We start from the raw sequence: 72089 nt of genomic DNA on the forward strand, positions 1-72089 counted from the left end.
AACAAGAATCATGATATACATACGTGTACGAAATGAATCATGGTTGGGATAATCCAAATAACACGACAAGAAGAATGCTTGAGCATAGATTAATATGAATTGCATTTTCAATACAATTGAACTAGGTCTAGAGTAATCCATACAACATGACAAAAGCATATTTGAATACAAGTTAACAAGAATCACATTATCCATGTAATTCAACAACAAAAGAGCATGTTATACAATGCAACAAGGTTTAAGTTATCAAAGCTATCAACTTAGAATCTAAAGCACAAAATAACAGTAGTGGTTCATGTCACCTAACGTCTATGTTATAAATGAATCAATAGGATCAATCCTAAGCTTTATTAGAACGTTAAAACACGATTTTCAATATCGATGCAATTTAACCAACATTGGAACTTCCAATACAACGCATAAAGCATAATTTCGCAAAGTTAACATCTTGTAACTTAAAATGGAACGACAAATAAGAAACAACAAGTTACAACATCATCTAGTTATCAACTTGAAAATGAAATGCAAAATCAAACAAAGTGGATACTCGGACATCACGCTGGATCAGACCGACAACATAGTTATTTTATGGTTACTAGCCCATGGGTAACCTCCCTATGTGCGCACTAGACTATATAGAGGGACTATCCCCCGTACTAGAACCACGTCCTAGCCATAGTTAAACAACGACATCCCCAAGTTTCCAAAATCAACAAGTTGTGCAACAACGCGTATATCAACAGGAATATGCAAGATAATCAACTATCTACTAAGCACAACCAAATTTGGAAACCTATACAATACATGCTCTAAATCCACAACTAATATGATGTGATGAATGTCGAATCTTCAGTGTGCGATTCGTTACATGCTATGCATGAATGATGTTAAACACGAAGTGTGCAAATCATTACACAAGGCAACAATATATTCACTAAGGAAAACATATTATCACGAATACAAACATAACAACTATGTTATCCAATGTTCAAAACATAACCAAATGAATATACAACAAATCTAAGTCCATGATTTGAATATAGAAACCACTTCTAAAATACAACTAGATCATGGAGCAAATTGAAAGAATTTAAATAGATAAACACATTTAAATTCTCTAGATTCCGATTCAATTCCAAATAACCTCAATTTAATACATATTAAAGGACATGGTATGGTCATCACCTATATCCATTCTAAAACTCAATTAGGTTGCTAGAACAACAAAGTAGAACTTTAATCAAATCATGCTAATTTAAATCCCAAGGTTCTAAAACAATTTCAAATAGTCCCAAATTAATATATACTAGTAAACAAGTCATAGCCAATACAAACATCAAGTTAAAACCTTAATTAAGCTAATGGGACCACAAAATAGATTTTAATTAATTCCTTTAATTAAAATCTCTAGATTTTCAAATTTAACCAAATGCTCTCAATTTAACATATCTTAGAGAACATGCCAAGGACTAATGTAATATCACATTTCAAGCTTATTTCATACAAGTTACACCGATGCAAATTAAACTTTTACTAAAGTTAAATATAAAATAAAGGTTGCAATTTTCATGCAATTAATCCCAATTTAATACATGTGAACAACCACACCAAAGCTTAATTTTCTAACATGCCACAATTCAATTCCAAGTTGTATATCACCATGAGGATTAAATCTTAAATAAGGAAATTAATTAAATGAAAGGTTTCAAAACCTCACCGAATATTCTAAATCAAATATATGTGAAGCTATATGGCATGTAGATCAAGAATATCAAGTCGGAATTCGAATGGAGTGAATAGTGCACTCGGGGCAAATTAATTAATCAAATTAATTAATAATTACTAATTTTCAAAACACCTCCAATTACTTTCATATTCAACTATGTTGAAGAGCATGCTAAGGCCTAATTTAATATGCTAACACGTATTGATTTTAAGTTAGTCAAGACCATGTGAATTAATCTTTCACCTAAGATAAATATTAAATAAAATCTTTAATACTTATTCAAATGTTCCAATTTTAATACACGACAATGAGCATATCAAGGGGCAATATAAAATCATGCTACATGTTTAAACCAAGTTACGAGCAACCGGGAAAATTAGATCCCGTACAAGAAAAATAAATAATAAAATCTCTAGATTTTATATTTAATCATGCAAATAAGTAGTATAAGCATCACAAGCATGCTATATGACAAGAATTTAAACCTAAAACATCCCCTACCTCAATTTGAGATGAAAATATTAAAGGCCCACCAAAATAAAAGTGCTTCGAATTCGACGATACCGAGAGGTTTTGTCGGGGACAACGCCGTGAACATAACCCCCATGAAAGCCCCATCAAAATCATAACTTGACCTCAAAACCAAACTCAAGAAATGGTCAAAACTGAATTCTAATAAGGGAGAAAGGTAGAGCACGGCGAGGGAAACAACAAAAGTTAAGGCCGAAGACTTTCCATTAAGGAAAAGTGAACCAAAAGAGGAGAGAGGAAATGGCAGCACCCCTTGGGCTGCCATGGGAGCTCCAGGTCATGCATGAAGAGGGGAGAAGATGAAAACTGAAATATCTCACCCCCCTTTTATAGAAATCTCAAAAAGTGCCCCGACCGGGCCCCGCCGGGTCCGAAAAAGTAAAATTTGAGCATACATGCTCAAATGGCAAAACTTTGTGAACAAAAAAGATTCAAAATGATAAAATATGAACAATGGAAGAAACGGCGTCAAAAATTGAGTCCCGAGCAGAAAGTTATGCCCAAAACAAGTTTGGCGAAAATCGGGGCCAAAAACCCTGAAACTGGAAAACATCGACCAGGAGGAAATTCCAAGAGTACACAACTCGACAAAATGTGAAAATGAATTCCGTACGAGAATCCAGACTCAAAACAAGATATTTTGCAATAACTTTCATTAATTGCACAATGGCCCCTCCAAAAAGTGAAAACTGCACTTATGGCCCAGAATGAAAATATCTTCCAAAAATATTTTCTTAAAAACCCCTAAAATAAAATATTTTCAAAAGATATTTACGAAAAATACCTCAAGAAAATAAAATAATTTCAAAGAATTTTGCATCCATGCCCCTATGGACACCGGGAGTAATCAAAGTACTTTCTTGCAAAAGTAAAGATACATATTTCGTGGAAACCACTCAAGATGAAGGCACGTGAAGTCAAAAATCAACTCCGAGCATGAGAAGTGAGGTTGTGCCAAAAACTGACAAACAGAGATAAGACAGAATAGGGAAAATGACAAAATAGCGCATAGTGTCGAAAAACGAAAAATGTGAAAATGACTCGGTCCTCAAAGGAAGTTGTCAATCCACGGAAAAGAGTCTCAGGAACCAATTCTGAGCACTCGAGATGACACTAAGCGACACGAAACAGAGCTCAGAAAAGAAAATTAAACGAAAAAAATTCATTCGTAAAATTTCAAGAAAAAGGAAAGGGAGGTAAATGACCGGGTCGTTACATAATGTCATTAGTTCAGGGCGGTGTGTAATTCAGCCTATTCAGGGGGTTATTTGCAAAAAGGCAATAATTCAAGATTTTTTTGCAATTTACCATATCTTTTTTGAGTAACTATATTCAAATTTGGTCTTCCCCTTTCTCTAATATCACTCTTAATATGGACTATGTCACTTTTCTTAACCGGTGTACTTAAAACATTTTATTTGCGCATATTCAAACCATCTTAACCGATTTTTATTATATTTTATCTTCAATTAGTGCTACTCCAACCATTTTCCATGAAAAAAATAAATAAGTAATCACTTTCCCATGTGGTAATTTTCATTTATGTCCTTCTATCTTGGGGCACATCTATTTCAGTATTATTGGTCTAATAGTTATTCTATAAAATTTCACTTTCAACCTCAAAGAGATGCGCTTATCACAATATATTGTATGCATACCTCTATTTAAACTATCTTGTCGTGATTCTATAATTAATTTCATCTTCAATTTATATATCATTATGAATTATTGAGCATAGATATTGAAAATATTCACTTTTTAGTACCTCTTCATTAAAAATTATGCATATGTTATAGGGTAAAGTGCAAAAAACCTCCCTGAACTATTGGGGTTTTGTAACTGACCCCCGTAAACTACAAGAAACCTCCCTGAACTATGATTTTTTTTGGAAAAAACCCCCCTAAACTATTGATTTGTTGCATTCCGATATATGGCTTGATCAAAAATATTAAAAGACAAATTTACCCTTACTTAAAACTACGTTGTTTTGAAAGTTATACCTGATATAGCCGTTGATAATTTCATAAACCAATAATAACGTGACACCCTTTTTTGTTACCCTCATACCCAAACACATCATAACAGACCCAAACACCTCCATTGTTTTCATCCCTCAAACAAAGCATATCGGCCCTCAAATATAGGGATGGCAATGGGGCGGGTTTGGAGCGGGTTTCCCTAAATCCCGCCTTGCCCCTTTTAATTTTTGTCAAGTCCATGCCCGCCCCGAGACCCGCGACGGGTTGAATTTTCATATCCAACCCCGCCCCGTTAGGAAATACTGTGCCCCCGTGCCCGCCCCACTAACAAAATTTTTTCTCCCACTTTTTGGAACTTAAACTCCTGCTATTTAAATGTGCAAAGCCTAGGAATGACACAACATAAATAAAATTATGTATTCTAACAAAAATAAAAAAAAATAACATGCACATAACATAATTCAAATAACATAATAAACAAAAATAAAAATTTAATACAACCAAATCACAAGAAGTTCTAAGCTCCAACTTCCACCATAACCAAAACAAAAGCAAATTTAATACCAAGTTTACATCCCAAATTAGGATTGTAAGAGATGGGTTGGGTAAGCCGCTAAAATAACTTATTAATATATATATATATATATATATATATATATTAAATATAGTTATATGCGGAGCGGGGCGGGGCGGGGCCCCTAGGATATGTATATTGAACCCTTACCCGTCCCGTGACCCTCGACGGGTACAAAATTTGTATCCATGTCCGCCCCAACAGTATAATAAGTGTTCCCATATCCGTTATTAACGGGGCGGAACGGGGCGGTAAAAATTGACATCCCTACTCAAATAGACAAATCGGCAGCGCTGATGATGGTGACAAAGTGGCAGAAAACACTGCGGCGCTTAAACTTCAGGACTGGGGTTGGGACACGATTAAGGTTCTTGGAGACGTAGGCCGCATCAATGGAAACACCTCTATTTTCAAAAGCCCCATAATCAATCACTTTGTTTTTAGAAGCCCCAAAATCAGTAACTCCTCAGTTCTTCATCTTCTATTCACCCCACCACCCCTAAATCAACTGATTACAAAATCCCTAATAAGACAAACCCAATCAGAGCATTATCAAACAAATCATCCTCGTCGTTGCCAAGATCTCGCTGCCATCGTCTCCTGCGCCTGCGCTTCCATCGTCTCTTGCGTCGACGTACTCATCGGTGTTGGTATAATATATATATATATATATATATATATATATATATATATATATATATATATATGTCTATGTATATGTCCAATTCCTCTTTGATCGAGCACGTTACACTAGCGGCGGCACCAGAGGATATACGAGTGTGTTTGTGTGTGTATATTATATGTGAGAGGTGGCGGTAATGGTAGTGGCGAAAGTGGGGTGGTGGTAATGGTTGGTGATAGTGGGTGATGGTGGGTGGTGCCCCTCTTTCAACTTAATTCCTTTTTTTTTTTTCCTTCGTTAAATCAGAGAGATTAGAGAAAGGGGAAAAAACGAAAATCCAGAACAAAGCAAATCAATTCAATTCAGTTATGTGCAAGGCTGAAGATGGTGACGTGATGGCTTGGCAGTGGATGATGGCGACGACGACGAGCTCGGCTGGATTGAATTGGCCGTGGATGATGGATTGAATTGGCTGTGGAAGAACTGCGGTGGTGAGCTCGCTAGCTGAAGTCGCGGTAGCAGCGGTGGTCGGCTGTGATGAGGAACTGCTGCTCAGATGGTGGAGAGCTCGACTGTGGCCGGTGAGCAAGGGGGCTTCAAACGACAGCCGATGAGCAAGAGAAGCTCGGCTGGCATAGTGGTGGACAGCCTCATCAGGTCTGGTGTCTAATTCATACCCTATACCTTCGGCGTACTCAATTCCAGGTCCACCCAAGCTTTATTCTATCAAAACAGTTCGGCGAGCTTCATTCCAATCATCACCAACCGAACCATTGATATTGGCCACCGTCGAGGTTCAAATACCAAACCAAAAGCTACGGCAACTCTAGCCACAGCTTACATCATCTACAACCTCTGGCGAGCTTCCCTATATTTCAGAACTGAGTATTTCAGTCCGGTGAAGATGCTACATTAATCAACTATTCCGGCGACAGCTCAGATCAACGTGACCCAAAACCGAAAGTATAAGGGTGTGTTTGGGGTTTATAAAAAGGGTAATGGATTTAATAGTTATAAGGGCCATTAGTGTCTTTTCATGGTCATGAGGGCATTATGGTCATTAAAAATATAGTATGTGTCATGTGACCATCACGTGATCACTTTAACGGCAAGATCCGACCGGAACAGTGATGGATGGGGTGATCTACAACTTTTTTGCATAATTCAGGGTTTTTTTTTCATTTTTTGAAGTTCAGGAGGTAAGTTGCAGATTTTTCCATAGTTCAGGAGTTTTTTTTTTGCACTTTTCCCTATGTTATATATATAGGTAAGCTATATATGTTATATATGTTATATATTTTGTGCTAATTAGTGTGTCTTAAGTTTTATTTTTTATTTTTTCATATTTTTCTTCTTTTTTCTTTTTTATATTTTATATCTGCGGTCTATGTTTTCGACTTGAGTAAAGTTAGTGCTACTCATTATTAGGTAAAGAAAGAAAAAGGAAATGAGAGAGAGGATGGAAGGTCTTAGGATTACTACTTTGTAAGTCTCAAATTTGAGCGATATCTCAAGTTCAAAAAATTGGTAAGATTTATTGGTGATGTGTTCCATATTGCTCCATTATGATAAATTGGTAAGGGATCACTCCTTTTGTGCTATATATAGAATTGACCATCACTGTCTTTTCTGCATTCTACAGTATACTTGTTTTAGATTGCATAACATGTATTATTAATTTGATATATGATTTATAATTTGAATAAATTTCATTTACCTTTTATGAAGTTTGTTAATATTTCACATCAATCCTTATATGTTTTATAATTTTACTTATTTCTCTTATAGTGTGTTATTTTTCCTTATAAAACGTAGAGGGGTATATGAAATTGACAAACCTCAGGGAGGTAATTGAACTTTACCCTTTCAATTTTTTATGTATTTCTTTTGAGGATTTTCTATATTGTCCGGTTATCATATATTAACTGCTATATATAATATATCGGGGTGTCCGGAACTTTGTTCCGATTAATTCACAGAATCCGTGCAATGCTACCCTCCACACTAATCGGGTAAGGCTTGAACTATATCTACAGACGTAGCCAGGGGTGGAGCCAGGATTGCAAAGTAAAGGGCTAAAGATAATAAGAAAATTTGAAAATGAACACAATAACTCTTATGATACAGATATATATATACTATTCTAAAAGTGTAAGTAATTTCTTAACAGTTTTAGATTTTTAAAAAATACAAAATAATTTTCACTAAATACTTTACATTAAATGTTCTTTTACTAACAATTATTATAATTGTTATATGAAATTAATATGGAATTTAAATGTTTTCGAAGAGAGAATTATAAAATGACATCTCCAATTCAATTTTTATTTATTTTTGGAATTTAAAAAAGGGTATTTTATATGGAATTTGAAGAGACCATACAAAAGTGTAAGTAATTTCTTAACAGTTTTAGATTTTTTAAAAATACAAAATAATTTCCACTAAATACTTTACATTAAATGTTTTTATACTAACAATCATTGTAATTGTAATATGAAATTAATATGGAATTTAAATGTTTTCGAAGAGATAATATAAAATGACATCTCCAATTGAATTTTACTTAATTTTGGAATTTAAAAAGGGGTGTTTACGTGTTTTATATGGAATTTGAAGAGACCATACAAAAATCATCTTCCCATTCATTTATGGAATTTTAAAAAAGTGTTTAATAAGAATTTGAAGAGATCATACAAAACGATCTTCGTTTTTACTATTACTATCATTATTATTATTATTACTATTCTAAAAGTGTAAGTAATTTCTTAACCGTTTTAGATTTTTAAAAAATATAAAAGTGTAAGTAATTTCTTAACCGTTTTAGATTTTTAAAAAATACAAAATAATTTTCACTAAATACTTTACATTAAATGTTTTTTTTTTTTTTTTTAACTAACACTTATTATAATTGTAATATGGAATTTAAATGTTTTCGAAGAGAGAATATAAAATGACATCTTCAATTCAATTTTTATTTATTTTTGGAATTTAAAAAGGGGTATTTTATATGGAATTTGAAGAGACCATACAAAAGTGTAAAAAATACAAAATAATTTTCACTAATACTTTACATTAATTTTTTTTTTTTGACTAACAATCATTATAATTGTAATATGAAATTAATATGGAATTTAAATGTTTTCGAAGAGATAATATAAAATGACATCTCCAATTGAATTTTATTTATTTTTGGAATTTAAAAAGGGGTGTTTACCGTGTTTTATATGGAATTTGAAGAGACCATACAAAAATCATCTTCCCAAGTGTTTAATAAGAATTTGAAGAGATCATGCAAAACGATCTTCGTTATACTATTATTATTTTATTACTATTCTAAAAATGTAAGTAATTTCTTAACTATTTTCGATTTTTAAAAAATACAAAATTATTTTCACTAAATACTTTACATTAAATGTTTTTTTACTAACAATTATTATAATTGTAATATGAAATTAATATGGAATTTAAATGTTTTCGAAGAGAGAATACAAAATGACATCTCCAATTCAAATTTTATTTACTTTTGTAATTTAAAAAGGGGTGTTTTATAAGGATTTTGAAGAAACCATACAGAATAATTTTCACTAAATACTTTACATTAAATATTTTTTACTAACAATTATTATAATTGTAATATGAAATTAATATGGAATTTAAATGTCTACGAAGAGAGAATATAAAATGACATCTCAATTTTTATTTATTTTTGGAATTTAAAAAGGGGTGTTTTATATGGAATTTGGAAAGATCATACAAAATCATATTCCCATTCATTTATGGAATTTTAAAAAGTGTTTAATAAGAATCTGAAGAGATCATACAAAATGATCTTCATTATTGAATTTGAAAAGGGCACATCAAAAGAACCTGCCAATTTCTGTTTTAAGAACTTGATTAATGACATATTAAGACTTTATGATCGTCGGTCTTGATTAATATTTCACTTGGTCCTAAAAGTTATGGAAGTATTTCTTAATTTTTTATTTATAAAAGTGTAAGTAATTTCTTAACAGTTTTAAAATTTTAAAAAAGTACAAAATAATTTTCACTAAACACTTTACATTAATTTTTTTTACTAACAATTATTATAATTGTAAAATGAAATTAATATGGAATTTAAATGTTTTTGAAGAGAGAATATAAAATGACATCTCCAATTCAATTTTTTTTTTATTTTTGGAATTTAAAAGGGGGTGTTCTCTATGGAATTTGAAGAGACCGTACAAAATCATCTTCCCATTCATTTATGGAATTTTAAAAAAGTGTTTAATAAGAATTTGAAGAGAAGTGATCTTCGATATTGAATTTGAAGAGAAATTAATATGGAATTTAAATGTTTTTGAAGAGAGAATATAAAATGACATCTCTAATTCAAATTTTATTTATTTTTGGAATTCAAAAAGGGGTGTTCTATATGGAATTTGAAGAGACCATGCAAAATCATCTTCCCATTCATTTATGGAATTTTAAAAAAGTGTTTAATAAGAATTTGAAGAGAAATGATCTTCGATATTGAATTTGAAAAGGGCACATCACAAGAATTTGCCAATTTCTGTTTTAAGAACTTGATTAATGACATATGGCTGTCAGTCTTGATTAATATTTCACTTGGTCCTATAAGTTATGGAATTATTTATTTGTTTTTTTATTTTATTTTATAAAAGTGTAAGTAATTTCTTTACCGTCTTAGATTTTTAAAAAATACAAAATAATTTTCACTAAATACTTTACATTAAATGTTTTTAATTAACAATTATTATAATTGTAATATGAAATTAATGTGGAATTTAATTGTTTTCGAAGAGAGAATATAAAATGACATATCCAATTTAATTTTTATTTATTTTTGAAATTTAGAAAGGGGTGTTTTGTATGAAATTTGAAGAGACCATACAAAATCATCTTCCTATTCATCCATGGAATTTTTAAAAAGTGTTTAATAAGAATTTGAGGAAATCATACAAAATGATCTTCGTCATTGAATTTGAAAAGGGCACATCAAAAGAACTTGCCAAATTCTGTTTTAAGAACTTGATTAATGACATATTTAGACTTTATGACTGTCGGTCTTGATTAATATTTCACTTGGTCCTAAAAGTTATGGAAGTATTCCTTTATTTTTTTAAATTTTAACTAAAGGAATAATTACATGCCTTTGCAAGTCTAAAGGAATTTCAGTTACAATTTTTTTTTTTAATATCAAAATATATAATTTTAAAAAGAGTGTTTAATATGAAATTAATATGGAATTTAAAAGTGTTTGAAGAAATAATACAAAATAATATTAACTTGAATTCAGTTTTTATTTTTTATTTTTAAATTAAAAAGGAACGATACAAAATCACCTCCCCAATTAAGTTTTGATTCATTTTTGGAATTAATAAAGGTTGTTTAATATGGAATTTGAAGAGACTATACAAAGTCATCTTCCCATTTATTTATGAAATTTAAAAAGGGTGTTTAATAAGTTATTGAATTTGAAGAAAGCAATCAAAAGAACTTGTCAATTTCAGTTTTAAAAACTTGATTAACAATATATATAGACCTTATTATTTTATTTTCAAATCTAAAGAAATTTTGGTTACATTTTTTTAAAAAAAAAGAGTGTTTAAACATGAAATTAATATGGAATATAAAAGTGTTTTTTTTTTTTTTTTTTCATTATGGAATTTAAAAGAGAGTTCTAAGAATACAAAATGACATCCCCAATTCAGTTTTTATTTATTTTTGGAATTTAAAAATGAGTGTTTTATATAGAATTTGAAGAGACCATACAAAATTATCTTCCCATTCATTTATGAAATTTAAAAAGGGTGTTTAATAAGAAATTTGAAGAGATCATAAAAATTGACCTTTCCAATTCAATTTTTATTTAGTACTTTTTTTTTTTTTTTCCTGACCAAGTGACCTTCTCTGAATCAGAGTAATAGTTGTCATTTGTCTGTCCAATTTCCACTATAAACATTCTTATTTCTATGTTTTATTAGACTTTAGGAAAGCACAATGGACACCCTCCGATTTCAATGTTGTTCTCGGATTGTTTGATATCATTAAGAGGAGCTTAATTTATTTTGGTTAGATGCGATCAATATTCGTTGACAATGCGATCAGGGACAGAGTTAGGATTGCAAAGTGAAGGGGGCTACAGATATAAAAATTTAAAAATGAATACAATAATTTTTATGATAGATATGATATATATTAAAAAATAGCAAAAATAAAAAATGAATAAGTGATAGGTTTGTAGTTTTGATTACACTAAAGAGCTACTTGAATGGAATGAATATTCTTTTACAAGATAAGTGAGATTTCGTGTTGCTTCTTTTTTTTGTTCAGATAGCTACTCATTGCTGGGTTGGGTCATTTGCTATTTTTGTTTTATTATGGATTGGGCATGGATTGGACTATGACCAATAGGAAGTAGTAGTACTATTTTTTTTTTTGGATCTGGGTTATAGCCTAAGTTAGCCCACACTAAGTTACGCCTCTGAATGTGATGAAATCAGACTGATTCTTACAATCTTGATACCAAGCTGACGTTTTCTTTACTTATAATAGGTACGTATTGAGGATTTGTTACAGTATTTGTTAGATTTAAATTATATAATCTTGTATTTTTTTATTGAAGTTTTTCATTACGTGCATCGCACGAGACTTCACTAGTCCACTAGGGATAACTTAGGGCGCACGGGGGGCCATCGTCCGCCCCCGTCGCACAGGATGTGCGGGGGCATACATTTTGCTAGTATTAAAAAATAGACGAAAAAATGATGATGTTCTTATATATCAAATCAAGTTTTTTAGGGGATAAAAATTAAAAATATCTGTAAATAGAGTTTCCTGATGTCAGTTAGATTATTATTCTTCTACGTATTCTCTTCACTGTTTTTTTTTTTCTTCATCATCTATATTTGTTAAAAAATATGAGAAATTGGACCCCCTCTCAAATCTATGCAATTTCCTTACTAGACGCCTAAATAGGCCAAACCCTGTGAGGAAAAATACTACCGCGTTGAGAGAAAGTGGCTGAAGAGCAGTAAAAATTGTTGAGATTAAGTGGCCGAAGAGCAATAAAAATTGATTACATTGTATTAATAAGAAGAGAAAGAGTAGTACTAAAAATTAATTACATATAAACTGGACTGATAAGAAGAGTGGCTGATAAGAAAAGTAGTACTAATTTTTTTTTTTTATTTAAAATTAGACCTGGCTATGTTAGACCAGTAAAAGCTCCACTCATGGTCATATTGTAGCCCCAAGAAGTTGCTAGCACATATAAGAAAATTAGTATACAATTTAGGAGTGCTATTTATGCATCTCAATTTTCACAGGGAGGAAATTGCTTAGAAGGAAACCTAATGGGATGATTCCCAATTTTCTGGCTGATATTGATATTGATGGGATTATTCCTTCGTATATATATTTTTTGCTTGGTTTGAAATATATCCACAATTTGTATTATTTAAATCAATAACATTGTGCAATATTCAAATAAGACATGAAAATTTAAGAATTTCCATCTTTTTACCTTGTTCTTTTTCTTTCATTTTTTTATTTTTTATTTTAAATCTCAATCCGTATGCACAAATGTCATTTAAATCCACTGAAACTAAAAAAAAAAGCACTAATTTGGTCCTTATCTCATCTCACATCCTGCTTTCTATTTACATGCCAACAATAGGTGTAGCGCATTGGGTGCTACTTGACACCCTCCGGCATGGCAACGGAGGAACCTGCATGCTCTGCCTATCCGAATGCTTCTTCTTCCTCTTCTTCGCGTCCGGATGCTCTTGTTTCTTTAGATCTTCCAAGCAACGGACATCCGCCATGCACGTAAACGATCTAGATTTTCCGGCGTAGTATCTTGACAACCCTCTCCTGCTGAAAAAATGAACATACACCATGTTATTAATTATTCAAGAACCATATAATAAGAATTGAGCGATCAAGAATCACGTCTCGTGAAGCAGATGTCACTGAGTCAACCTCTAGCGAGAATCGATCAATTCTCGAAAAAATAAAAGAAAACACGTGCTTACTTTCTTGGAAGATTGGTCATGAGAGTGCCCATGTCGAAGGTCCTCATATTTTCAATTTCTTTCTCCATATTGTTGATGAGATAGAGAGAAGAGTATGAGGAGGAAATGTTGATTGTAAGGATTTATATAGTAAAGTTTGGACAAAATAGAAAAAAAGTTGGGGGGACTATAACGGTTGGATAAGGTAGAGAGAGCTCACGCGTTAAAACTAGGTGGTGATAGGATTGAAAGTTGAGAGAGAGAGAGAGAGAGAGAGAGAGAGAGAGAGCAAGTTGGAGAAGGGTTCGATAAACGTGGGTTGGTTCAGGGCCTCAAACCAAAATATCCCATGTTTTTGCGTCCACGGTTTTGGTTTGGTTGTGGATATGTATGAATTTTTTTAAATACACATCCACAGCCTTATCTACACTTGCTCTTGTCCATTCAATGACCTAACCTTTTATCACAGGCATCTTCTAAATTGCGTACTAATATTCTTCTTTTATTGGTGGTGCATATTTAAGGTGACTCTTAAGTCTTAATCCACCATGACCAATTTTTTTTTTTTTTTTTTGGGTTAAGTGAATGGATAAATATATATAATAAGATAGTGGTAAAGTGCTGTCATCATTTGATTTAGTTTTCAAAAGAAATAAAAATAAAAAATTATTGTCGTCACATTTAAAAGGACAGTATGATGTGTATTGAAAAGAGAAGAAGTTATTATATAATCCTGAGATCAATTATTTTTGTTACTCACTACTTGATTATGGTGGTTTCGTAACAAGCTATCATTCATTTTTCTGACTAAAGTCTAGACCGATGTATTAGGAATTTTCAATATACCTTCTTCACATTAAGACAGTGAAAACCTAATCCTAATCTTGATTATTTTTTTCTCTTTCTTTCATGGACATAGTTCAGAGAGATGGTTTTTGTGTTTTTGATACCAATTACAAATGATCTCAAGGGGCAATTATTGGCAGCATTGTGCCTTTTCGAGTGATCTAAACCATCACCTGCACTGATGGTTTAGTCAAAGAAGAAGCACTGGTCCAGACCAGATGTAACTCTTTGACTAACATTGGTTCGGACTAGATGCACCTATTTGTGAAACCCAGCAGAGGAAGCTCAGACAAAAAAAATTAAATTAAGCCAAACGTCCAGTTCATAAATTTCATTTAATAAAAAATTAATTAAATTTTACAGTTAAGTCCAAGCTCGAATAGGGTGATAGATGGGTTGGACCAAAGTTTGCATAAGGTCCTCCCTTCTTAAAAACTCGAGTGTCTTTGGGCCAATCTTAAATTCCAAATTTGAATTATATATACTTTTATTAGTTTCACTTTTTATCCAACGTGAAATAAACACTTCCTATATTTTACATACACATTTAAGTTTATCAAACACCTTACTTTCGAACTAATTTCGCATTCGTTCGCAAACGAATTTGAGAAAATAAATATATCACGTTCATCTTTTTACGAAAAAGAACGCGTTTATTTATAGATTCATAAATTTTTTTTAGCAGAGCTTATTCAAAATTTCACTCAAAGTTTAGATTTTGTAAGTTCCGTTTCCAACACCCCATTGTGCTCAATGTCTAATCAAATTCAAAATCAAAACTTAATCCTAATCCTGATTAGAACTCTCGCGGGCATCCACTCCTACCATCAAACCGTTCTTAATTTGTTTTCAATTTCTGCCATTTTAAACGTTCCTCTGTTTTGAGAGTTCCTATGGAACTTACCAATAGGGACCGGTCAGTCGGGTGCTTCGAATAAATATGTATTACCAAAGTGAATCAATACATATCATTTTTTATAAACAAAAATATATCATAAATGATACTTTTACCCTTTACATATAATAAAGTACCCCTCTATCTCAAATTAGAGTTTTCATTTACATGAAATCTATGGAAGTCCGCTTCTTATTGCCAAATTCAAGTGTGTTAGTTAATAATTACGTCGTCAGATAAACTTATGGTTTGTTTGTGTTGAAAGAGACATGAAACATATATTATTTATAGTTAAATTGAACGAGTAACATGAACAATCGTTGTAGAAAGATAATGAAACAGAGTGTATATGAGGATATATGGGTAGTTAGTCAATGGGTCTTTTGGATTGTTTAGTTTGCTTTTTCATGTACATCATTTTATGTATATATAATGGAGGGAAGATTTGCAGATTGAGAAATGAATGTGAATTTAATCTAATCAAATGAAATTAATATTAAACATCAATTTTGCAAACTCTGAAAAAAATATTTGTGAATTAGAAAATTTTAGAAATGTAATTAATACAAGAAAATCAATATAAATCTTGACATCAAAATTAAATTTATATATATAATATAATGAAATGAAATGTAAATTTAAATTCAAAATGTAATACAGAGTACAAATTTATGTAACTCCATGGTATATTGCCTGGCAGAGAGGAGGGGACTTGAGCATAATTGTAGTTTTGTGAATTTTAGAAGGCTATTTTCGTCATTTTTGGATGTAATACAGTAAGAAGGGCGAATCTGGCATTAAATAAAAATATATGATAGTTTTTTTTTTTTTTTTTTTTCGCAAATATATGATAGTTCTACTTCTATACAACAAACTTTGAGAGCGAGTGTAAATTTAGTAAAAACCCTAACCTGACTAATCCCAAACCCTAATAATAAAAATTTTGAGTTAGGTACACTCCGGATGATTGCTCCTGGGGTAGCCAAATAAGGCTTAGCTCATCGTATTACTAAAGAGTCAATTTGAACAACTAGAACTTGACCCGATTTTAAGTTTGGTCCATTTTCGGCTATACATACATTTTCGCAAATAAATTGTCCAAGACTAATTATTGTAGATATCTCTTCACAATAATTGTGACGGAGAAAATATCAATTCAAATTTAATGGATTCAAAAAGATATTACAGTAGGGATCGGAGACTAAATGGTTTGCAATAAACAGTCAGATTCAGTCACACGGGAAGAATTCAATAGAAAATTGAAAGAAAATTTGAGGGAAAGCGCAAGAAAGTGGGAGAAAATGCAGGAAACATGTTCGAGGGATTGCACAGGTAGATTTCTTGGTTTTGTACATTCCCATTAGCTTGCTCCGTTGTCTCTGTATTATTTTGATTAATGGTGAAAATAAAGGTGGTATTTTTGAATCACGACATTTCCACCGATATTGTTCTTAGAATCACGAAATGCAGGACATTTTATTGCGACAAGGTTTTTAGAATCACATACCCTTAATTATCTCGACATTTCCATAAACATTTTAGAATCACGACAATGCAGGAAATTGTGTGTTGTGTGTGTGTTTTGGCAAGTGCATACCATAGATATTGACATAATAAACAAGAGGAGTGGTTCACCATTGCCAGAATAAATGGAACAAATTTAGAATCAATTCATCAGCTCCCTAGTAAATTTGTACATGGTTCTGACTCAATCCCAAAAGGAGAATTCTACAATCTAGTGAGAAACAAAGCCACAACACTATTATTATTTATTACAGTGTCATATATATAAATATTATATAGGATTGAAGGTAGTGTTGCATATACATTCACACCCATATATAAATCACACCTTAAAGAATAGATCAACACCATGAGAGAGGAAAAAGAGTCAAGGATGATACAGAGTAGTGCATACCATGCAGCATTGAAGAAGTTGTGTAGTAAGTGTGTTAACATTCAAGAGATGCCTGCTAACTACTTCTCACTCATTCAAAATCTATAACCCCACAAGAAACTTCACATAATATATATATCATCACCGATTTAGTCAGTAAGGAAACGGTGAAATTTATCTACCATTGAGTGAGCCGAATTGTTGGAACATTGCAGTACCAGAATGCGCATCAATGGGAACTTCAGCAGGGTTTCTATTCGCTTCTGGTGAAGAAATTGGCCTATTATCGGAGGCAGCAGCAGGAGCAGGAGCAACAGTAGCAGGTGACCCAGGGGAGGTTGTGGCACCTAATCCTTTATTTTCCTCCTCGGCCTTTCCTTGTGAGGAAGCCTCTTGCAGCTGCAAAGCATACTCCAAGTTCCACAAGACATCGCCCATCGTAGGCCTGTCCACGCCATACTCAGCCAAACACTTCTCTGCAGCCTCCGTGAACTTCTTCATGGATTCGGGGTTAATGACATTGACAAGAAGAGGATCCATGATCTTTTCGAGCGTGCCTCTTCGCTTATTCAGCATTGCCCACTCTGCCAAGTTCACTTGATCTCTTGGCAGCCCTGGGTTGATAGGAGGCCTTGCACACAACACCTCTAATAGTACCACTCCGAATGAGTACACATCTGACTTGTCTGTCAGCTGCTGCTTCCTGAAGTATTCGGGGTCAAGGTACCCGAAACTTCCCTTCACCGCTGTGCTCACATGAGTTTGCTCAGTTGTAGGCGCGTCCTTGGACAGCCCGAAGTCAGCCATCTTGGCAATGAATTGATCATCCAGCAAAATGTTAGTGGTCTTGACATCACGGTGGATAATGCCTTGAGTTGCCCCAGTGTGGAGGTAATGAAGCCCTCGAGCAGCACCAATACAGATTTCTAGCCTTTGCTTCCATGTCAAAGTCAAGTCTTTACCATAGAGATGGTCCCTGAGAGGTCCATTGGACATGTACTCATACACCAAGATCATTTCAGAGTTCTCATCACAATAGCCTATAAGTGACACCAAATGTCGATGTCTAAGCTTTGATAACATCTGAATCTCTGTCTGGAACTCATTGATACCTTGTTCGGATTGTGGGTTGCCTCGCTTGATGGCAACTTGACTCCCATCATCAATCTCACCAATATAGACATTGCCAAAACCACCAACACCAATCACTGCATTTGGATCCCAATCATTGGTTGCGTCCTGCAACTCCGCAAAAGAGAAGTACCGGCCTAATCCCATTGTGGATGAGTAGAAATTGGTCTTCCGAGAAGAATTCTTGCGTGACATGTAGCTTGAGTCTCCGGCATGAAGTGGGAGTAACCATGAGGAGAAGCTCTTGCTCTTCTGCCAATCACGAGGCCTCTTCTGCCACTTGACTGCCATTGCTCCCAATCCCACAAGCGCTCCAAACATCATCGCGAATCCAACTGCAGCCACCGTGCCTTTGGAGGCATTGGTAGCACTCTTGCCATCAACACCAAACTCTCCATCCAAACTATTCACTGAATTGTTCATTTTCAAGACCTCTAGACCATTTATAATGGCATTCTTTGTACCGGTGTCTTGGTTCATCGGACCAATCTGAATGCTAAGAGGACTAGAAATCACTGAACCATTCACAATAATGTCTTTGTAGTAAGGCGTTGCCAAACCGCCTTCTGTCACGCTGGACAAGTCCAATCCAGAAATGGCCGTTTTACCATTGATGTACACATTGAAGTAGAGGTCATTTAGAGATTTGCTCACTATGTCACAAAAATGAAGTCTTACAAGGTACCCGTATGCAGTATCAACATTAAGGTTCCATGTTACATTGAAATTAGGACTACCCACTTTTGCATCACCCATCTGCTGCGCAGAGGCATACACTGAAGGCGGCGCAATCAATGGAGACCCTGCTTGTGGATACTTGATGACACTAGGAGCAACAGAGACACTCTTAGCTATTTCCTTGTCCTTCAAGTATTGCTCATCTGTGGCCCATGTTCGACCAAGGGTGTCATTGTCAGAGGTGATTTCAGGCCCTCCCATGTTGAGCCTGTAAACTGTTTGATATGAATTTGCAGCCAGTCCATTGATTTGGGCGACAGGGGAGAGGCTGGAGCCGGTGTCAGGAATGAGAATGTCTGGGGCGGAGACCACCTCGATGGCATTGATGAAGGCGGAGGAGCCCTTGTCAGGGACAAATTTGATGGAAAAACGCTCAGTGGTGACATTGACCAAGTACTCTTTGAGAACCCAATTGTTGGCATTGCTGAGACTGAACTCATGGAGCAGAACCAATGTGTCCGTGTTGACACTGAACTTTGCGGTTTGGAGATTGAACTCTTTGTTGCTGACGGGGTAGAAATAGAGACGAACCCAATGATAACCCGGTCTAGCCATGTGAAAGGTGTAAGTGGCCTCGGAGACGAACACTTTGGCTGTGAGGTAGATGGGAAGAGGGACATCTGCTTTGGGTGTCGAAACTTGGATGTCACGGCTTTTTGATTTTAAGTACTGGGTGGAATTGTTGTCAGATGAGAAGACTCTGCCGTCCGGGAGGGTGGTTTGGGAAGTGGCGCCGCAGTCGATGAAGTACTTGTCTTGTGGGGTGAAGGTGGTGGGGGTGGGAGGGGCGGAGGAGGTGGCTGCATTGACCGGGGCGGTGGGGACGGCTACGAAGATGTAGAAAAGAACCAGGAGGAGCATCGAAGACAAAGATGACGATGATAAAAAATAATAAAGATCAAAAAGGGGTCCTCTAGGTTTCTTTTCCATCTTCAATCCTCCTGAGTTAGGAGGATGAATTGAAAAGATTGAATATGAAATGGGGGTGGTGTTTAAGTTTGTTACTTGTTTCTATGGAGAAAGAATGTGACAGCCGGAATGTGCTTTGTTTTGCCAATATTGTCGCCCATGTTTGTGGGGTTTTGGTTTTGGTTTGGGGCCTATTCTTAGTATTTGGCAACAGAATAACAGAAACCAATCCTTGCACACACGACATTTGAAACGGTCAAATGCCATTCTTTCCTTTGTTCTCTCTCTCTATGTATTTATCCATGGGTTGACATCTTGATTTTTTATTTTATTTTATTTTATTAAAACGGTTTACGTCGGCACAGACATGAATGCATTTTCAGGTTGAGTCAATGGTTGAAATCGAAAAGTCAAAAGAAAAAAGTTGAGGGAAAGGTGGACTTGACTATTAGGCAGTCAACCACATCCTAGTTCAACTGAACTAAGGAAAGAATCTTCCAATTTCAATCAATATTAAAAAAATAAAATAAAAATAAAGTAAAAAATAATTAAAAAAAAACTCTCTTTCCAACTTGTTTTTAGATTCAACAAGGGAGAAAAGGTCTTCATTTTCATTTTCTCCAATTTATTATTATTAGTATTTGATGAGAAAATAACCCTAAGTTGACCTTGATCATCTGGTAAGATAAAGGTGAGGTCGTTAACTTGAGGAAATCAGTTGAGGATGATAAATGACATCTCAATTATTGACGCACTTGATTTCACCACCATCTTTCAAAAACAATCATAAATAAGGCATAGACAAAAAAAACTCCTGAATACACACTGATATTTCACTTCTCTATACTACATTTTCAAACACCACTTTTCTGTTATACAATTTTAAACATTGATTTAATCTCATCAACCGACCCCAACGTCGGAGAGTCATCGGCCATCTCCCATCTCCATCCATCGTGGGAGAGTCATCGACCGACAACCCCACATAATCTCCGATAAATATCCCCATAATCTCCGAATCGGGCATATTTTCGCTTCAACAGTATAATATTTATCATAATTGTTCTCTACATAGCAAATTTTCAGAACTAGGCTATTTAGATCCTGCAAGGTAATAAGGGGCTTGAAATTGTGACTGAGATTCAAATTTTGGGCACATTCATGATCCAAACTCTGGTTGTTGTCTTTCGTAATATCATTTGACTCCCAATGCTGCTGGCTTTAAGGATTCTTTGCATTCAAGAATTAAATGGTCCAGTCCATTAGGCATAACATCAATACATTATATATGTGTGTGTGTGTGTGTGTTACTAGGGAGTAGACACAACAGCTTCGCGTGTTCAACAAATCAATATTGTGTATTAAAGCATCATATATAAGAGGCTACTGGGACTAAACTAGAAGAGGGCACACTGATTGATTGGATTCACTCTTTAACAGTACACAACCACCAAAACCGAATGTCACAAGCACTCCACTCTACAATTTATTACACCCCATGATAAAACTCCTAACCATCTCAAACCAACCAAGCACATGAATACAAAGATGTGCACACAAAACTACTATATATATATATATATATATATATATATGCGATGATGATGGATGATGGTGATGGTGATGATGATTGTAGTCTAATGGTTATGATGACCAGGGAGTTTTTCCTTGATCTTCTCCATCATACCCTTCTTCTCATGTTCATGAGCCGAATGAGTCACGGTTGTGGTGCTGCTCAATGTAGTGGTTCCAGTGGGCGCGTGCTCGCCGACGTCCTTGTCTTTGTGCTTGCCCCCTCCTAATTTCTCCTTTATTTTCTGCGTCAATCCCTTCTTCTTCCTTCTCCCACCTTGCCCATCATCCTCGGACTGCATTCAAACACACACACACAAATATATATATATATATATATATATAACAGTTATATATAAAACAGTTTTCAGAAAACTGAATCAAACATTAACCAAACATGCCCCAAATAAAATTGAATGATCATATCATGCAAGCCAAATAATCGTATTCATTATATATACTTTATTTGAAACCATTTTTTGAGATTGCATGGTAGCTAGATGATATCATATATATATATATATATATAATACAGGAAATGACCATATAACCACAACTATGAAGTTTTCAATATCTCACCGAGCCAGAGGAGCTTGAACTGCTAGATGAGCGACGAAGCTCCTGCTGCTGCTGAATTTCAGGTCCAGCCTCTGTTACACCACCATGAACCGCAGGAGCCGTCGTCCGACCAAGCGGGGAACCGGACAAAGTTCCAGTGGCTGGTACACCTACGTCCGGTCCAGACCCAGCCGTCTTGGCCACCCCAGTGAGGTGCATGGGGTTGCCGAATTCATCGGTGAGTTGAACTGGGTTGCCATGTTGGTCGGTCAGCTGGATTGGGTTGCCATGTTCATCACGTAAATCCGCCATTTTCAGACCTCAAAAACTTAGAAACAGTGGGCTAAGAAGCAATTGAAAGTTGAAACAACCAGGGTGATGCGTTGGGTTTTAAAAGAAGCAGAGATGATAGAGGAGTGAAGGATCAGCCTTATTGCATGTAACTAGGATATTACACGTGTTTATAGAGATTGGAAGGAACATCAAAGGTTTTGCCACGTAAGAATTATGATGCCACGTGTCTTTCCACTAGGGACAAATTAGATGGCGATTTTTCTTCTTTTTCGTTATGGATGAGGATGGTCTGAAACCTGATCTAGCCGTCCCATCACTAGTGAATTGATGGACTCGTAGATAAGTTATCGGTCGGTTGTTAATTGTGGACAGTTCGTTTTGGCTCGTAACGGTTTACGAAATATTTACTACTGATGACTAAATATATAAATATATCTCTATAGTTTTGAAACATTTCCATTTTTTATATATATTTTTGGTAGAAATAAAAATAATGTGAAAAATATAAACAGGCTTATTGGTTTTTATTACAAACCGCAATTATTTGCTTCTCGTTCTTCCACGTCACAAGATTGTAGTTGAAGCTCGAGCTCTCATTGAATAAGGTGTGGTTGGGTAAACATTAAAAATGTAAAATGGCCAACACAAGCTTTGGTCCAGGGCATACACATTTTCTGGGCTTAGACGAAATATGGGCCTGAAAAAGAATACAAGATCTCACTCTTTTGGTTGGTAAGATAATTGTAATTGGGGCAAAAAGTAATTGAACATTAATATAATAAACTCAAATTTCTTATGAGCCAGCCAAACTTGTTTACAATCACACAAAACCAACTTTCAGCTTGATCAGGCTCACTCGTTTATGAAAGAAGTATCTAAATCAAACTCGTTTCACTAACTGAACGAGCTTGAAAGAACTCATTCATGAGCTGAACCAAGCCCGAAGTGTTCACGACTATACCTACCTTAGGAGGCTTGACAACCGAACCAAAGTAGGGGTGATGTTGCCGCCTCCCAACATACCATGCAGCTAGCAAACCATTATTATCATCTTTGTTTTAATCTCACATGAATAGAATCGAATTCTCTTTTTCCCATAAGATTAACATATAATTTGTTATGTAAATCAACAAACAATGGATTCACTGTGACCCTCTCCTAAAAAGAAATATAATTTTCTGAACAAGTATATATGGCAGAATAAGGTGTGGTCAAACAGAATTCTTTTGAGAATATCTTCATGAACGCATCCATGAAAAGAACAAATTAAAATGTACAAAATAATAACAGGAATAACTACTCATGATTCAATTCCATTCTACTACTACTAATTTTTTTTTTTTTTTAATCACTATACATAATGAATTGATCTTTCCCGTGTGTAATATTTCCTTCTTTAATGTGTAACTTCAGAAGCTAAACCTATTCTTGCTTGAAATGACTGAAGGCCGCCGATGTTTCTTTACAAATCCTGATGGATTACTGCTTCCAGCACTGTTCAGTCGCCAAGCCAGATTCCACTGAAAGATCAACCATGGAATCTGCATTCATAAAAATATCTGGCTGTTCAATAACTCAATTCAATACTAAATTAATTATACAAGTGAGTGCATTTGATTACACAATTTGAATAAATACTTAAAAATAGTATATTCCACTTAAAAGTGTCAAGAGATTTCACTCATCACTAAGCACTTTAAATTTCCAATAAGCATCCAAGAAATTCTCAACACCCAAAAAATAAGTACTTAAAATTAAGTTATTAGAGTTCTCAATAACTTCATATTTCATTTTATCAAACAACAGTGTCTTGCAAGAATCCCATTAAATACTCAAGTGTCGGAGAATATATAAAACTATGATTTTTAGTAATTTACAGTGTTGTGGTCCACAGTGTCACCAAGGCCAACTACTATACATATTTACACACACACACGTGATGCCTAGACAAAAAACGAAAAACGAAAAATTAGTAGAGAGAAAAGCAATTTATGTGAGAAGGGGCGGCTAACCTTTAAAGAGCCAGACAGAATATCACTCTCTGCTAGATTTTGACCAGAAAAAAACCTTCTTCTGAGTACCGTGATTCTCCAACAAGGATCTAGTCCCCTTTGACCCACCAAATGAGAAATGCCTCCTCAAGAAGTTCTTCCCTGAGGAACTCTTCAGGCTGGAAGTTGAGCTCATCTTGAGACCTTTTCCCTCGTGTCCACTGCTTTTGATGCGATCAAACACAACAGAATCACCATCAAGATCGCTATCCATGATTCGGCTCCTTGATCTTTTGTTATTTCTAGCCTTCAAATCCCTTTCTGCTCTTAGTGCCTTTTCAGACAACTTCAAGGCCTGTTTCTCCCCAAAAGTACAAATGGGGCAAGCTGGGTCATACTTGTTGATTTCAAGTGTCATATTCTCTAAGCACTCGGCATGATAGACATGCCCACAAATTAGGACAGCAACCGCAGTAAGGTCATTATTAGCAATAAGTTTTTGACTGCTCCATGAAGATTTCTCAGTTAAAAGCTTTGAGCAAACCCCACATGATTGTATATCAATAGAGGGAGAGGATAAAATTCGGCTACTGGATCTGGTTATTTTGTCACGATTGACGCCCAAGTACTCGCTATCAAAAGACCACCTCTCCCTATGAGAAGTTCCCATAAGCTCAGAGAAGGGGGGCATAAACCAACCATCTGAAGACCCACCATGGGAACCCCTAGTTGATTCATTGCTCCAACCAGGAAGAACAAAGGAAGACGCTTCTTCAGAAATCGAGAAATTTGGTGATTTAAGTCCTGGGGTTCGGCTATCAGATACTTGCCGTAATAGCTGGTGCCCATGAGAAACACGAGGCCACCTCGATGGAGTTAAGCTTGGAGGAAGTGGGTGATTTTGGGACGACAAAGGGGATGCAGAGAAGGATGAAACTGAATGCACCGAAGGTGACAGCTTTGAGGGAGACTGGTCTGAAACTGATGGAAACTCTGTTGGTTCTTTTACCTAAAACATTCAATAGAGAAAGCAAACATGAGATGCAAAAGAACCGAGATTTTGAAGTCAGAAAATTATAAGCACATATCTTTTACTAAAATAAACCAGCTCTTCCACACTTACCTCTGCAGAAAAATTTCCGGAGATTAATTGGCCTGCAATAGGAAAGCAGGAAGATATCAAACACGATACACATAACGAACTAATGACTTAATTATTGCCCATAAAAAACCAGACAAATAGAGACGTGAAAAAGAAAAAGTCATGAATGGGTCACTGAAAATCGGAGTTCAATATCGCTGGTGAATCACTTGAACTTACATAAATATACACAATTAAAAATATAGTCTCGTATAAACATGCATGATTCATGAAAAGTCAAAAATAAGGAAAAAGGAGAAAAGGAAATAAGGTATCTATTTCTCTTCCTACCATCTCTCACAACAGAAAACCAGGAGAATCATCACATTCACACCCTGTAAGAGATGTGATGTTTATCTCAAATCAGATCAAAGGGAGACCCAATTTTATTTAAAATAAATAATAAATGAGACATCACTCCACTATAATCAATTGTTTTGAATAAATGAAGATAGCATAAAATACTCAACACGACACAACTCAACAAAGTCTCCTCCTAACCAAATGGGTAATAGCCTAGCTGGTACAAGCCCTCCTCCCCAAAGGGCAGGTCGGGCATGGGTGTGTGTGTTTCCTTAACCTTTCCCCAAAAAAAAAAAAAAAAAAGTCTCCTCCCCCCTACATATAACATCAATCGTAAGAATATTGTCTCTCTTTATTATCAGTAGTCAGAATCTTCACAAGGACTGCAACAAGACATCGCAAAGTGCATCTGGTGAACACATGTAGCCATTTGTGCCTCAAAACAATAAGATTTAAAAAGTTTCATGGACAACACTGTAATACCCCACCAAAACTATTTTACTCATGAAAGAACGCATTCGATCAGAAGCACTACTATGTTTTTAACAGTTTAACATTTCTTAAGCAGCCATCAAAGTCTATAAATCAAAATATTTCCATGAAAATAGAGAGCTGTAAGAGATTCAAAACAGTGGTTTGAAATCAACAAATTTACAAATTGCACAATATCAAGGTCAGTCAACCAGCTCACAAAGAAAGATGTTCAGTAGAGAATCAAACCTTTGCGCTTTGTTTATGCAGAATGAAATTCATGCAAAGGCACATACAGAGACTTGGAAGCTCTTCTAGAATTTAATTCTATTATCATCTTTAGTAACACAAACTCTTTTAAAAGAATAATAAATGCCTAACCAACTGGCCTAAGTAACTGATCTCATAACAAACATCAAACATCACCCGTTCTTAAACACAAAAGAATAAATTGACTTATTAGTGCCCTGAAAGCATCACTTAAATCTGGTAGTTAATTTAAGACTACATTTCGAGGGCTCAAACAACAATAACAAAATAAGTGTAGAAGCAGACATTAAAGATCCCAGGTAAACTCTTTTCAAATATCAATACACATGGATTAATTAAATGGGCCAAAACTGTAATCATTTGAAGCTGGACACAGGCATCCATATCAATACACTTGTATCCTTGCCGTATTCATGTCGTGAGAATTAGTCAGACCGCAATAGTGTCCATGCTTCATAGTTAGAGCTTTATCTTATTTTACAAACCAAATGTTTCAAGTTTCTCAGTCAGCTCTTAGACTGTAACATAAGCACCTCTTACTTACAAACCCGTAGCCCCATAGTTAAATTCATGAGGTTTAAATCACTGCAGATGCAACAAATTCAGAACTTATTTCTAAAGGGTTCCCAGAGAATATAAAAAAAGAAAAGAAATTGAGAGCAAATATGACCTGCATCATAAATTCATAATACGTGGGATCTACTCTTGTGAGTAGAGAGAACCAACCATCAAAATAAACTACCAGCGTGGGGACCAATATAGTTAGTAGAAGAACCACCCATCAGATAAAACTACCAGCATTCTCCCTTGTTTACTTTTCTTTCTTATATTAGAGGGTGGATTAGAGTTCCTCAACAAATTTTAGTGCACATGCTTTCAGGTGTATTTTCTTTTAAAACTTTTAACCCTTCTCTTTTTTGCTGCAAGCTTACATTGTTTATTACTTGGTCAGTTTCTTTCAAACCATCATGAAGTTTCAAATATCTTTTTCCTTTTTCTTTTTTGAAAGGTCTTGAAGTTTCAATTATCATTTAATCCTAATAATGTCGAAATGGAGGAACTTCCCTGTCTATTATCTGAATTCAGGATAATATCTCACCACTACAAGATGAAAGGAGTTGGGTACTCAAACAGTAATATTTTGCAGAAGTGAGAAACTATTATATTTGTCATGGCCCTCAAGAGATGGTTACTCCTTTCAAGACATATAAGCATTTGGTCTAAACATAATGCAGAAAGGGGATATCTATCAATCATCCACTGGAGGGTGAAACTGTAGCTGTCAGTTTTTTAATTGGATGATGAAAAGGGCCTTGTGCACATCTGCGGAGAATTTACCAACATTATTTGCAATATCAGTTGAATCATGAATGGGTATATAGATTAGCCAAAATAAAGCCAAGAGAGAATTATTTTCAGGCAATATTTTAAAAAATCCCACAACAGTCTTTTCCCTTTCAGTTATTAAACCTGTTATCTCACCTATTATTTATTGTTATAGTTGAGAAGAATCCTCATCATCCTCCCCATCCCTCTTTCCACACTCTTCTCTTTCTTCAATAAAGTATTATGTCTTACAAAAAAGGTCTTTTCTCTGATAAACCTCAACTGTTTAGTAGTCAACTAGAATGCCTATCTTTCTGCCACATTCCTCAAGCACGTGCATTAATCTACTGATAGGCCTAAATGTCCTTGTTTCTCTCACTGCTAATGCAATTTTCAAATACACTAACAAAAAACAATTCAGTAAAGGAGCGTTCAATAAACAATCCCATCTCTGAAAGGATGTAACGACAAAGAATGTATATAACCGAGCATCAAGATCTCTATAGAACCCAACCTAGCAAGGAATAAGTGTAGTGAACTCCTCAATCATAATTCTAGACTAATATTGAGAGGATGATAATGATCTGAACCATGCAAACTGGAAATTTTTCCTTTTTTTTTTTTTTTTTTTTTAATTTAAAGAAAGGCCTTAGCCCGTCTCCAGTGTAAGAAGACCAAAACATAATCAGGTTTTTCATTTTGAACATTAAACATTATGATATTTATTTTACAATTAAAACAAGTGGCCTTCCATATATAGCTATTATAACCTTACCTGAAGAAGGAAGCCTGATAATCCCAGCACTGCCTTCAGAATTTGGGGACTTCGGCCATGCAAGTGTTCGGAAACTGTCCAATGGGCTTCCCTCTTCTGATGGAAATGAAGTTTCTACTGTGGTTCCAGATTTAATGTCCAATCCATCACGTCCACTCATACCATCGAAAAACCAGTTCACAGAAGTCTCTTCCCCAGCCACCCGCCCCCGGTTATCCCACCGAAAGCTCCATGATGGTGAACGGCGATCATTCCTGTGCAAAAAATCATTGCTTGGTCCGTTTGTTATAGTTTTGTCTCTAGCAGCAACACAACAAGCAGACCCCATGTTCACTCATACACACCACGTAGAACAACTAAACTTTATAGCAACTATGGCTCCCGGCGATAAAATTCCAGCTCCGTTACTCTAATAAGGATAAGATCTAGTGATTCCTCTGGAAACATAAAAAAAATGAAGTCAATTATCAATATGGGAATACATAATATCAATAATTATATGCACACAATAAAAAAAAAAAAAAGAGTTATTAAATGCATGCATATCCACATACTTATATACACAAAATGGTAAAATTGTTCGTTTATAAAGTTAGAGAAACATGTAATACAAATCTTTCAATAAGAACAAAAAAAAAAAAAAAAAAAAAAAAACCCATAAAAAGCTCATACGATGTAGAATGCAAAGCTTAAAAATGAAGGCATAAGAATTTTGAAAATTTGAGAATATAATGGAACACTTAATTGAACCACTCCAACTCTTCAGATAATAGTCATCATTTATTTAAAAATTCGACAGGGCAAAAAAAGAAGAAAAAGGCCATTATCTAGTGTTACCTCCTTAATTGGAAGGGTGGATGGAGTATAGACCTAACTTCTGAAATAATTTACACAAAGTGTCTGCCCTCATACTCAAAAGTGTTTTTATACTTCACAGTCCAATGTGCAATGGTACAAAATGAAAGACGAGAATAAAAGAAAAGACCAAGGTAAGCACATAGCAAACATTCTGTTATAAACAAACAGAGCATTAGTCTATGATTCAAACCTTTGATATCTCATAAGACTAAGATAAGCACATAACGACATTCTTCACTACAACAAAAACTGGAGTTTTACATAGCTGAAAATTCTACCAAACCACAAATGTAAACTGAGAAGATTATTCTCATAAATGAATCCAATCAAAATGCCAAAGGCAACCAAAATTCTTTGTTAAAAAAAAATTACAGTACCATTTCGTAAAAATATCCATTTTTCATACCGAGAGGATTGCTGTTCTAATCCATTTTGGGGAATCAATGCTCTGCACGTAATACTCCTAATAAATTTAAGGGCAAAATTTCCAAGTCACCAACATTAATGACACTCAAATCAACCATTACTGTTCAATAAAAGCTTGCTCCACCAATCGGATAAAACAGTTCTATCTCCAACCGTAACCAAAAAAAAGGGCATGTATTCACACAGTTTCACACACAAACAACAATATTCAAACCAATAACAATTAAAAATATAGGCGAAAAACATTGAACCTTGGGTCCGATTCGTCTGCAACTTTACAGGGGGGATTAGAGTAGGTCTAAGTCGCAAAACCCTAAAATAAGATGAATCAAAAGAGCACTACAGAGGTTGGAGAGATCCGAAATAAATGGCGAAAAAACAGTAATCACAGTCAAAACAACGCCGATCATCTCTCTAAAACCTTGTAGTTTCCATATTTGTCTTCAATTAATCACACACTTATTTACCTACAAATCGTCATGACACATATAGAGCCGAATAGAAACAAAGAAAAGCCGGACAGTTTCGTGATCGAAACGTACCTTTTGATCGCCAGGACTCCAGAGAAGAGAGAGAGAGAGAGATAGAGGGATATGTGTCTGTAATTTTGTATATAGAGATAGAGAAGAAAGAGAAAAAGGGTTCTGATTCTTCTTCCTCTTCCGAGTTGCAGGAGAGAGAAAAGAAGTACAACAAGTGGTGTTATTTTAGACGGTTTAAAAACTCCGTTTGTTATGCTGTGAGAAGTGGTACCTTTGCTTTATACTAGTGGTGATTTGTATTGTAAATGTTTGTACCTTGTTTTTCTTTTTCTTTTTCTTTTTTTATGGAAAGTGCAAGGTTTTTCATGGATATTTTTTGGAAATTTTCTTCTTTCCGTTGAAAAATATGTGTCCGGAGTCGGTAAAAAAGGGTCACTAGAGGAGGTTTCTTCTGCAGTACGCGGAGTGCGTAGTACGCATTACATGCTTTTGATTTCATATCCAAATATATAAATATATGAAATTTACTCAGGAAAGATTCTTAATTTGACTTTTCAGTATATTTATTACTACGAGTATTCAAAATATCAGATTCCCTTCCTTTAGTAGTATATATTACTCTTAGGCCATCGAAGTGGAATGAGGAATATATGATATATGGGGAAACTCTTACCTCCCAATTTAATTCACTACAGTAACCCATACATATATATAAATCCACACACATATATATATATAGATATATGGGTTATTTTTCTAAACGGATGTTGTTTCATGACTTGAATTTTGTAATTTTGTGCTAAAGAAATCTAAAATACTCATTTTTTATAAATTTTTTGAAAATGAACTTCAAATTATTTATTTATTTTTTTGGCCAATGATGATGTTTAGCCAATATAAAAGAGGTCTAACTTTATATTCCACACTGATGAAAGGAAAAAGTTTTAAAATGAGGGAAGAGGAGGTTGTGTAATTTTTAATACAGAAAAGATGTAAGTGAAATCTAGACAAATTACATCCTAAAAAAAATATTATCTTTACATATTTTATTCACAAATTTATATTGGGGTAAATATTACTTGTGAAAAATAGTCCAAATGTAATTTTATACTTGTCAAACATTCTTTTGTGATTTTATTATTATTATTATTATTTTTTTGAATTTGCCAATTTTGAATTTATTCTATTCTTATTCATATGAATGTTTTAAAGTTGACTGAATATCCATTTATTAGACTACGAGGTTTGAATAACATTGTCTACGCTAAACTTATGATAAGAGATTAGACTGCAATTTATTTTAACTGCCCAATAATTATTGGAAATTCTAATTGCTCTTGTTAATAAATTTTCAATTTTTCATTAAGGGATTCAACATTTTACAACTTGAGCAGTATAAGATCGGGGCACGTGCCTCCTGAATTTTTTTCTTTCCTTATTTTCTATATATATTTTTCTATAATATGTATATACCGAAATTTCTCCTTGTATACTATATATATATATCTTCTTCTTTTCTCATTTGTTTTCTCTATTTTTTAATTTTTAATTTTTTTGGTACTTGATAATTGTAATATTTTTCAAAATATGTTTGATTCTTACTTTAATACGAGTTCATTCCAAATTCTGATCTTACTTCACCAAAGTCATATGCAGCAGGACCACTAGATCATGTCGTGGGTCCCGCTAAAGACTTTAATTTTGGAGCTTATAAAATCGGTTGTATTGTTTTAATATGGGTGTGGAGTGCTGAATTAATTCTCTGAATGGTGTGCCTGCGTCATGTGTTCATCTGGTTGGTAAGACCATCCCTCGGTAGGTAGAACGGCTGCTTTTACCCGGGACTATCAATTAGTAGTTCCAGTTCCACACGTAAGTTTTAATTAAACCAACCCATTATTTAATAATAACTCATTACTTCAATCTTATGTAATAATCAATTAATATTGAACTAATTTATTCTTCTCTCATATGTATAATATACTAGTATATATAACCCACATATAAACAATTCATTCAAGAGCGAATACATGAATTGTTAATGGGGGCTAATATTAAACAAGAGAGAATTAGAAATTGAAAGATTAAATAGTTAGAAAATTTTAGAAGAAATAGGGTTAGACTTTAGAGGGAGAGAATGAGTGAGTTCTCGGATTTGTGCAATATTAGAAATTTAGGAGTTCTATGTGCTTTAACTTAGTGATTATTTGGGACTTGTTTGGCTTGGGCCAATTTGGTTGGGTCTTTGTTTTAAAATTGTGGCTTAGATATTGGATTTGTTTGGATGGATTAAAATTGGAGAGCTAATATTACTACTAATTTTTTCTTTTTTAAAATATTGGGCTAAATATGCCTATACTGTTTTTTTTTTTTTTTTGGGGTTGGGGGGGGGGGGGGGGGGGGGGGGGGGGAACCAATCCGACCATTAATGATATAAACACGAAAATTAAGATAAATTATTCTTTTTTAATACTTACAGAAAATTTTATCACATTATTTATTTTTTATTATTATTTTTTCATAGAACAACGTGTATCAGTCCCATAACACACTAAATTTAATTAAAAATTTTAATATTAGTACTCTTTATAAAGTTGTGATACATGTCATAGACATGTTCAATTATATTTAAATGAATGAGGAATGATATTATCATGACGTATTTAAATACGAAGATGTCATTTTTTATTTACATAAACACTTTTGAAATATGATAATGTCATTTTTCACTCCAAAAAATAATTATAATAATAATAAATTAAAATAAAATTGTCCAGTATGTCCGACTCTCAAAATACTTATCATTTTCCCTTCTTATAAATACTTAAAGAAGAAAATGTTGACACTTGGAGATGATTTCAACGAGAGATTCACCTTATCCATCCGAATGAAATGTCACATGCACTATTAATTAAGATTATGACTAATCTAATTCAACTAATGAAGGTGTTTTCTGTTGCAGGTAAGCAGGGGCGGAGTCAGGATTGCAAAGTATGGAGGGTTAAAAATAACTAAACCCGTGATTACTTAGTGTGTCATCCATGCTTTAAATACATAATTATCATGTATCAGTTATTCAATTAAACCCAATAATCTGCAACTTTCTAACACATTTACACTTCCAAATTCTAACATATTTTCACAATTAAGAATCCATTGAAATTTACTTCATACAAGTATTAAAACAAATAACTACAAGAATATAAGATATATATATATATATATATGTTCCTTATCAATAAATTCGCATTAGAAAGTAAAACCTATGTGCTCCGCTCCTGACTAATTATTAATTCATTATATAATAAATTACCCAATTTTAATAAGAAATTATCAAGTCATAAACAAAGCCCCCCCCCCCCCCCCACCTCCCTTTTTTTTTTTTTTTTTACAAAAATAAAATTCAATATTTCACTGGATTAATAATAATAATCCATGATATCCATCTACCTATGGCTTAGTACCTTATACACGAAGAGTTTAGGTCTTTTTCCATAGACTAACAATGTGTTTGATTTACTGGGCTGTGCCTATTATATTTTATTATAGTTTATTTTGTGATTGGATATGTCCATGGTTTATGGGCTTGCTTATATTTAAGACTTGACCTTTGTAAATTTTATAACTCTTTTTATTTATAGAAATACTATGGATTGGGCTGTGCTGATAAGAAGAGGAATAATAATACATAGGCTTATGGGAACAATAGTACTAATTTTTTTTTTTTTCAATTGGACTTGGACTATAGCTCAGGTTAGTCCATTATTAGTTTCTCCCTTGCAGGTAAGGTGAGTTGCTCTTCTCTGTATTTTTAATAATTCCCTTTCACTATTCCTCCAAATAATTAATGCAAACTGGACAATCTATCATTAATATATCTGTACACAATTTTGGCTATTTTTAATGTTCAATCTTGTCATAGTAGCTTTTAGTCTTTTCTTTAGAGCTTCTATTAATGAAGAAATTATTCATTGTTACCTACATTTAGATTTTCATTTGATTAGATCGAATTTAAAAATTGAAAGTAAAAGTACAAGAAAGTAAAGTAAATGAAAGGAACGAACAATTTTTTATTATATATTTGAATTATTGTATAGCATGAATTTTTTTATTTTTATTTTCCTTCAGTTGATAACACACCCCCCTCCAATAAATTATTTTACTTAATAGGAATCGATCCTGAGATTGATGCTGAATAGCATGAATTTTTTATAAAAAAATTTATGAAAAATACCATCTTATGATTTGAATAGCATGAAATTTAGGTAAAAGAAAAAATATTATTATAAGTTTATAAAACTTTCTCAAGTAATCAAACTTTTTCTGAATTTTTCAAAGATTTTTTAATCTTTTTATAATAAAAAATTAGATAGTTATAAAAAGTATTTTTCCCTCAAACCACCATTCAATTATGCATAATAATATTATTGAAAGTTTTCGAGAACTTTCAATAAGAAATGTAATGTAGTTGTTATATAAGTAATTTAAAATTATTGTATAAATAATGTAAATTGTTGCATAAATCGATATAAAAATACGAGACGTGACACGAGATGAAATCGTGGAGAAGAGAATCCGAATTCGTCCAAATGGTTCAACTTAAATTTAGAGATGATGATGATACAATAGGAGTGTGATGCACTGGCGGATCCAGGAGCTCCCAAAAAAAATAAAAAATAAAAAAATAAATAGAAAAGTACTAATCCATCCCATTATATATTTCTGAATCCACCTGGTGTCATGTCACTCATGTCCAAACCTCCAAGGCCGTTACCCAAAAAGCCAAAATTTACTTTTGTGACTTTCTAAAAAGAGTAAGCAGGTCACATGTAGATACAAAACCTTTTCTTTTGATAAATGTCACAAACCTAATCTTCATTATCATATGCAATGCATTAAAGTAGCTATATTTTCTTAACCATTGTGACTTTCAATGGGGTTGTTTAGTCATTTTAATACATACACTCCAACTTTTTAATTGAGAAGCAAATTTATACACAAGGTCTGGAATATGATTTAGTAGTCTCAACTACCTACTGTAATCTTAAAGGGATTGCTTGGTGAGAAGGGTCTTATACTCTTATCCGTATTTTATTGCTGTGCTTTATATATATACATACATATACATATATATATATATATATATGGTAAGTTGGAATAAAGTCGGTTCTGTGTGGTTGACAATGCTTTCAATTGTTCAAAACGACAAGGAAAACCCACCAAAGACCACTCAAAGGACAGTGGTGGAGAATAAAGAGACTACTGTGAGGTTTCAAATATTCAATGCATTATTTATATTCTAATAAGTTAGTATAATGTCTGTTTTATTTACTCACTCCTAAACTATATGCTTCCTTAAATTCCTACATTTACGACAAACAAATGGACGTTTATAAATGAAAGAATAATTAGATTTGTTGTGACTGCCAACACTCCAGCAACAGAAACTGTATCTTTATGGAGTCCACCACAACCGACGACCCCAATAATTGTACTGTATTTGTTGTGACTATCGAAAAGAATAATACAATTCTAAATCAAAATGTCTTTTCCAGCTACCATGAAAAATAACCTTTTTTTTTTTAAATTTCTTTTTAAAAGTTGAGACAGTCGGTTAAAAGATAAAATTAATTTAATGTGCAAGTCATTCCTGTTATTGCACATATCTACTTTTTTACAGTGTGTCAAAGATTTCGGAAAGTGAAATTAGTGGGGGTAAGAAAAAGCTTTTCAAATCATATGGCCACATGCAGATAGTGTATTAGTGTATCGGAAATGTTTGACAAAGAATACAACAGCCAACTCAAAATGATCATCATCACTACCAATTAAATTAAATAAAATTAATGGGGTGAAAAAGTCATTCCAATAAATTACAGTAGCATATAGAATTTTTGTCTTTCTATTAATGCGTCAAATATTTTGAAAACAACATTGTTGTTAAGAAAAAGTTTTCACACCCATGTCGGTAAGTATCAACACACGGGTGTGGGAAATATACTACTCCATTATTATTACAAAAAAAACTTTTCACACTGCAGTCATACACAAAGCCTGCTGCGTGTTACTTCAGCACAATTAATATGAGCTCCACAAGAGAAAGAGAAAGACTTTCTTGTTCCAATGATACTACATCATTGGTATGGCTTAAGCACAATTGATGTGGGTCCCACTTGAGAAGGACTTTGCCATGATACTATTAACCAATTATATCATGTTATGTAAGAAAAAATAGATTTGTTTACTCTGTCCTATCATTATATGTCAGCATTCAATTAATTTGTGATACCATGTCATCAAAATAACTTATCACTACATGTCAGTATTACCATGTCATCAAAATAACAGAGATCTCATCCCACGTATCCGTGTATTGGCCCAAAAATCTTCCCGCCGTTAGATTATCCATCATGTAAACTCCACCACCACATCAAATGTTTCCTGTTTTTTTTGTTTTGTTAAAAGAAGTTTGCTTTAACAACGGTTCTCCTTCAAAATCTTCAAGTAACAATGATATCATTTTCACGGACCTTGAGTGAGAAAGAACATTAGTGTTTCTCATTTGTCCGGTCACAAGTCACAACACCAATAAGTTTTCCTAATAATTCTTGCTTACAACTTAGGATGGTGGACCTATAATGAATGGCAACCGGTACTTTATAGTTTAATATGATATGGTACATAAAATGTTACAAAACACAATCCATAACCAAAAAAAAAAAAAAAACAAAAAACAAAAAAAAGCGTGAAAAAACACATTTGCATATTGGAGGTCATTGTTTTGTGCAACGAGAAGAACATGAAATTACAAGCTAGGGTAGAGTCTGGCCAAGGAACATGCAAAACTAGGATTGAAATAACAGGTGCCCGCTATGTTTAGTGACATGAAACTGAATTACCAACTTAGGATATGCTAATGTGGTGTAGCCAGCCAAGGAGGGTACTGAAAAGCCGACACACCCCGCACCTCGTACATGTTCCAACTTCCAATTTGTATCCTAGGTTCACTCACTACCTTCCACCATGTCCTTCTCACTGTTGCCTCCAGCACAAGTTCATTATTAGCAAAAACAGGCTGTTCTAATTTTACCTGAGGGGTTTGAACTAGCGCCTCCCGATCCTATTTCACCCGAGATGAAAGAAAAGATAGACAATCAGAGCTATCGCCAGAATAAAAAAAATATTCTTGTTATAGGTTCGGTTCTTGGTTAGAAATATAGTGAAATCACCTTTCCGATTGCGCTCTCGCTCAAATTTTCACTACTTATGACTTAATTTTGTCGCTCTCACGCTCACGTTCTCGCTCTCGCTCCTGCTCTACATGACTTAGGTTTTGTCACTGGATTGGTGACCACACAATGATCCACCAGTAAATCAATGTCATTTTCTTGATAAGGGCTTTCTCAGGGAAACTTGCAAAACAGAGCAAAATTTTGGGACCCGTCAGAGTTAAGGTCCATTACATAAGTTAACAGTATAAGTAAAATTACCAAACTACCCCCAGATATCTCTTCTTCTCTCCACTGCCTCTCTTCCCATCATCAATGCTCCCATCATCTCCATGTATGTACTTCCTATATGTAGGGGTGCAAAAAGTTGGGTCGGACTTGAGTCGGGTCAAAATGAGACAAAATTCATATTTAACTCGTTATTGGCGAGACAAAATTCATATCCGAACGGGTTGAAAATTACCGGGTCAATCCATATACATCCACAATATGCATACACATTTCAAAGACAAAACAAAATAAGAGTGAGGGGGACACTTATGGCTTCTCCATAAAAATTAAATTTGCAGAAAAGTGCAGAACTGGCAGTGACATACTTCACTCAACTGTAGAGTAAAATAAGCTCAACTTGCTTTATACTACTATGCAAAGCTAAAAGACTGAATTTATTTTAGAAGCAGCACATGTTAGTAGAATTAAGCATAAAATCTGCAGGATTTGCAGAGCTTTAGAGCTGGTCATGGACCCTTTCAATCTCGAAATCATGATGCATAAAATTTTATATAATTTTGAAAACTTAATACCGAAGTTTCACAACACTTAAAAAGTGCAAAAGATTGTTCCAACCTCCTCTTTACAGTTTTCTGATAAGCATCTCCAAACTGAAAAACAGAAAGTCTTCTCATCTAAACAACCGATTTTCCATATGCAAAATTTCTTCCTAATTTCCCCTTGTTACAACTCCAACACTCCAATAGTTGCCCAATTCCTGAACACAAAATAGGAAAACAATGACACATGAAAATTTTGTAAACCGAAGTGATGAGAACATTAGCAGTGTAGTCCTACTTATTTTATAATTCACCAAATTAAAAAAAATTGGCAACTTCAAGGCATGTGACCCTCAAATTTGGTCACTTCAAGGCGTGTAACCCCCTTTTGCACAAGTGAAAGCTGGAAATGGCAAGAAGGAGAGTTAGTGAAATATACTTACAATCCCCGTCACCATATGGGAATATTCGTGTCAAAGATTCCAAATGGGAGTTGACATGTATCTAGTAACCTTAGTGATCACAACACAATAGTAGCTTGGCAAGATAAGTGCACATTAACCCTATAAGGTTTGCATAAAGTTTGTTTGCTATAACCCATCAATCCGCACATATCCGTTCATTTTTTAATGATTTTGGGTGAATCATATTTATAGTGGGTCAAAAATAGGTTGAGTAATTTTTAATCATTTAATTTGAGGATCAAGATGGGTTGAATATGAACCCATTTTTCACCCATCACATAATAGACACACATCTATTCTATATTGCACTTACCCCATTTCTCTCTCTAAAATTCTCTAACTCACGATCCTCTCTTTCTCTAGAAATTTCTTCTCTTTCTTTTACTTCTCTTTCTCTAAAACGAGTCCATAAATATTACTGAGTTTGAGATTATTTAATATTTATTTTTTTGTTTTTTAATATATTTATTTATATAAATGTATATATAAATATGTATGTATATCTCTGTATTTTTGTTATAAAAAATAGTAATACATTATTATGATAGGAGTGATACACATGAACTTTCACTGTTTAATTTGAAAATTTTCTCTTTTTGACAAATTATGTCTCTACAAGATGCCGATCATTGGGATTTGTACATACATATATTTTGACCAAAATTAAATAAATTATGTAGGGCATAATATGCCTATGGTCTTGTTTGTTTGTATTTTGGCCCTGTCAACTGTTCAGTGGGTTGGACAAGGCATTTGCTTTCGACTTGGACATTTTTACATCATTTGCTTCTCGTCTACTTTAATTTTACCATATGAAAGTGTATATATATATATATTTTTAAGGGTGTAACTCAGTCGCTAAAGAATACAAGACATAGAGGAAACAATTAATTGATGGGAGAGCAAGCTAGAAATGATAATGATCGGCCAGGCTGCACTTCACTTGATGGTGTGAAAAGGAAAGGGTGTGGTACCCGTAGCAGACCATAATATATCTTACGTGAAAGGAAAAGAACTGTCTAAAAGTGCACTTTCCCTCCTGACTTTTGTTTCGGTTAATGGCTGAATGAGCCAATCTTTTTAAAAATATTGACTTACCAGTAATAACCAAATCAGTTAAAAAAGAATGCCTCGATAAAAGAGATCCGAATGCACCTTTTCTATATCATATTTGCGTCATAGTAGAAAGAAAAAAATGTCTACTATTGGCATGGTATGTTTGAACAATCAATCCCGAAATATCAGTAATCGCCTCATAATATCGGAGGGAAAAGAGCGACCCCATCCATTAAAACACAACCCTACCCCTCACATTATTCATCCAGGAAGAGAGTCGAGGTTCCCGGGCAACCCCCGGGGCCTTCTGTTGTTTCAATGCGGTGAGGAGCTCCCTGAGCAAAAGCGCCCGTCGAGCGTTTTAATTGGCTTACGGAAGTAATTGGTTGATGAGGAGGCCTTATTTCATTATATGAATGTGGAGGATCTGTTTTCTGCTGAGAGTGAGTCGATTCATAACAATCGTTTCCTCAAGTGGAAGAGGTTAAGCAACTTGACCTTTACTCGGATAGATTGGTTCTAATAGAGGGGGAACCAGGTTCGGAGGGCAAGAGCATGAAATTACCCGCACACCCAGCTAGTGTCAAAGTCGGTAAACTACGTGAGTCACTTGAGCAGCGATGGGAGATTTTTTGGAACGACGAGGATGAAGCCTCAGGGGCACCGTAATAATGGCATTTCCTATTTGTTGAGGAGCAATGCTTGGATCCTGCCCTATCAAGACAAGATTTGTCCTCCAGCCTATGAAAACTTGACACCTGTCCAAAATATAAAAAATGAATCATACTGAATCAAATTAGGTTATCCGGGTAGAATCCATCAAATAAACCCATTTTCTCTGCTTTAGTTCTTCCTCTCTTCTTCTCTCCAAGCACTGCCGCAAGCCCACACCATCTTCGTCCTCGCCGGTCTGCCATCGCCACCGCCACCACCACCGCCGGTCAGATTATTCACGGCCGAGCTCTCCACATCCGAGTTGTCCTTAGCCGAGCCGTCCTCGCCACCGTCCGAAGTCAGCCCATCACCGCCGTTGTCAGTCAGCCGCGCCCATCATGGCCGCCATCATCCGAAGTCGAGCCCTCCACCGGCAAGCTCACTGCCGACCGGCTCCATCATGGCCGAGCCCACGATCTCAAAACTCTCTGCCGGATCTCTCTCGTCTCCACCTCTATTTGCTGCCGCAAACTCTCAGCTCCGAAGCCTTCGCTGCCGACTGATATATATCGGCCGCCGTTGAAGGAACCACCAGAAAACCCCATCGTCTCAGGGAGGACGATGATTGACACCAGAAAACCCCGCCATTGAAGGAACCACCAGAAAACCCTGCTGTTGGAGGACGATAACTGACACCAAGTCGGCGTCGGGTGAGGTTCCGGCGAAGATGAGGAAGTCGGCAAGTCTAAAGTTGGCTTTTGGGTATTTTGAAGAAGAGGACATTGTTGAGGCTCGTCGGCCGGCGAAGCTTATCGGGATAGACAATCAGAAAGTATACAAACCGGCGGTGACAGTGAGTGATTGAAGATTCCGGTGGTGTGCGTCAGATTTCGGCATTTGGGGGTAAATCACGTTCTTCTCCGTTGGGTGATTGGGTAAACAGGCGGTATGTGTTGATGAGTAAATCACGTTCCTCTCCGCCGGGCTCCAGGAATTGTAGAACGCCGTTCTGCCTTTCAACATGTTCCAGTTATTCCGGCGAGTTTGAGGGCGTAGTGGAGAGATTTCATCGCCGGGACGAGGTGGGCGATGAGGTTCTTGTCTGCGGTGGCCATGATTTCATTGCCGATGGTGATTCAATTGATTTTGGTTTTGGGGTAGAAAAGGGAGATCGTGGTGGAGAGGACAGCGAAGATTCGGCGGAGACATGAAAGATGATAGATAGATGATAGCAAAGAGCCGGCGAGACAGATCCGGCGGGATGAATCTAGCAGTTGGAGATGGCGGATGTGAGACAAATCCGGCAGCGGCGAGACTGAGTTCGGCGAAACTGATGGATCGATGGGAGATTGATCTGTCATAAAGAAAATGAAACATGCACACACATGGGAGGAGAGAGAAACAAAACGGGTCAGTTAAATGGGTATAACCTATGTTTTATATTTTTTAATGGAATGGAGATGTGGCAAATTCCTATTGGGCCAAGTCAGCTTGGAGGACAAATCTTGTCCTGATATGGCAGGACCCAAGCATTGCTCATTTATTGAGAGGGAACCGCGTACGAACCGAAGAATCTAATGGATCAATAAGCCAGTAATATGTCTCATCAACTTAACCCATTCCTTGTCGTCATTCTAAACATTATCGAACAGAGTCATTTCCACCTATTTATGACTGTTCATTTCTCACTCTTTGTGACAACGTAATAAAAACTCACTTAGTGTAATACTCCTAATTTTAAAAGGATAGTATCGATATTTATTTTATGGTTTTATTACATTTTTAAATTCATTATTTGACTATTTGTTTAATTGTTTAATTAAATTATTTGTTTTTATTTAAATTGTATGCTTATGTGAAAATTTAACTAATTGTTTTATTTGAATAAATTGATTAATTAAATAATGTGATTAAATGATGTGTGCTATCTGTTTTATGTGCTAAGTGTTTAGTTGTAATTAATTATTTAAATTAAATGTTTATTTTATTTTAAGGAGTTGGGCTTGGATAGTAGTAATGGACCAACGGTTTGAGTCACATGGATTACTTAGATAGGAGATTAAATGGGCACAATTAATACCCTTGGATGGTTATACATATATATATGGATATATATGTATATAAGGTTAGTTTAATTATTAATTATTATTAATGGTTAAATTAGTATCATTATTCATTAAATATGTATAATATAGTTTTATAGTTTTATATATATTTATGAAATCACATTGTGGAATAGCCGACTTATATATATATTTATTTTATATTATATATGTATATATTTTTTTTCGTCTCCTCATATAATTAGGATTAAGTTTTTATAAGCCTATAAATATATCATTATATGTCTGCCAAGGGTTAGAAACCCTATTCACGTACACATAGAGGTTGAGTGATATACAGTGAGGTTTGAGAGAAAATTGAGAGAACAAGTTAGGGTTTCGGCCATAAATTAAATGTCGGATCAAGGAGGAAGGAAGAAGATTGCTTGTGGGTTGAACCAAGGGCAATAGAGGAGTTGAGAATAGTCAAGGAATTGCCGAAAAATCTAGGAAGACGACGTTAAGATTTTAATCCGAAATCTCAAAGACAAGTTCTTTCTTTTACTCCTTCCCTTAGACTTGTGTTCTGTGCATGCCTAGATAATCTTCAGGATTTAATCGGACATTAAAATTGATCTTGTATGCATATTAATTCAGAGTTTTAACTATATTATGTATTGTTAATTGAAATCGTTTTATCATATCAATTGTTTCATATTATGTGTTTTAATTATTTTAATGATGCATGCTGGGGTTTAGATAAATTTCTAGGTTAATTCGGGACATAGATTTGGTCCCTAGGAACCTTAACAAAACATTACAGAGGGTTCTGCACATTGCCGGAGGCGAAGAAGATGATGGGTTTCTGTAATACCCCTAATTTTAAAAGGATAACGTGTATTTAATTGGTATCTATTTCTTTGTTTAAATTGCATTCTATTTATTTAATTGATTATTCGTGTATTTAATTGGTATCTATTTATGTGTTTAAATTGCATTCTATTTATTTAATTGATTATTAAAGGTTTTAATTTAGGAAGTAATTTAGGAAGTATTTTAATTAACGATTTTTCAAAATTGAGGGTTTAGTTTCGTTAGCCGACACAGGATTTAATTAAGTTCTTTGGGCCGGTTAGGATTTAGTTAGGGCTCTAATTAATGTAGGGTTTTGGTATAACTCTATAAATATATGGGTATACGACTGCCGAGATTTTCTAAAACCCTATTCACCATATTCCCGTATACAGTAAAGAGAGAAGTTGAGAGAACAGAGCGTCGTAACGGTCTGTCAAGGAGAATAACAGAGAGGACCAAGGGAGGTGTTTGGTGGATTAGATTAGAACCAGAGGAGGCTAGAAGGTAGTCAGTGGTTGCCGGAAAGCTTAGAACAACGGCGTCAAGGTTCTGTTTATAAAACTGTACAGGCAAGTTCTTCTCTTTCTCCTTCCCTTTGGCTTGTGTTCTGTGCACCTAGACAGTCTCTAGGAGATTAATTGGCCTTAAACTGAACCATGCATGTTTGATATATGATTTGCTTGATTGTTTTATCTGTGCAAAATTTATTTACAAAATAATTATAGCGCGTATGTTTTCTTGACTCTGCTTTGGCACAACATCCCACTGTTTTAATTTTTATTTTGAATCTTACTGAAATCAACCGAGGTCTGATTGGATACTAGATGTAATTTAAGACTTCAAATTTAAAATTGGAGGAAGAACAGAGGGGTTGGGATAAAACTGATGTCGCAATTTAGTTTCAGTATTGTTCTTCAACTATGCTAGTTTAAATGGCTTGATTAAACTCTGTAATTGTTTGCAAAACTATTGTAAACAATCTTGGGGAATGCTTCTAGACTAAATTACGAGTCCTAAGATTAGTTTTAGAGACCAACAGAGTGGTTGGATTTGATCAGAGAAGGAACGGACGGACTGAAACGAAGCACCGGGGACGAAGGCTCTCAGAGGAAGTGAGAGCCGGCTCCATGGAAGTGGGAGCCGGCTCCCACAACAAAGTAGAGCCGGCTCTAAGAAGTCCTAGAGCCGGCTCTAGGCTGGAAAAGAGCCTGCTCCAAATTCTGGAGCAGGCTCCCTTGGTATTTTTGGTTTATTTTACGATTTTTTTTTTAATTTTCTACATACTATGTTCACTGTTGGAGCATGGAGACTGTTGGAATGAATTTGGAACTTTACAGAGGGATCAAGGAATGAATTTTGAGTGTCATTAAGACCCTAAATTGAGTAAAGTTTAATTCTAAGTTGTCGGGACAAACAGTGTAAAAATTAAGGCACTTAACAAATGGAAGTTGAATTAATTGTTGAATTAAAATTCAGCAATTTGATGGAACATAATGTGTTTATAAAACTTGTTTTAGAATGCATTCAAGTGCATGATAAGGTTATTTAATTATTAATTTTGATCTATGCATGCTTAGGAGGCTAGTTGCTGAATTATTAATTTGTTTACTGCAACTATATGGTTAATGCTTGGATTAAATATTTAAACAATCTTCTGAATTGTTTTAGCAATTTATTGGTTAATAATAGGATTATTTAACCTATTCACATGCATGATGGAGTCCCTGACATATTAAATTTGGTCTATGCATGCTCTGGATGTTAGTTGTTGATTTGTTAAATCGTCTCCTGCAACTATATGGTTAAATGCTTGGATTTAAATTGCTGAAGTTTTAAATAGTTTTCTGCAATTGTTTGGATGGTAGTTTTTGGTCTGTAAATTATTGAACTGTTATATATGTTGTAATTTACATGGATATGGAGGATGGTATGTGTAATACCCCGATAATTTAAAGGATTTATTAATTGGGATTAATGAATTTTATTTTATTTTTAAATGATTTATTTTATTTCATTGAATGTTTAGATTAACTGTCTCATTTTAGTTAGATTTTATTTTGTGATTATACATTTATTGAATTGATATGATGATTGATGTGTTATTTTATTTATTTAGATTAATTGGTTTGGGCTTAAGGAATGTTGGACCAAAGGATATGGTCTTGGACTTGGATGAAGCCTTGATGGGTTAATTAATAAAGGCCAATGGGTATTTGATTATTTAAATAATCATTTTTATTGATTTAATTATATTTAAATATAATTAATTGATAAGGGTTACAGAAGGATATAGGTTTATGGATATATATATATATAGGGTTTAGGATTTAATTAACCGATGGTTAATTATGGGAGATATATATATGCATAAGTAATATAATATATGTTTATATATATATATTATATTATTTAAATAATATTAGTTTATTATTTTATTTTGTAATCCTACTAGGAATAGGATTTATGGTTTAATGTGTATAAATATACACATAAGGTTTAGGGTTAAGAAGTTTTCACGTTAGAAAAATAAAAGAGACAAAGAGGGAAGAAGAAGAGAGAACGGACAAGGAATAGGCTGGATCTGAGAAAGCGGATACCGAAATTGGAAGAGACAATCAAAGGTTAAAGCTTCGATTTCGTTTCGAAATCTTCAGGCAAGTTGTCTCTAACTCTCCTCTTAGGACCCATAAATCTATCACCTTGGGTGCCAAAATTTTAGATTTAATTTATTAATTAAATCATGTTAGATCGAGATAATAAAAAAAGAATATATAAATTATTATATTTGGTTTACGGATATATGGGATTTTAATTGCGTATATAGAGGTTGTATATTTTTAAAATCAAGGTATAGGTGAATTTGTGACCCAAGAGGGTTAATTTTAATTTTCTGGAATTTTTGGTTTTTTTTTTTATATTTTTTCTGGATTTAATTTATATTTTTTGGATATTTTAGGAGATTTACATATAATTAATTAGTTGTATAATTATATATATATATATACACTGTACACATTGAATACTGCTGGGTGGAATCGGCACATGAAGTAAGGGGTGGCGATTTGGTGCAGCAAGGTTCATCGTCCTATGGTGCGCCTCAAATCAGGACCATTAGATGGTCCTGATGAACAAAAAAAAAAAAAATCCGGTGTATATGTGTACATGGGAGGCGACATGCAAGCTGATCTAGACCATAAGATTTATGTAAGCTATTCAGATTAATCCGGTGTGATGCGGTCCCATGGGATTCGGTGTGCTAGGGATTCTGAGCCTTAGATGCGGCTGGACAAAGGAAAGATTGATATGGTGTGGCGCATAAGCATAGAGGTGCGGTGAAGTGATTCAGTACACTGCGCCCATAAGGACCAAGTTACATCCAGCAAATGAGAGAGCGCCACGTCAGCCAGAGGAAGAATCAGGTGCATGGGCGGCGCGTGAGAGCGCGTGGGGGCGCGTGAAGCCACGTGGCTTCTTGTGGAGGCGCGTTCCAGAGTTTTAGGCGCGTTTGGCGGCGCGTGGGGGCGCGTGAGGAGGTGTTCGGAGTCCCGGAAAGGTCCTGTGGGGTCCGGTGAATTTTTAGAATTGATTTTAAGCCTGTGAGGGTTGAAAATAACCACTTGAGGAGGTGTTCTTGGTATTCTAAGAACCATAGAGTGTTACTACGAGGATTAGTAGTAATTGTTTGGAGTAAATATAATAATATATTATATTGTTATGGAGGGTGGTGTATATATGTGTATATATATTTATATATATGTATATATGTGTACACATGGAGTTTTGATTTAATTATGATTAGTATGGAAGAGAGTATTTATATTTATATATATATATATATATATATATATATATATATATATATAAATGGAAGGTATTATATATATATATTATATAATATATGTGTATAGGTATATATTATTTAACAATAATTAACTATACTAATTAAAGGTAAACAAGATGAGTAGATGAATGACAGTCTCCCAGCTGCGGATCCTCAACCTCGAGACTGGAACTTCTAATAACCTGAAAAATAAATCGTGGGTTAGACCCACGAGCAAGTTCCCTCTACCAAGCCTCTGAAAACCAATAAATAAAGCATCTCTAACCAAAATCATCCTAATTAAAATTTTAACCTTTAATATAAGATGATACAAATTTATATCAATAATTATATATAAATACAATAATCCTACCCATTAATAGGTTCACTAAATTTGTTGAAACCAATCACCAACGATTAATTATCAATCATACCTAGACCAAATCCATCATTTATATTTATTTTCCAAAACCAATAATGATTATAAGTATTTACATCACACCGTTAGGCTTTGACAAATCATCCATGTCACCACTAGTATTATTTTGTTAATATGTATAAAGTAATACACTATCCTGAAAGTATTAGACTATTCTAATTTAAGAATATCTAATTAATCCTAATCCAACCTATACATGCAATACTTATAGATGATATACTTTAATCATCTAACACATAACAATAATACACTTGGCAAATCAACCATGCCCTTATAAATATATTTATTTATATACTGGCAACTCAACCATGCCTCCTTTAAGTATATTCATGTATAACTTTGGCAAATCAACCATGCCCCTCTAAGTATATTTATTTATACCTTTGACAATTAAACCATGTCTATTTCATACATAAATATCTCATGCACATTATAAGCATATTACCATTTAATAATCAGTCTATCCAAATATATAAGAATAACTAATATTAATTATCTTAAATAATATATACCTATACACATATATTATAGTATGTACCGGTATGGGACGGTGACATACTAGGGACGGTTTAGCTCAAAACGCATAAACCTAACCTAATGGATTAATGGAATGGATTAAAAGATATCGAATCCTAATTGTGACTAAGTCAGATCAGCTGTAAACAAGTTGGATGACTTCTTGGATTAACGGATGGTAGTTAAGTCATATCAACTGAATAAGTTGAATGACTAACTAGTTGGTTTATTGTATGACAGTTTAATAAATAGTTGAACTGCATACCCTTGATTTGGACGGACTTTATATATATGGTTATGGTACCACGAGTTGAGCTTGAGTCTCAGACTCGTTGGTTAGGGTGCGTATATGCAGTGGATGCGTAGCTGGTTATAATAGGTTGAGGTGTACCCTGTTAGGTCTAGGTACTCATGCCCACCTTTGGGTGCGTATTCGCATGTTGCCTTCTATTCAGGTTAAGACCCCTATTATAGACTAGTGAATGTCCTTTAGTGTGGATATATTTATACGTATAGACTAGATAGATATTGTGAGGTGTCTACGGTGTATCTGCGTATCGGGTCACTGTATGGATTGTAGTTAGATTAGAACTTGCTCGCGGGTCTGACCCACTCCTTTATTATTCTTTTCAGGTACAGGACGGTTCCAGCCTTAGAGCTTGATCGTGCTTGTCAAGGACAGTCTCACTTTCATCTGAATACGTAGGACTTCTCTCGATGTTTCTAGCATTATCTGTTTTCAGTTTTCAGTTTCAGTTGAACTTTTGGTTAGGGGTCCATCAGTGGATTCCCAAGTTGTAACCTTGAAGTTTTGGAGGATTGGAGTTTCATTTTTCAGTTGTCCATAGAGGATTTTATAATTAATGTTTCTTTCAGTTTTATTCTATATTTATTGTTCGTTTTGTCATCTGTGTTCGTTTTAAAATACTTTAATTGTTTGATATTCCCTCGGGTTTGGGCCTGGGTCTGATCAACCCGTGTCTCGGATCCGAGGGTTATCACAGTTGGTATCAGAGCACTCCAGGTTCAAGTGTCTCTAGGACGTTTCGTATTAAGACTTCCGCGTAACGTTTTGTTTATATAGAGCTTATGTTTAGGATTCGTTGAATTCTTTTACGGTTCGTTTAAACTCGTACTGATGTCTGTCTTTCTATGTTAACAGCATGGTTAACACTGGAAGAGGACAGAACATGAACAGTCGACAGAGGAGAGCGGCACGTAGACAGCAGGAACGTCTACAACGTCGACAAATGGAAGAAGAGCAGCAAATGCCAGGGTTTCAGGAGGAACTGGAGGAAGTTCAACAGACTCAGGGTTAGGACAGAGATTCAGAGATTCCTCCACACCTCAATGACCTTGTTGCTCGGGCTATAGAGGCTGGGGTAACAGCTGCACTCCGGAACCAACCACAGGTTCAGCAGGCACCTGTACCAGCACCAGTGGTTCAGACGGATTCTTGGGGAAAGGCAAGGAGCTCTTTCACAAAGGGGAGTCCACCTGTGTTCTTAGGCTCCACCGATGCGAGAGCAGCTCACCAGTGGAAACAAGACATTGAGCGTCATCTTCATTTGGTTCAGTGCACAGAGGTTCAAAAGCAGATGCTTGCTACTTTCAAGCTAGTTGGGGATGCACTACAGTGGTGGGAGTCAGTTACCACCCCAGAGGAGAGGATGACATTGTCTTATGATGAGTTCAGTGTTCGCTTTGACGAGAAATATTTTCCCTATGCAGTCAGGGCAGCTATGAAGACCGAGTTTCTAAGTCTGCAGTAGGGAAACATGACAGTGGCGGAGTATGAGCAGCAGTTCACACGCTTGTCTCTCTTTGCACCGGAAGAGGTGGATACAGAGAAGAAGAAGCGTAACAGTTTCGTCAAGGGACTGATGTGGTCTATCAAGAGAGCTATTACAGGTAGTCCAGCCTATACTACCTATGCTCAGGTGGTAGACGCCGCGCTACAACAGTATCAGTTAACGGTGGACATCAGACAGGCTCGTGGTGAGAAGCGGGGTGATAAAGACTCTGCTAATCAGTTAGCTGAAAAGGGGAATGGCAATGGTCACCGGCAGAATGACAAAGGCAAGTTCCAAGGGCAACAGCCTTGGAAGAAGCACAAGGGTAGTTCAGATGCTCATCGGAATGGGGCACCTATTCAGAGGCAACAGAATGGAGGACCACAGGCAGGACAGGGTCAGCCACAGGTTAACCGACAGAGGAGGCCATTTGGTACTTTCCAGGGTAGTTGTTACACTTGTGGAGAGTATGGTCATACCACCAGGCAGTGTCCTAAAGCAGGACAGGGACAGGGACAGTATGTGCAGCAGGGATAGAGGGCGTCAGTGCCTCTACCAGCTCCACAGGTTCCACGGGTTCAGGGACAGACACATCTGGCTTTACCGGCACCGCCGCAGACTCAGGGACAGGCACCACAGCAGTTGCACTATGGCAGGGTGTATAACCCCAAACAACAGGATGTTCAGGCACCTCAGACTATTGAGGGTAAGTTTTCTATTCATGGGTTACATGGACGTGTTTTATTTGATACGGGTGCTACACACTCATTTGTAGCTAGGACTTTTGTTGCTTTATCTGGGATGAGGACGAGGGTATGCACTAGACCTCAGGGTATTTCTACACCATTGGGTGATACAGCTATTATACATGAGAGTGATGGTCCTGTGACATTAGATATTGGCAGACTCAGGTTTCTAGCCAATCTACTGGTCCTGGACATGCACACTTATGATGTGATACTTGGGATGGATTGGTTGTCTCACTACCATGCCCAAGTTGATTGTTTTGATAGATCTATTACTTTTACCATACCTGGTTAGGATATGTATGTAGTAGCTATGCCACGTTCTAAAGGAAGCGGTAGCACCTATTTGTTCTATGTGGAGGAGGAAAAGGATGAGGGGATTACTGTGTCATTGGATAACATACCAATTGTACAGGATTTCCCGGATGTATTTCAGGAGATTCCAGGGTTGCCACCTAGTCGCGAGATTGATTTTGTGATAGACTTAGCTCCAGGCACTGCGCCTATTGCTAGGGCACCCTATAGGATGGCACCGGTAGAGATGAGAGAGCTGAGGGATCAGATTCAGCAGTTACTCAGCCAGGGTTTTATTCGTAGGAGTACATCACCTTGGGGAGCACCGGTTCTGTTTGTGAAGAAGAAGGATGGTTCGCTTCGTCTGTGTATAGATTACAGGGAGTTGAACAAGGTTACGATTCGTAACAAGTATCCTTTGCCCAGGATTGATGACTTGTTTGATCAGTTAAGGGGAGCCACATACTTCTCCAAGATTGATCTGCGTTCTGGGTATCATCAGCTGAGGGTTAGGGAGCAGGATGTTCCTAAGACAGCGTTTCTCATGAGATATGGTTCTTATGAGTTTCGTGTTATGCCGTTTGGGACGACTAATGCACCTGCAGTGTTCATGGACTTAATGAATAGAGTCTTCCGGGCTTATTTGGATCAGTTTGTTATTGTCTTTATTGATGACACCTTGATCTATTCTCGGTCGGAGGACGATCATGCTAGATATCTTTGCATAGTCTTGCAGACGCTTCGTGAACACCAGTTATATGCCAAGTTCGAGAAGTGTGAGTTTTGGCAGCGGGAGGTGAAATTTCTGGGTCACGTGGTGTCAGAAAAGGGGATAGCAGTGGATCCGGCCAAGGTTTCAGCGGTGGTTGAGTGGGGACAGCCTACATCACCTACTGAGATTCGGAGTTTTCTCGGTCTGGCCGGATATTACAGGAGATTCATCCAGGGGTTCTCCAAGATAGCAGGACCACTCACTCATCTGACCAAGAAGGGTGTACAGTTCGTGTGGGATGAACACTGTCAGCGAGCTTTTGATGAGCTGAAAAGGAAGCTGACTTCTGCACCGGTTCTGGCTACTCCGCAGAGCGGGATAGAGTATCTTGTTTACACGGATGCTTCATTGCAGGGTCTTGGATGTGTATTGATGCAGGAGGAGCGACTGATTTCTTATGGATCTCGGAAACTTAAGCCTCATGAGCTTAATTATCCAATACATGATTTGGAGTTGGCAACAGTGATTTTTGCCTTGCGTATTTGGAGGCATTATCTGTTGGGTGAGTCCTTCAGATTATTCAGTGATCACAAGAGTCTGCAGTACTTGTTCACTCAGCGGGAGCTGAATATGAGACAGCGCAGATGGTTGGAGTTTGTAAAAGACTATCATTTTTCTATACAGTACCATCCAGGGAAAGCGAATGTGGTGGCGGATGCACTCAGTCGCCGACCTGTTGGTAGTCTTTCTGCTTTATTCGCTATTGAGTGGAATGCTTTGAAGAATGTGGATGAGTTGTCAGACGCTTTTATGGCTTGCATGGTGGTTACACCTTCCATCATTCGCAAGGTTTTACAAGCACAACTCACCGATCAGCAGTGTGTCGACAAGGTCACAGAGATAGCTTCCGGAGAGGTTCCATTCTACTATATTGGGGCTGATGGAGGTTTAAGGTACAAGGGACGGTTAGTGGTACCTTCTGCTGATAATTTGAGGAAGGATGTGATGACTGAGACTCACCACTCTGAGTTCTCTGTTCATCCAGGAGGCGATAAGATGTATCAGGATATGAAACGGCAGTTTTGGTGGGCAGGTATGAAGAGGGACATTGCTCTTTTTGTTTCTCAGTGCAGTACTTGTCAGATGGTTAAGATTGATCATCAGAGGCCGCCAGGAGCTCTACAGTCACTACCAATTCTGGAGTGGAAATGGGAGAGCATATCTATGGATTTTGTGGAAGGGTTGCCAAATTCTTGCAAGGGGCATAATTCCATATGGGTCATTGTGGATAGGTTGACCAAGTCAGCTCATTTCTTGCCTATTTGCACTGACTACACTTCGGAGCAGTTGGCGAGGCTTTATATTTCAGAGATTGTGAAGCTACATGGCATTCCATTGTCTATTATATCGGACAGGGATTCGAGCTTTGTATCTGGATTTTGGAAGAGTTTTCAGCAGGCTTTAGGTACGGAGTTACACCTTAGTACTGCTTATCATCCTTAGACTGACGGACAGACTGAGAGGGTGAATCAGATTATGGAAGATATGCTTCGGTCGTGTGTCCTGGATTTTAAGGGCCACTGGGGGGAATATTTGCCACTTGTGGAGTTTGCTTATAACAATAGTTTCCAGAAGACTATTGGGATGGCACCTTTTGAGGCGTTATACGGTCGACCGTGTCGATCACCTGTTTGTTGGATGGAGGTTGGAGAGCATCGATTCTTAGGTCCTGAGTTCATCAAGGATACTTCTGAAAAGATTGCTCTTATTCGAGATCGCATGCGTACTGCCCAAAGTAGGCAGAAGAGCTATGCTGATCGTCGCACTCGTGCTTTGGAGTTTCGGGTTGGGGATCAGGTTCTTCTCAAAGTATCTCCTATGAAGGGTGTTATGCGCTTTGGGAAGAACGGGAAGTTGTCTCCGCGGTTTGTCGGTCCATTCATGATTACGGATCGAGTGGGAGCTGTGGCATATCGGTTGGCACTTCCGGATAACTTGGATTGCGTTCACAATGTATTCCATGTGTCCATGTTGCGGAAATTTCTGCGAGATGAGGATCGGTATCAACATATTGATGTTGGGGAGATTGAGTTGCAGCCGGATGCAACTTATTTGGAGCCACCATGTCGTATTATTGACCGTCGGGATCAAATCCTTCGCAATAAGGTTATCCCTTTGGTTCGTGTGCAGTGGAGCCATCACAATGAGGCCGAGTCCACTTGGGAACGGGAGGATGTCATTCGCTCGCAGTTTCCTGAAATATTGGAAGAAGGTAAGGGCGAATTCCGAGGACGGAATTCCTTTTGTTAGGGGGGAAGAATGTAATACCCCTAATTTTAAAAGGATAACGTGTATTTAATTGGTATCTATTTCTTTGTTTAAATTGCATTCTATTTATTTAATTGATTATTCGTGTATTTAATTGGTATCTATTTATGTGTTTAAATTGCATTCTATTTATTTAATTAATTATTAAAGGTTTTAATTTAGGAAGTAATTTAGGAAGTATTTTAATTAACGATTTTTCAAAATTGAGGGTTTAGTTTCGTTAGCCGACACAGGATTTAATTAAGTTCTTTGGGCCGGTTAGGATTTAGTTAGGGCTCTAATTAATGTAGGGTTTTGGTATAACTCTATAAATATATGGGTATACGTCTGCCGAGGGTTTCTAAAACCCTATTCACCATATTCCCGTATACAGTAAAGAGAGAAGTTGAGAGAACAGAGCGTCGTAACGGTCTGTCAAGGAGAATAACAGAGAGGACCAAGGGAGGTGTTTGGTGGATTAGATCAGAACCAGATGAGGCTAGAAGGTAGTCAGTGGTTGGCGGAAAGCTTAGAACAACGGCGTCAAGGTTCTGTTTATAAAACTGTACAGGCAAGTTCTTCTCTTTCTCCTTCCATTTGGCTTGTGTTCTGTGCACCTAGACAGTCTCTAGGAGATTAATTGGCCTTAAACTGAACCATGCATGTTTGATATATGATTTGCTTGATCGTTTTATCTGTGCAAAATTTATTTACAAAATAATTATAGCGCGTATGTTTTCTTGACTCTGTTTTGGCACAACGTCCCACTGTTTTAATTTTTATTTTGAATCTTACTGAAATCAACCGAGGTCTGATTGGATACTAGATGTAATTTAAGACTTCAAATTTAAAATTGGAGGAAGAACAGAGGGGTTGGGATAAAACTGATGTCGCAATTTAGTTTCAGTATTGTTCTTCAACTATGCTAGTTTAAATGGCTTGATTAAACTCTGTAATTGTTTGCAAAACTATTGTAAACAATCTTGGGGAATGCTTCTAGACTAAATTACGAGTCCTATGATTAGTTTTAGAGACTAACAGAGTGGTTGGATTTGATCAGAGAAGGAGCGGACGGACTGAAACGAAGCACCGGGGACGAAGGCTCTCAGAGGAAGTGAGAGCCGGCTCCATGGAAGTGGGAGCCGGCTCCCACAACAAAGTAGAGCCGGCTCTAAGAAGTCCTAGAGCCGGCTCTAGGCTGGAAAAGAGCCTGCTCCAAATTCTGGAGCAGGCTCCCTTGGTATTTTTGGTTTATTTTACGATTTTTTTTAAATTTTCTACATACTATGTTCACTGTTGGAGCATGGAGACTGTTGGAATGAATTTGGAACTTTACAGAGGGATCAAGGAATGAATTTTGAGTGTCATTAAGACCCTAAATTGAGTAAAGTTTAATTCTAAGTTGTCGGGACAAACAGTGTAAAAATTAAGGCACTTAACAAATGGAAGTTGAATTAATTGTTGAATTAAAATTCAGCAATTTGATGGAACATAATGTGTTTATAAAACTTGTTTTAGAATGCATTCAAGTGCATGATAAGGTTATTTAATTATTAATTTTGATCTATGCATGCTTAGGAGGCTAGTTGCTGAATTATTAATTTGTTTACTGCAACTATATGTTTAATGCTTGGATTAAATATTTAAACAATCTTCTGAATTGTTTTAGCAATTTATTGGTTAATAATAGGATTATTTAACCTATTCACATGCATGATGGAGTCCCTGACATATTAAATTTGGTCTATGCATGCTCTGGATGTTAGTTGTTGATTTGTTAAATCGTCTCCTGCAACTATATGGTTAAATGCTTGGATTTAAATTGCTGAAGTTTTAAATAGTTTTCTGCAATTGTTTGGATGGTAGTTTTTGGTCTGTAAATTATTGAACTGTTATATATGTTGTAATTTACATGGATATGGAGGATGGTATGTACCGGTATGGGACGGTGACATACTAGGGACGGTTTAGCTCAAAACGCATAAACCTAACCTAATGGATTAATGGAATGGATTGAAAGATATCGAATCCTAATTGTGACTAAGTCAGATCAGCTGTAAACAAGTTGGATGACTTCCTGGATTAACGGATGGTAGTTAAGTCATATCAACTGAATAAGTTGAATGACTAACTAGTTGGTTTATTGTATGACAGTTTAATAAATAGTTGAACTGCCTACCCTGGATTTGGACGGACTTTATATATATGGTTATGGTACCACGAGTTGAGCTTGAGTCTCAGACTCGTTGGTTAGGGTGCGTATATGCAGTGGATGCGTAGCTGGTTATAATAGGTTGAGGTGTACCCTGTTAGGTCTAGGTACTCATGCCCACCTTTGGGTGCGTATTCGCATGTTGCCTTCTATTCAGGTTGAGACCCCTATTATAGACTAGTGAATGTCCCTTAGTGTGGATATATTTATACGTATGGACTAGATAGATATTGTGAGGTGTCTACGGTGTATCTGCGTATCGGGTCACTGTATGGATTGCAGTTAGATTAGAACTTGCTCGTGGGTCTGACCCACTCCTTTATTATTCTTTTCTGGTACAGGACGGTTCCAGCCTTAGAGCTTGATCGTGCTTGTCAATGACAGTCTCACTTTCATCTGAATACGTAGGACTTCTCTCGATGTTTCTAGCATTATCTGTTTTCAGTTTTCAGTTTCAGTTGAACTTTTGGTTAGGGGTCCATCAGTGGATTTCCAAGTTGTAACCTTGAAGTTTTGGAGGATTGGAGTTTCATTTTTCAGTTGTCCATGGAGGATTTTATAATTAATGTTTCTTTCAGTTTTATTCTATCTTTATTGTTCGTTTTGTCATCTGTGTTCATTTTAAAATACTTTAATTGTTTGATATTCCCTCGGGTTTGGGCCTGGGCCTGATCAACCCGTGTCTCGGATCCGAGGGGTATCACAGTTTCAATATACGATTCTCTGGGAAAGAAAGAGCCGGCTCTCCAAAGGAGGAAGTCGGCTCTAGAAGAGAGAGAGCCGGCTCCATAAAGGGGAGAGCCGGCTCCCCTGCTAGCAATACACTTACAGGTGTATTTTTTTTGGTTTTTTGGAACTTCAGGGGCTAGAATGTGGTTCTGGACTTTAATGGGGGGTTTTAAATGATTTATATTAACATGTTAAAATCCCGAAATTATTAATCTACGCTATTATGCTAGAATATTGGACAACATGAAATTTAAATACTAATTTGCATGCTATCAATGTTTATGGAGGATTTAATTGCTTGTTGTTGTACTAGCAAGTTAAATGGATTAACATGGATATACTTTTGAATATTTCAATATAATGTGCTCAGTTATTTGTCTGATTTTCATTATATCATTCTCTGGATTTTAATGGATGAATTATTTTATTCTGTTCTGTCATTTATATGAATTTTGTGGATTGTATGCATCGGTATGGGACGGTGGCATATTGGGGACGGATCAGTTCAAAATACTAAGTCCTACGTATTCTAGAATAAGGAAATAGATTAATTATAAAAGTTAAGTCCTACTTATATTTATGTCAGGTCAACCAATAGTTGAATGACATTATCTTGGTTTTGAATGGATTTATATATATATATATATATATATATATATATATATATATATATATATATGATTATGGTTCCACGATATGAGTTTGAACCTCAGGATCGATAGTTAGGGAGCGTAGATGCATTGGGATGCATAGTTGGCTATAATGGTTAGTGGTGTACTCTGTTAGGTCTAGGTACTCATGCCCACTTCAGGTGCGTTTTGCAAGCTGCCTACTAGTCAGGTTGAGATTGCCTTGTAGTCTAGTGAGAATCCCTTAGTGTGAATATATATATATTTATGGATTATTTAGTTATTGTTGAGTTGTCTAGGATGTATCTGTATCGGGTCTCTATTTGGATTGTAGTAGAGTAGAATTTGTTCGTGGGCCTGATCTACTATTATTTTTCAGGTGTTCGACAGTTCCAGGCTTAGAGCTTGTTCGTGCTGAGCAGAGACAGCCACTTACTCCTCCGACTACGTAAGACTATTATTGATGTTTTGGTTTTGGTTTTGGTTTTTTTTAGTGCAGTTATTTTATTTTTTTTTCCCAGTTAGGATATTATTAGGATCCACTAGATGCATTCCCGAGTTATAATAATATTTGAGGTTTTAAAAATATTAGATTATTTAATTAGTATTTCAAGGATTATTTTTAGATTCTTTTTAGCTTAATTATTTATTCTTTGATTCTTTTGTACTCATGCTTGTTTATATACTTAATTATTTGGTATCTCTCGGATCTGTGCTCGAACTTGATTACTCGTGACTCTAGAACGAGGGGTATCACACTTATTAGGTTCAATAACCCATTGGGCACACCTTTACTCTACTTACGCAACCTATATGTGTCTGTTTAAGGTTTTTGGTGCCTAAAAACATTATTGAAAATGTCTTTTTCACCCCAAACATTGAATATGAAAGGCACATGCGCGTATAATATATAGAAGTTGATGCAAAAGTGGCTTACTCCTCTATTCTCCTCTCTCTATCAGATCTCTCTTCTCGCTTTCGACCCTGGTCACCTTCTATTCCTCCCATGCTCATATGGTTCGATCTATTCTTTCTCTTTATGTGAAAACTGTTAAGGTGAATGTGCTATAGTTGCTGGAAAGCACCGCCCATGCACAAGGTTGACCAGTCTATCTCTTCTAAAACAACATATGAGAAAATAGGTTAAGCCGAAAGGATATGACTTATTCTTTCGATCTCTCCCCTTCCCGCTTGCCCCCTCATATTGAGCTTGCGCCCTTCTAACTTCACCAGTTGTCTTAGCTTCGTAAATGGCGCAGGTGTCACTCCACGATAGGCACTTTATCTATTGAATAACTATCGAAATGGTTCACGTAATATGGTTGCGTGGAGTTTGTCTCCCTTTGTGAATTGTTGGTTGATTTAGAAACCAAATTCGTTACTATTTCTGAAAGAGAAGGCAGAACGATCACGGCAAATTAAGAAGTCGGTCACCCACTCCCATCATCGTGAGAAAGCTTGGAATGGGGAAGGGTTTTTTTGAATCTGAATTCATTTTAGGATCTGTTGAAATTGAACTGGTTTCTCAGCTTCAAGTACAGTTATCGGCTAAAGACTAAACTTACTAGAAGGTCTTTCAAGGCTCTTGTTTAGCACACATTTGGATAAGGTATTTATTGTGGTAAGCTCATAATTCGACTGTTCCCTTTCAAGAGGAAGCATTACCACATCCTCATCCCCCTTTCTTGAATCAAATATAGTGGTTTGGCCATCAATAACTAACCAGTGTATATAGCTTATTTATGCCACCAAAGAATACAAAGAAAGGATTAGTTAATTGAAAGTGTGACTAGAGCCTAGTAAGGCCCCAACATCTATAACTGTCGAGATTATTCCCTTACCACTGACTATGCCTAAACATTATATGAATTTGATGATCTCTCATTGGTCCGATGTTGATTCACTTAAGAGTAAATATAGGGCATATATGTTACGCAGAAGGGGGCTTGAATCCTATTATTTAGCAAAAGGGTGGTTTTTTAATATTAAATATGAATGCCGGACTCGTCACTATTTTTGAAAGAGAAGGCAGAACGATCTCGACAGATTAAGAAGTCGATCACCCATCCTTATCATTATGAGAAAGCTTGGAATGGGGAAGGTTTTTTTAATCTGAATTCATTTTAGGATCTGTTGAAACTAAACTTGTTTCTCAGCTTCAGGCATAGTTATCGGCTGAAGACTAAACTTACTAGAAGGTTTTTCAAAGCTCTTGTTTAGAACACATTTGGATAAGGTATTTATTGCGGCAAACTCATAATTCGACTGTTCCCTTTCAAGGGGAAGTATTACCACATCCCCATCCCCCTTTCGCGAATCAAAGATGGTGGTTTGGTCATCAATAACTAACTAGTGAATATCGCTTATTTATGCCACCAAAGAATGCAAAGAAATGATTAGTTAACTGAAAGTGTGACTAGAGCCTAGTAAGGCCCCAACATCACCAACATCTAGAACTGTCGAGATCACTCCCTTACCACTGACTATACCCAAACATCATAAGAATTTGATGGTCTTTCACTGGTCCCATGTTGATTCACTTAAGAGTAGATATAGGGCACATATGTTACGCAGAAGGGGGCTTGAATCCTATTATTTAGCAAAAGAGTAGTCGTAGATCATGGAATATTTTGAAAGAGAATTGCATTGACGTACCTTCTTTTATGCCTAGGGACTGTCCAGCTTAGGTATCATCTGTTATACAAATGGTTTTCAAGACCTATAGTTAGGGAAATATGACGGCAGTGGAACAGAGGGTTGGTTCTCTCGCTAAGAGAAAATGAGTGAATGGAGTGGTTTAACCTTCGCCTGAGCCTTTTGGTTCTGTTTCTTCGCCTGAGCCTGGGCTTGGACCCTAGTTCATTAAATTGCGATGGCGTGAATGGGCCTTCAAACCCTGGAGCAAAAGAAATATTGGATCAACCGACTCAATCTATCGTCATACCTGACTAATCGACGTATCTGACTCGCCTGCTGTGACGGCCCTGGTTTTTCAAGCTAATACGTCCTGTGATGAACTAAAGTTTAACCCGATAACGTATCCGAATGCGGAAGTGAAAACAGAAAATAAGTTTCTGGAAATGCAATGCATCTCTAAGACTCTAAAGTGACCTTCCATCAGGCCACGGATCTCAACGAGAACAATTGCGGAAGCGAAAGATCAGAAAAAAAGATCGAACAAGCCCCCAAGGGCAAAATAGTCTTTTTACATGAAAAACATCTATGGAAATGTACATCATTCCCAAGACACATCCACGGCTTCCCATGAAGTCACGGAATTGAATAGAAAGCAAAGCGGAAGCAAATTAAAAAGGAAAATGGAAAAGTTTAGCCCTAAGGGCAAAATGGTAATTTTTGAAAATATTTAGGTGTTGCCGAGTGTACCAATGGATAGACAATGAAAAACTAATCAAGTTAGACTCAAAAATTGCTTGATTCGGAATCCAAACGAAGAATATATGGCCTAATGACGAAAAACATACAATAAAAGCCCTAGGGGCAAATTGGTAATTTTCTAAAAGATTCAAGTGTAATCGAGTACACCGTTGGATAGATGACGAAAAATTAGGCAAGTTAGGCTCAAAAATCGCCAAAAAGGGAATCCGGATGAAGGAGAAACAATCGTTTCAAAATCTAAAGTTGGCGCGGGAAGAGGGCGTCAAGGCAACCCCCATGCGTATGCCGCTCGCGCAAGGGCTGTGTGGGCATGTGCAAGAGGATGGACGCTGCGCACGCCAGGGCTGACAGCAGCCCTGAAGGAGGTTTTCTGATTTTTCCTGATCTGATGCCCCTAGGGTTTTTATTGTCCGTTTTTCGTCGTTATGCCATATCTTCTTCGTTTGGATTCCGAATCAAGCGATTTTCAAGTCTAACTTGATTAGTTTTTTGTTGTTTATCCATTGGTATGCTTGGCAGCACCCAAATATTTTTAAAAAATACCATTTTGCATTTGGGGCTAAACTTTTCCGTTTTCTTTTTTAATTTGCTTCTGCTTTGCTTTCTTTTCAATTCCGTGACTTCATGGAAAGCTCCGGACGTGTTTTGGGAATGATGTACATTTCCAGAGATGTTGCTTCTATGTAAAAAGACCATTTTTCCCTTAGGGGCTTGTTCGGCCTTTTTTTTCTGATCTTTCGCTTTTGTTCTCGTTGAGATCCGTGGCCTCATCGAAGGTAACTTTGGCGTCTTAAAGATGCATTGCATCTCCAGAGACTTATTTTCTGTGTTCGTTTTCGCATTCGGATTCATTATCGGGTCAAACTTTGGTTCATCACAGGACGCACTGGCTTGAAAAACCAGGGCCGTCACGCTTGCTATGCTATTAGATCAGGATAGGGGAAGGTTTAAAGATGGAATTCGAAATGCATTCTATGCGGAGGCTAAGGTCCTACTATAGTAATTGATGAGAACTAGCAAGGTTCCTTCTTGCTTCTAATGGCTAGGAAGTGGCTACGAAGGAAGCCAAAGGATGAACCAGGTGAGAAGTGAATTCATGCAACTTAAACTGACAGACGAGAGAAGCAATGCAAATAAAAGCTGCATAGTTGCTCTAACACCAGTAACTGATCGCTTGAAATTACTTAACACTTTAATGCAAAAAGTTGAAGTTTTCAACACAAGGACATAAGCGGGTAACGGGAATTTTTATATCCAGATCTAATAAGATGCAGGAGTGGTTCTGCTTGAGCTGCAAGGAAATTAAGGGTATCTTCTGAAGCATCAAGGACAGGAGTTAATGATTCTATAGTAACATGTAGACACTGGCAAATGTAATCAATGCACATCAGAAGCAGTTGCTCAGGAATCTTCCTGCCTACTGTAATATGCTTCTCCATTGACTGCATGACCAGACAAACTTGTAATTAGTATTGCGTATGAATTAGTTGTAAAAAAACAATTCAACATTCATGGTTCCTAACACCGATAATATTAAATATGATTGCCGGGCCCTCTTCTCGTTCCGCCCGCTCATGTACAAAAACTTAACATTCTACATTTCTTGGCAACCATTTCATGTTTGAGTAGTGTTATTCATCTACAGGGTTTCACCACTGCACAACATATTTTTATTTCAAATTAAGACTCAACGGAGAGAAAATGTAAGGATGGGGAAGGTTTTGAATTAAATATGACTGCCGGACTCGTCACTATTTCCAAAAGAGAAGGCAAAACGATCTCGGCAGATTAAGAAGTCGGTCACCCACCCTCATCATCATGAGAAAACTTGGAACGGGGAAGGTTTTTTGAATCTGGATTCATTTCAGGATCTATTAAAACTGAACTGGTTTCTTAGCTTCAAGTATAGTTATCAACTGAAGACTAAACTTACTAGAAGATTTTTCAAGGCTCTTGTTTAGCACATGTTTAGATATGGTATTTATTGTGGCAACCTCGTAATTCGACTGTTCCCTTTCAAGGGGAAGTATTATCACATCCCCATCCCTCTTTCGCGAATCAAAAATGGTAATTTGGTCATTAATAACTAACCTGTAATGACTCAATCATTTTCCTTTCTTTCCTTTTTCTCAAATTTTACGGATAAATTTTTTTCATTTAATTTTCTTTTCCGAGTTCTGTTTCTCGACGCTTAATGTTGTTTCTAGTGCTCAAAGATGGTTTCCGAGACTCTTTCCCTTGGATTGACAACTTCTTTTAAGGACCGAGTCATTTCCACATTTTTACTTTTTGGATACTATTCACTTTTCGTCATTTTCCCTATTTTGTCTTTTCCCCGTTTGTCACTTTTTGGCACAACCTCACTTTTCGTACCCGGAGTTGGTTTTTGACTTCATGTATCTTCATTCTTCAAAGTGGTTTTCACGAAATACGTATCTTTACTTTTGCAGTAAAGTACTCTAGTTGCTCCCGGTGTCTATAGGGGTATGGATGCATAGTTTTCAGAATCTTTTTCTCTTCTTGTGTTATTTTTCATAAATATCTTTTGAAGATATTTTATTTTAGGGGTTTTTAAGAAAATATTTTTGAAAGATATTTTCATTCTGGGTCATTAGTGCAGTTTTCACTTTTTAGAGGGGCCATTGTGCATTAATGAAAGTTATTGCAAAAATGCCTCGTTTTGAGCCTGGATTCTCGTACGAGTCTCATTTTCACTTTTCGTCAAGTCGTGTACTCTTAGAATTGCCTTCTGATCGTTTTCCCCCAGTTTTAAGGTTTCTGACTCCGGTTGCCGCCGAACTTGTTCAGGGTATATCTCTCTGCTCGGAACTCGGTTTTCGACTCCATTTCTTGAGTAGTTTATATTTTCTCATTTTGGTTCTTTTTCGTTCACGGATTTTTGCCGTTTGAGTGCGTCTGCGTGAATTCCACTTTTGCGGACCCGGCGGGGCCCTTTCGGGACACTTTTAGGGTTTTACTATAAATAGGGGGTTATAAAATTAAAAAGTTATCTTCCAATCTCTTCATGCATGACCAGAGACTGCCACCCTTCTTCTCTCAATTAAACCTTCTTCACTTTGTTAAAAAGTCATAGTGCCTTTGCGTTTTGTGTTTGTCTTGACTACGCGCATCTTTCCCCCTTATTAGAACCCGTTTTTGGCCAATTTTTGAGTTCGGTTGAGGTCAAGTTAGGATTTTGGTATGTCCTCTTTAGAGTTTAATGTTCACGACATTGTCCCCGACAAAACCCCGAAGTATTGTCAGATTCAGAGCTGTTTCATTTTGGTAGCTTTTGAGATTTTCATCTCAAATTGAGGTAAGGGATGTCTTAGGCTTTTATTTATGTTGTATTGATGATTTTATAAGCTTATACCACTTGTATGCATGTTTTGTTGTAATCCTAGAATTTAATTTAATTATTTTCCTTGTTTATAATTTAATTCTCTAGAATGTGTATAACTTAGAATTAAAGTATAGCATGCTAGTAAATTTGGCCTTGGTATGGTTGTTGACGTATATTTAATTTAAGTCATTTGAATAAGAATTGCAATTTTTATTGAATATTTTTTTTTTTTGTGAAAGATTAATTCTCATGGTGGTGCCTTGCATGAAATTAACTTGTGATAGGCTATTAAATTAAGTCTTGGCATGCTCTTTAACATACTTTAATCTTGGATCATTTGGATGAGTATGAAAATCTAGAGATTTTAATTAAATAAATTAATTAAAATCGATTTAAAGGTTCCATTGACTTAATTGAGTTTTAAACTTGATATTTGAAATGACCCGGACTTGTATACTAGCATATATTAATTTGGGACCATTTGAAGTTGTTTTAGTAGTTAGAGATTTAATTATCATGATTTAATTAAATTCTACTTTGTTGTTCCATTGGCTTAATTAAGATTTTGAATGGATGTATATAATGGCCATGCAATGTTGTTTAACATATGTTAATTAAGGATCATTTGATTAAGATTTGAAACTTAGAGAAATTAATTAGTTTATTTAATTAATTTTCGTTTCTATAGCGTTAATGATTTAATCATGTGTTTGACATTGATTATATGTTGAAATCATTGTTTTGGACTTGTATTAGTTCATGAATTTATGATTTCAATGTTAAGATATATTGTTATAGCATGTAACGAATCGCACACTAAAGATTCAACATTTGTCATGCCTTAGTAGTTGTGGACTTAGAGCATGTATTATATGTGTTTCCAAATTCTGTTGTGCATGGTAGATAGTTGATTATCTTGTATATACATGTTGATATAAACGTTGTTGTATAATTTGTTGATTTTGGAAAGTTGGGGAGGTCGTTGTTTAACTACGACTAAGACATGATTCTAGTACGGGAGATTGTCCCTCTACAGTCTAGTGCGCACATAGGGAGGTTACCCATAGGCTGGTAACCCTAAAGTAACTATGGTGTCGGTCTGATCCGGCGTGATGTCCAAGTATCCACTTTGTTTGATTTCACATTTTATTTCAAGTTGATAACTAGATGATATCGTAACTTGTTGTTCCTTATTTGATTTTCTATTTTGAGTTTTAAGATGTTAACTTTGAGAAATCATGCTTTATGCGTTGTATTGGAAGTTTCAATGTTGGTTAAATTACATCGATATTATTATTTATGTTTTGATATTCAAATGTAGCTTAGGAACAATCCTATAGATTCATTTAGAACATAGACGTTAGGTGACATGATCCACTTAAGTTTTTTTTGTGTTTTAGATTTCAAGTTGAGAACTTTGAGAATCTATATCTTGTTGCTTTGTATAACATGCTTCTATATTGTTTAAATTGCATGAATGATGTGATCTATGCTAGAAATGATTTAAGGTATCTTAGGATACTCCCTGAGTCTCATCTTGACATAAACATTAAGTGGCATGATCCCCTTTAACATGTTTCACCTTAAAGTGATATAATTGTAAAATGATAAGTGGATGCATGCTTATCTCCTACGAGTAGTTTTATGTTACTCACCCACGTAATGGAGACATTTTTCAGGTACATGGACCTTGATTTGGGATGCATACTAAGCCATGGAAGTTTCGTAGACTTGAATTATCATTTTCATGAAAATGTTGGCATGGAATCCTATTTATAGCTTTGTATGTCAAAACTTGTATATTTGATTCCATATATATAACGTGTACATAAGTACACCTTTTACGATGTATTTGACATGTAAGAGATGAGGCCGGAAGCCTATGACTATTATTTTGTATCATATGTAACTTTTAACTTCAATAAATATTATGAAAATATTGGAAAATGAAAAGTCATTGCTTCACTATGTTTGCATCGGGTGTGGGAATTCCATTTTTATTTTTTCATAGGGTCCCTCATTAATCATGTATGAAGTGTGACCAAGGGCCAAACAGTAATTTGAAACCATTTCATATTTTTGGATTTCAAAATTTTCATTTTGAGTTCATTTTCGCCATTTTTGGCCGTAGGTGTGATACCCCTCGGATCCGAGACACGGGTTGATCAGGCCCAGGCCAAAACCCGAGGGAACATCAAACAATTAAAGTATTTTAAAACGAACACAGATGACAAAACCAATAAAGATAGAATAAAACTGAAAGAAATAATAATAGTAAAATTCTCCATGTGTAACTGAAAATTTAAAACTCCAATCCTCCCAAAACTTCAAAGTTACAACTTGGGAATCCACTGATGGAACCCTAACTAAAAATTCAACTGAAACTGAAACTGAAAATAGATAATACTAGAAACATCGGGGAAAGTCCTACGTAATCCGATGAAAGCGAGACTGTCCTCGACAAGCACGATCAAGATCTAAGGCTGGAACCGTCCTGTACCTGAAAAGAATAATAAAGGAGTGGGTCAGACCCACGAGCAAGTTCTAATCTAACTGCAATTCATACAGTGACCCGATACGCAGATACACCACAGACACCTCACAATATCTATCTAGTCCATACGTATAAATATATCCACACTAAGGGACATTCACTAGTCTATAATAGGGGTCTCAACCTGAATAGAAGGCAACATGCGAATACGCACCCAAAGGTGGGCATGAGTACCTAGACTTAACAGAGTACACCTCAACTTATTATAACCAGCTACGCATCCACTGCATATACGCACCTTAACCAACGAGTCTGAGACTCAAGCTCAACTCGTGGTACCATAAACATATATATAAAGTCCGTCCAAATCCAGGGTATGCAGTTCAACTATTTATTAAACTGTCATACAATAAACCAACTAGTTAGTCACTCAACTTATTCAGTTGATATGGCTTAACTACCATCCGTTAATCCAGGAAGTCATCCAACTTGGTTACAGCTGGTCTAACTTAGTCACAATTAGGATTCGATATCTTACAATCCATTCCATTAATCCATTAGGTTAGGTCTTAGCGTTTTGAAGCTAAACCATCCCTAGTATGCCACCGTCCCATACCGATGCATATAATCCTCCATATCAATGCCAATTACAATATAGAAATCATAATTTAGTAATTTACATTCCAAAACATTATCCAAATAATTGCAGGAAGATATTTAATGTTCTAGCAATTAAAAATCCAAACGATAATCCATATCATTGCAGAAAGTATTTTACTATTTCAACAATTAGCCTCCAAAGCATGCATAGGTCAACTTCAATACATCAATGACCCTATAATGTATTTAGAAATATTTATAAACATATTAGATCCCACTGGAATGCTCAAAAATAAGCTTGAGCAATTAAGTCTTCTTCCATTCCTTAATCGTGTACAATGTGCATAAATTTTATACAGTTTGTTCCGTTAATTTAGAGGTAAACTTTAATCAATTAAAAGTTCTATTAATTCCCAAAGTTAACTTCTTAATCACTATGGCAAGTCCCAATATTTTTTTTTTTACAGTTCAAACACACAACAGCTTCAAACAGTGCATTAAACACCTTCCGGAAGCAAATTGAGCGAGAACAGGTTATGAACAAAGGTGGAGCCGGCTCCAATTTTTATTGGAGCCTGCTCTACTTGGGTAGAGCCGGCTCTACACCTCCTAGAGCCGGCTCTACACTAGGGGGGAGCCGGCTCCCTCCTCCATGGAGCCGGCTCTCTCCCTCTCTGAGAGCCGTCTGTCTGTCTGTGACTTCTGCGACCTTCTTCTTCAACGCCGGCCGCTTCCCACCCGTTCTATTTAGTTTTAGACCATTCCCAAGGGTCCTAACTATGTCCAGTATAATCCCCATGGAGTGTTTACAACAATTGAAATCAAAAACAAAAAAAACTACAAGTTCCACAGACAAATCATGCTTAGGAAAAACAACTACTGTAATGAACTTTCAAAACCCATCACCGAATTTATTCAAGGCAAAGATAAGGTTAAATTGACATATAAAAACATGCTTAATTCAATTATTGATCCATTAAAACCCTAGAGTATGTCTAGGTGCACAGAACACAGGCCAACGGGAAGGAGGAAGAAAAGAACTTGCCTGAAGTTTTGGACTCAAAACTTGTCGCCGTCTTCCCAACGTCCGGTAACCACTGCAACACTGTCTAGCCTCCTAATACCTCTACCCTTCCCTTCTCCTAGGTCCAACCCTGAAATCCCCGTCGAATCCCACACCAAACAAAATCTGTTCTCTCAAAACCTCACTCTGTTTTTATGTTACGCGAGTAGAGTCTTTTTTTTTTTTCCTAACCTTAATACCAAGAAGCATGTATATATATATAGGCATACAAATCCCAAACCCTAATCCTTGTTTAATAGAGACAAAACCCTCATTGGCCCATAAACCGACCTATGATATATACATTGCCGGCTATAAACTGAAACCCTAATATAACTATATGTGTCCCATACAGTCCCGTGAAAACCAAATTAAACAAAACAAATAAATTTACCACTTAAATAATTAACTATAATTAAATAAATTAAATCAAAACAATTAACTTAATTAAATTAAAACAATTAAATCAATTTACTAATTAAAACACTTAAACAATTAAATAATCAATTTACTAATTACAACACTTAAACAATTAAATAATCAAATTAATTCAACTAATCACACATAATCAAATAAAATGCAATTAACTACTAAATTAAAATCCCCGGGATATCCTTTTTAAAATTAGGGGTATTACAGTAGGGGGGTCGTATTTTGCATCGGCCATTTTTGAGAGCCACGGACCACTCCCGCGTGCTTAAGAACATTAAATACGTTTGCGTGCATAATCATTTTAGCCTAGAAATGCATTTAGGGTTAAATGAACACTTGGTGCAAAGTTGCATTTTTCTTATTTTTGGCTTAAACTGATCAGGGGCATTCTGGGCATTTCATAGCGCCTTTTTTTTTTCTTTTTTCTTTTTTCTCTTCTTCTTTCAACATGGTCGGGTAGAAAACATGATTTTAAGGGGGGTTTCTTCTTTATATTTTTCCAGAAAATGTCATCTTGGTACCGAAAATCCCTTACAAAGTTCAGTTTTCTGAGATGCATGTAGTAGCTTTTTAACTCTCTTGGCCTAAACTGATCTAGGGGCATTTTGGAAATTTTTTTTGAAAACTAAATTCTGGTCTTGATATGGTCACATAGAAAACGTGATTTTAGGGGGGGTTTCTTCACAACATTTTTCCAGAAAATGTCATCTCGGACCCGAAAACCCCTCGTCAAATCTGATTTCCTGTGCGCACCTGCACTATTTGAAAAAGTCTGTTGTAAGGGCATTTTGGAGATTTCACGTCAAAAATAAATTTTTCCTTTGAGATGGTCAGCTTGGAAAAATTATTTTAAGGGGGGTTTCTTCTTCGTATTTTTCCAGAAAATATTACCTCAAAACAGCGCACAAACTTCAGCATTTTGCCCAGGTTATTATTCATTGCTGTCAAAAAACTATTCACGGCCTCCGCGACGTTAACTTGATTAATTTTTCACTGTCTTTCCAATGGTGTGCTCGGTAGCACCCAGATCTTGCCAAAAATTACTATTTTGCCCTTGGGGCTAAACTTGTCCGGTTCTTTTTTTTTTTTTTTTAATATCTTCCGCTATGCTTTTTTATGAGTTTCGTGACTTCATGGGAAGTCACGGATATATCTTGGGAATGATGTACATTTCCAGAGACGTTACTTCCATATAAAAAACTATTTTGCCCTTGGGATTTATTTGGTCTTTTTCTGATATTTTCTTCCGCGTCGGTTCTCGTGGAGTTCCGTGGCCTTATGAAAGGTCACTTTGGTATCCTAGGGATGTTGTATATTTCTAGAGATTTATTTTTTCTTTTCGCTTCCGCATTTCAGATCCGTTATCAGGTCAAACTATGGTTCATCACAAAACGCACTGGCTCACATAACCAGTGAATATCGTTTATTTATGCCACCAAAGAATGCAAATAAATGACTAGTTAACTGAAAGTGTAACTAGAGCCTAGTAAGGCCCCAATATCTTGAACTGCCGAGATCACTCTCCCTTACCACTAACTATGCTCAAACATTATATGAATTTGATGGTCTATCAATGGTCCCATGTTGATTCACTTAAGAGTAGATATAGGGCACATATGTTGTGCAGAAGGGGGCTTGAATCCTATTATTTAGCAAAAGGGTGGTCGTAGATCATGGAATATTTTGAAAGAGAATTGCATTGACGTACCTTCTTTTATGCCTAGGGACTGTGGGGTTTAGGGTATCATCTGTTATATAAATGGTTTTCAAGACCTATAGTCAAGGAAGGGTGACGGCGATGGAACAGAGGGTTGGTTCTCTCGCTAAGAGAAAATGAGTGAATAGAGTGGTTTAACCCTCACCTGAGCCTTCTGGTTTTGTTTCTTCGCCTGAGCTTGGGCTTGGACCCTAGTACAATAGATTACGATGGCGTGAATGGGCCTTAAAACCTCGGAACAAAGGAAATATCGGATCAACTGACTCAATCTATCGTCGTACCTAACTCATCGGCGTATCTGACTCGCCTGCTATTCTATTAGATTGGAATCGAGGAAGGTTTAAAGATGGAATTCGAAATGAATTCTATGCGGAGGCTAAGGTCCTACTATAGTAATTGATGAGAACTAGCAAGGCTCCTTCTTGCTTTTAATGGCTATGAAGTGGCTACGAAGGAAGCAAAATGATAAACTAGGTAATTGGTTGAGGATAATGTAGAAAAAGGGAAGCCCCTAAAATAAACAAAAGGGGTGGACTACTATCTGCGATCTAGGAACTGGAATGATAGGATTTGGTTCAAACACTTTTGGCTAGCGCTAAACCTTGGTACGCAATGAGTATCCCCAAATATAGTAAGTGTGCGGTGAGGTTTCTTTCTAAGTATCAAGTTTACAAAAAATTAGAAACAAAGAACTGATCCGAGTTATCATAAAGTGCCATGCCCTAAGCACCAACGACGATGAAAGCAGAGAAGGAAAAGAATCAATGATTAATTGGGTTACCTCTTCCTATCATAAATCGTTTAAGAAAGTTAGTAGTGTGCTGCTTGATTGTTACTTGATTGTTCTTAATTCATTCACCAAGAAATCATCTTTGATAAGACAGATAGCAACAATCAAACGTATGTTTTTTATATTTTCTTTGGAAGAAAATGTTATTCACGTTGTTCCAAATTCTATTTCAATTATTACAAAAAGAAAAGATCAATGCCCTTAATTAGCATAATCTGAAGGTCAACAGAGCTTTTCGTTTTGTTGCAAAACAGTTTCAAAATAGCCAATTCTTCCTTATCGCGAAGGAAACATATGTTCCCTATTTGAGTCCCCACTCTCTCAAATACCCTTCTTTCGAGGTCCATCTATGCTCCAATCTGAGTTTTTAAAGCCTTTCTAAGGCCAGTCAAAACGTAGGCTCCCGTACGTAAAAGAAATGGATTGCTCGCCCTTGGATTATATTATGTTATTGAATTCTTTTCTTGTTTTCTCTTGGTGGATCTATTTGGGAATCTCCTTTCTCTGAGGAGGGGGGGAAGTTTGCTCACTTTCAGGAAGTGATCTCCCTAAAGAATAAAAAGATTTTGATACTTCAAAGAAGACAAAATGAAATGAATAGAGGGGATTAGAGCCTTGGTTCATGTAGCGGGGAAGGAAGTGTTTCTATAGACC

General features: G+C 36.0%; 4 protein-coding genes across 5 annotated transcripts; all 4 read right to left on the reverse strand.

Annotated features, from left to right (window-relative positions):
* Nucleotides 1-12937: 12937 nt before the first annotated feature.
* LOC132293971 (protein OXIDATIVE STRESS 3-like) lies at nucleotides 12938-13817 on the reverse strand. Of its 2 annotated transcripts, none has more exons than XM_059791664.1 (2): nucleotides 13472-13817; nucleotides 12938-13310 (listed from the first exon to the last, which is right to left on the reverse strand). In XM_059791664.1, exons 1-2 carry the CDS (start codon nucleotides 13537-13539, stop codon nucleotides 13097-13099), a joined length of 282 nt encoding a protein of 93 aa, XP_059647647.1. In that variant the 5' UTR covers nucleotides 13540-13817; the 3' UTR covers nucleotides 12938-13096. The 2 variants fall into 2 exon arrangements, with proteins under 2 accessions (XP_059647647.1, XP_059647646.1); XM_059791663.1 differs by having other exon boundaries at nucleotides 12938-13313; nucleotides 13472-13805.
* A 3050-nt stretch (nucleotides 13818-16867) lies between these two features.
* Nucleotides 16868-19887, reverse strand: LOC132295731 (probable receptor-like protein kinase At2g21480). Its single transcript, XM_059794022.1, has one exon. It carries the CDS (start codon nucleotides 19885-19887, stop codon nucleotides 17263-17265), a length of 2625 nt encoding a protein of 874 aa, XP_059650005.1. The 3' UTR covers nucleotides 16868-17262.
* Nucleotides 19888-21259: 1372 nt separating this feature from the next.
* On the reverse strand, nucleotides 21260-22359 carry LOC132285790 (late embryogenesis abundant protein-like). Its single transcript, XM_059788017.1, has 2 exons — nucleotides 22018-22359; nucleotides 21260-21734 (listed from the first exon to the last, which is right to left on the reverse strand). Exons 1-2 carry the CDS (start codon nucleotides 22306-22308, stop codon nucleotides 21504-21506), a joined length of 522 nt encoding a protein of 173 aa, XP_059644000.1. The 5' UTR covers nucleotides 22309-22359; the 3' UTR covers nucleotides 21260-21503.
* A 1139-nt stretch (nucleotides 22360-23498) lies between these two features.
* LOC132293970 (uncharacterized) lies at nucleotides 23499-30721 on the reverse strand. The gene is made up of 5 exons (XM_059791662.1): nucleotides 30394-30721; nucleotides 28568-29004; nucleotides 25405-25436; nucleotides 24303-25290; nucleotides 23499-23831 (listed from the first exon to the last, which is right to left on the reverse strand). The coding sequence occupies exons 2-4, from the start codon at nucleotides 28893-28895 to the stop codon at nucleotides 24325-24327; spliced, it is 1326 nt and encodes a 441-aa protein (XP_059647645.1). The 5' UTR covers nucleotides 28896-29004; nucleotides 30394-30721; the 3' UTR covers nucleotides 23499-23831; nucleotides 24303-24324.
* Nucleotides 30722-72089: the final 41368 nt, after the last annotated feature.

Source organism: Cornus florida, unplaced genomic scaffold (genome assembly GCF_030987335.1).
Source record: "Cornus florida cultivar Cherokee Brave unplaced genomic scaffold, ASM3098733v1 CherokeeBrave_3.0.0_Hap2_Chr02, whole genome shotgun sequence".
NCBI lineage: Eukaryota > Viridiplantae > Streptophyta > Magnoliopsida > Cornales > Cornaceae > Cornus > Cornus florida.

Coding starts and splice junctions, on each gene's coding strand:
- LOC132293971 (XM_059791663.1), bottom strand. CDS start 13,539: ATGGAGAAAGAAATTGAAAATATGAGGACCTTCGACATGGGCACTCTC. Junction 13,314..13,471: donor ATGACCAATCTTCCAAGAAA/GTAAGCACGTGT, acceptor TCATTTTTTCAG/CAGGAGAGGGTTGTCAAGAT.
- LOC132295731 (XM_059794022.1), bottom strand. CDS start 19,887: ATGGAAAAGAAACCTAGAGGACCCCTTTTTGATCTTTATTATTTTTTA.
- LOC132285790 (XM_059788017.1), bottom strand. CDS start 22,308: ATGGCGGATTTACGTGATGAACATGGCAACCCAATCCAGCTGACCGAC. Junction 21,735..22,017: donor GTTCAAGCTCCTCTGGCTCG/GTGAGATATTGA, acceptor GTTTGAATGCAG/TCCGAGGATGATGGGCAAGG.
- LOC132293970 (XM_059791662.1), bottom strand. CDS start 28,895: ATGGGGTCTGCTTGTTGTGTTGCTGCTAGAGACAAAACTATAACAAAC. Junction 25,437..28,567: donor TATCAGGCTTCCTTCTTCAG/GTAAGGTTATAA, acceptor TTCCTATTGCAG/GCCAATTAATCTCCGGAAAT. Junction 25,291..25,404: donor CCGGAAATTTTTCTGCAGAG/GTAAGTGTGGAA, acceptor TGAATGTTTTAG/GTAAAAGAACCAACAGAGTT.